This window comes from Colius striatus, chromosome 6, assembly GCF_028858725.1.
Source record: "Colius striatus isolate bColStr4 chromosome 6, bColStr4.1.hap1, whole genome shotgun sequence".
Lineage (NCBI taxonomy): Eukaryota > Metazoa > Chordata > Aves > Coliiformes > Coliidae > Colius > Colius striatus.
The window spans coordinates 42948009-43010594 of record NC_084764.1 but is presented as its reverse complement, the minus strand read 5'-3'; the positions used below and the strand labels follow the sequence as shown (position 1 = coordinate 43010594).

The following is a 62586-nucleotide window of genomic DNA, read 5'->3' as shown; positions in this document are numbered from 1 at the left end:
CTAAAACTCGTTGCTTTCTCCTAGAGAAAAGCCTTGGCTTAACCTTTCTGGCTAAATGCTGCTTTGAGCTGAAGTCTTCATTCAAGGCACAGCCCCTTTTTGAGGTGTGGTGTCAGAGCTCTGTGACATCCTCTCAGAACTCAGGGCATAAAAGCAAAACACCCCCACAGCTGGTGTTCCCTGCAAGTGTCACATGCATAAAAGCAGACCATTAAATGCCTCACCACCACAAGAACTCCGTTAAAACACACAGGGATGCAGAATGGGAAAGCAAAATGCTGCTGGTCTGACAGTCCCATGTCTGTCTGGAGATGAAGCTGTGTTAGCTCAGGGGTGTCTCTCACCATAGACCTCGGCTCAGGGTGAGTGCTGCAGCCAGCTACAACCACCAAAGTCTTTCTCAGCAGAGAATTGTCCACCCCTGGCTTCCCCAGCCAAAGGCTTTCCCACGTGTGATGGGAAAAACGTTGCGGTTGAAAGGTCGGATCTGTGCGGTGGCCGAAGGAGGGGGCTGGGGGCCGGGGCAGCGAGGGACGGTCGGTCCGTTCTGCAAGGCAAGGCGAGCTGCAGAGGGACGGTGCAGTGTCTGCAGTGGCCACAGGATGTCTCTCAAGTGCAGAAGCTTGAGAGGAGCTCCGAGGTTCGCTTGCTTCCCGCAGAGCAGCGGGTTCCCACCGGGCATCGATGTGACCATCTGCTCCGGCAGCTTTGACTCAGCGTTAAAAGCATCGGAGGGGGGGGAAAGGCACCACAAGTGACACCATTTTCAGGCTGTAAAATGGCCTAATGCTACATTTAACTTCCCATTATGTTTTATGGCTTTTGGGGCTGAGGTGTAGTTACATGGTCTTTAGCTTTGGAAAACCTGCAGGGCCACTAAACCCTTTCCACTTCTTTGTCAAGCCTCGTTCTCCTTCCTCACAAAACCACGTCCCAGGCTTTGCTTTCCTTTGCTGAGAAGGGTAAAAAGCCTATTTACATTTATTCCCAGCTTTATAAAGAGCAGGAATCTCGCTTTTCCTCTCCTGGACCTTCATTGCTGGAGTGATTTTGCTGTTCATCCTCTGGCCATCAGTCTAATCCAGGCTGTGAGCTGCCGCCAGCCTCGTCTAAAACAACCCGGCATCACTCGCTGTTGATGTTTTGCCACCCTGGGTAACTCCCAAGCTTTATGCCTGGCATTTTCCATGCCTGCAGCCTGCTTTAAATCTTCAGACAAATCTTGTCTCTTGTGCTTTGAGCAGGCAAGGAGTTGAAACTTCCTTATTTGCCCATTTCAAGCGGCGTGTTTTGCCGCAGCTTTCGCTTCTGCCGGGATCCAGGGTTTGCTGTTGGGGGATTAACGTCGTGCTTACAGCTGGGATGTTTGGATTGGGTGAGTGCAAATGGAGAAGCTGATCTTGAATGACTCAGTTTCCTTTCTGCAAAGGAGCCCTGTGTCTCATCTCCCTCTTGCCGTGGCTGCAGCCCCCTCAGCTGCTGCCCAGCCCTTTGTTGTGGAGGCTCCTTCTCGGGAGGGCTTCAGAACCCACCTGGACACGTTCCTGGGTGACCTGATCTAGATGGGAGCTGCTTTGGCGCAGGGGGTTGGACTGGATGAGCTCTAAAGCTCCCTCCCAACCCCTACCATTCTGATTCTGTGAGCTCCTTGGTGTTGAGCTGCTGAAGTGATTTTTCAGACCTGGGGGACAGTTTATCTCAAGTACAAGGCTGTGACAAATGGTTGAGTTTAGAGTAGTCCCAAGGATGAGGAAGGAGGAGAGACACCTCTTCTGGATGACTTCAGGTCCTAGGTCCTTTCTGGAAAGAGTCCAGTGGAGGGCTACCAAGATGCTGATGGGACAGGAACATGTGATTCTATGAGGAAAGGCTGCAGGACTTGGGACTGTTTAGCCTAGAAGAGAGAGGACTCAGGGGAGACCTTAGCACCTACAAATTCCTAAAGGGCAGGTGTCGAGAGGATAGGGCCAGTGTTTTTTTCTGTGGAGCCCAGTGACAGGACAAGGGGTGATGGACAAACTGGAACACAGGAGGTGCCACTGGAACATGAGAAACGTCTGTGAGGGTGAGGGAGCCCTGGCACAGGCTGCCCAGGGAGAGTGTGGAGGCTCCTTCCACTTGGACACGTTCCTGTGTGACCTGATCTAGGTGGGAGCTGCTTTGGCAGGGGTTGGACTGGATGGTCTCTAAAGGTCCCTTCCAACCCCCACCATTCTGTGACTGCAGATTCCTTACAGAATCAAGCACCTCACCAGAAGACTGGGGCTCAATGTACCTTTGCCCACATCATCTCCCACCATTTGTTGGTGCAAACAGCTCTTGGGCTGAAGCTGCAGCTTGCAGGGGCTGCATGGAGAGGCCTGTTCCTGCTCTGAGCTCTGCCTTCAGGGGCTTGCAGGGCTGTGTATCTCTCCTGTCCCTGGTTAAAGGTAACACAGAGGTTCTGCAGCTCCACAGAGGACACACAAGCACAGGCACTCACACACAGTGCAGGGCCACATAAGGCTTTTCTCTGGGAAAGCAGCCTAAAACCATGTCAGTTCACAGCAGGGACCAGATATGCTGGTCAAGAAGCATCTCTCCTTAAAAGGTCTCAGGTCAGGGCTGCAGTTGAGGTGAATCCCAATGCAACAGAGCCCAGTTCTGCTGTGCACAAAGGGGAGCTGAGCCCTAGGCTGTGCACCCAATGACTGGGGTAACTTGAGATGCCAAAGAGTGTTCCATTTTCTATCTGTTCCTGCCATGATTAGCTTGGGCTGCCAGGGTGAGTGTTGCATGATGTAAGACAGACTGATATCTTTTCCCTGGCTGTTTTACATCCTGCTAATTCTCCTGAAGAGGAGGGGAAATGTGGAACTACCTTTGCAAAGCAGTAAAGGCAGCATCAAAGGATTAAAAATAAAGCAAGAGGGCCGGGAGCCAAAGTTTATGGGGAGACACGCTGTTTATTTATCCAGCATCTCTTGTTAACTTGCTGTTCCAGCTCCCTTCCCCTGCCCTTCTGTCCTGCCACAACGTGTGAGAATGAAGCATGCTTCATCCTTGCCTTGTTTTGTCACTCAGATGATGCCTTTTCCCAGTTCTCTGCCTTGGAAGCAGCAGGGTTCAGCGTTTCCCTGCAGCGCTGAGCGTCATTGATTTTAGCAGCTGAATTGAGGGAAGGCAGGGGATAAAAACAAGCCCTAAATTTGGCCTGAACCACAGACAGACAATGGTGCTGAATGGAAAACCATGGAGGTGCAGCTCAAGAGCAGCATGGTGTTGCATTTGTGGCTGTGCTGGGCCCTGTCATGTTTGCTGGGGTGTGTGCAAGCAGCCTGGGGAGGGGAGGCCGTGGTGGCAGCCACCCCTCTGCAGTGGCAGCTGGTTGCAGAGAGGGGGGGGTTGTGCTGCTGAATTCAGCAGTGATAGGGGTAACCCTGTGGGGAGGGCATTGCAGAGGTTGGAGGTCAGGTTCTGACCTCTGAAAGGGTCTGATTCCCCCCACCACTCTCCCCTGAGGGCTGTGGGGGACACTGCTGGGTCTCTCTCCTGCCAGCAGTGCTCAACCTTTGCAGCTCATTAGAGCAAGGAGTGTGGAAATGGTGATTTCTTGCCCTTACTTTGCAAGACTGAGCTCCACCAGCCTGCTGCAGCCACAGCTCTGGACAGATCCACCTCTACACAGCTTTAACCTGCAGAAGCCCCATGGGAGACCCTGAGTCAGTTCCCACGGAATCTAGGAAGAGAGGTAAGGGAGTGGCAGGGGGAAAGTGAGTGCTGGTCTGTCTCTGTTAAAGTTCAGTATTGCTTTTCCAACAGCTCAAACCTTGTTACTGACATCTCTGCAAATTTGTGTGTCCTTTTGATATGCCAGATCTTCTTTTGAACCCTTTGGGGCTAGGAGAGCTGATCCATGTCCTCTGAGCAGCCTGCCAGGGAACCAAATCGAGGAGCTTCCACTTCTCTGTGTGCCTAGCACCATGTCTTGGAAGCAATACCATCAGTATTGGGCACAGCTCTGAAGGTTACAGCAAACTGAGCATGCAAAGGCAATGCTCAGTGCTGGGACTTGCCCTTTCTTGGACAAATACGTGGCTGGAGACATCCCTGAATGTGGGTTGTGCTTGCAAGGGCCTCCTGTGCACTACTGGCCTTGTCTGCCTGTGCTAGAGGAGAATTTTCCAGATGGTCCTCTCAGCCTCTGACCCTCAGCCTGGCTTCTGGTGCAAGTGCAAAGGGCTGAGGCACAGGCAGCCTTACCCAAAGACCACCTTTGCTCAGCTTGGGAGGACCTCCAGCAGCTCTCTGGTGCTCTGCAGGGCTTGTGCCAGTTCAGAAGTCAGTGTATGTGTGAAGATGTGGTCAGCAGCAAATCTGAGCTCCCAAGCCAGTTCTACATTGTGTAGCACAGTGAGCTGCCTGTGCTTGTGGGCTCTTGCATGCTGTTGAGCCTTGAGGGTGTGTTACCTCCTTTCTGGGGGAAACAGTAAAGGAAACGAGGTGTTAAACCCAGTAGGTGCTAGAACACAGCCCTGCTCAGCCTTAATGCCATCAGAGACAAAAAGGCCTGCCAGCAATCCCACTCACCAGCTGCCACCTGGAAAATCCTGGGCTGAGATTCAGGAAAAGGTACTGAAATGTGTGTTTGTGGGTGATGGGGTCCCTAACAAGGGGTCCCCAACGAGGACCTGAAGCAGGAGCCTGAGCAGAAGTGGGGCTGAGTCCAGAAAAGGAAAGGCTGGAGTGGTCTCATCTCTGCTTCTATTTTCAACAGGTAGGATTGAGCCCCGGGTTTGAGAAAGGAGTAGCAGGAGCCCCCTCCCTCAGCCCCCTCCTCCCAGGCAGGCCTGGAGGATTGGCTCAGGTTTTTGGGCAATAACTTGTGTTCCCTGTCTCAGGTCCCCTCGTGCTGCAGCCCCCCTGGGGCAACCCCCATCCAGCCAGCACACGTGGCCCTTCCTGCCCACAGCGAGGGCCAGGCCTGGCAGCTGTGCTGAGCACCCACAAGAAACACAGTCACCCACGTCCTAGGGAAGGGCTGTCCTCCTCTTGTTATGTTTGCCCCCAGAAGAGCACCCTGCTCTGCTCACACCTTGCCCTGCAGTGCAGCAGCTGTGGCTGGCAAGGGAAGGGTTCTGTCCCAGCACCCAGCAGGGTGGGGAAGGACAAACATCAGAGCAAAAAGAAGCCTCTTCCCATCTCAGCTGGTTTCATTTCTCTGTTCTGGCCTAAATCCAGGCTGGGTTGAGGCCAGCACACTTCCTAGCCCTGGGTTCTTGTCTAGCTGCTAGAGCAACTTCTCCTTTGGCTGGCTGGCTGCTCTTCTGCCAGCCCCTCCTGAGAAGGACCTTCCACATGGGCCTGTGTGACAGGGGAAGGGGAGATCCCAGCATCACACACACACACAGGGAGTGGTGCAGCTCCTGCAGTGTCTGTCACAAGGCAGGGAGAGCAGGAGCCAGCCTTTCCCATCTCTGGCCACGGTGGTGAGTGTGGCTGGGCTGACCTGCAGGCCAACACGAGCTCTCTGTTGGTAGATGTAAGCAGAGTAGTTTGAGAAGGTCCCAAAGCTTCTCCTCAGCAAAGTGATCATTTCACAGCGTTGTGAGGCGTTGGCTGAAGTGTTCTCTCCTGGAGAAGGGAAGAGTGAGGGGTTTACAGCATCCAGGGGCACTCACAAGAGAACCTTCAAGCTTGTATCATAGTCAGAGGCACAACACATCACCCCCGTGGTCATTTGTCTCGGGTACGAGCTGCTGCTGCCCTTCCCAGAGGTCATGAATATGCATCTGGGGCAGATGGTTGGCCAGTGATGCCTCTGGGGAGGCAGAAAGCCTCTTGAATCCTTACTGTGACAAGCTGGTGTCTGAAAAGCACTGTCCATCTCATTGACAGCCCTGGCTATGGCCAAAGCCTCTGTCAGATGGACCCACTGTCTTGTGCCCACGCCAGGGAGGGGCCTGGGGATGTGTGCTGACATCTCCCAGGAGGGATAACAGTCTCACCACCCTCACCAAAGGAAGCAGCAAGCTGTCTTGTGAATCCCTTCACTCACAGCACCCCAGGAAAACCTCGAGCATTGGCTCTTGCTTCCAGTGTCATGTGCTTGAGTTCAAGCAAAGTTTTCTCCCTTGGCACAGAAGGAGCAAAGCCACCCTCTGGAACAGTGCTGCTGCCCTTCCTCTCTGAGCCTGAGCAGGTCCTGGGCTGCCTGTGCCTCCTCCTGTGGCCACCACCATGTGTGATGTGCTGCAGGTGCTGTCTCAGGAGGATCCGAGGGAAGGAGCACTAGTTAGCAGGAAGGACAGCTCTCAGCTCTCACACACACCTTTTTCAGCTGGAGTAACGTGTTCCCAGAGCAGGAACAAGCCATAAGCCTGGAGGGAAAACACTTTAAGGAAAGAGTAACAACAGTGACAGCCAGAATAGGTGGGATGAAGCTCAACACCAAGACAGAGTGTCCCCTGAAGCAGGCATCTGTTTCTGTGGAAAAAGGCCTCAGCTGCTGTGGTGAGCCTGTGCCCCTCCTCGCCTTTGGGGAGCTGGGAGGAGAAGGCCAGAGGAATGGAGATGGCTCAGCCACACCTGAGCTAAAGGCAAAGCTCAATGCCTTGGGGTGCATGATGGAAAAAGCAAGGGAGTCCTTTTGTGAACCTCTGGGCCAAGCTGAAGCTTAGCAGGATGGACATGTCAGGAGAAAGCCTGATGCTCTGCAGGAAACATCACGTCAGGTTTGGCCCTTCTCAGCTTAGTGGCCTCTGAGGTGACAGAGGAGCTCTTGGTGGCCCTGGGTTTATGGCCTGCAGATGGATGGTGTGGAAAGAAAGCTTTAAAGGTGACTGGAGACTCCTCTGCAGTTTGCTGCTGTGGAGTCAGGCTGCGTTTGAGGACTTGGCTTTGGTGAGGCCGCCCCTCGAATCCTGTGTCCAGTTTTGGGCCCCTCTCTCCAAGAAGGACATGGAGGTGCTGGAGAGGATCCAAAGGCAGATACCAAGCCAGGAACGGATTTGGAGCACATCTCAGATGAGGAAGGGCTGAGGGATCTGGGGCTGTTCAGCCTGGAGAAAAGAAGGCTCAGGGGAGACTTTCTCACTCTCTACAGCTACCTGAAAGGAAGCTGCAGTGAGGTGGGGTCGGTCTGTTCTCCCTGGTAACAAGCAATAGAACAAGAGGAAACAGCCTCAAGTTGTGCCAGGGGAGGTTCAGGCTGGATGTGAGGAGGAATGTCTTTGCTGACAAGGCTGTCAGGCATTGGAAGGGCTGCCCAGGGAGCTGCTGGAGTCACCGTCCCTGGAGGGGTTTCAGAGCCGGGTGGGTGTTGCACTGAGGGCAATGGGCTGGTGGGTGATGGGGCTGGGACAGAGGCTGAGCTCCATGAGCTCAAAGCTCTCTGCCAGCTGCAACCATTGTGTGATTCTGTGATGTTCAGGCTCACAGAGCACTGCTCAGACCATCAGGCCTCACAAGCCCCCGCAGGTGAGGGGCAGCCCCATGGAAGCATCGCCCAAAGGAGGGGCTGCGGGCCCAGCACCCCCCGTGACTCCGAGCTGCTCCCTTCACAGGGACACCAGCATCCCAGAGCACAGCCGAGCTCCTCCCAAGCCCTGCCCGGGGTCCCGGCCTGCGGGAGCCTCAGCCAGACTCCCTCCCCTAACAGGAGCGCGGGGCCGGCGGCAGCGGGCCCGGGGCAGAGCGTTCCCCGCTCACAGCCGCCTCTGGGGGGCCGGGATGCCCCGATTTGGAAGTGTCTTGCTCCAGCCGGCTGCTCCCTGCGCTCGGGCCAAGGGAGGGGCTTTTGGTTAGACAGTTCCTTGCCTGCTCGGCGTGCAGGGGAAGCGCAGGAGCTGCCAGCTCGGGCTGCCGGCCTCCACGTGTGACTCTGCCCCACGGCAGACACGGGGCTGGGCCCTGCCCCGCTTACGGGCTGCAGCCGCTGCCTCGTCACACGGTGCTCAGGGGGCGCAGGGGCAGCTCTCCCTCGCGGGGCTCCTCAGAGGCCACCCCGGGGTTCTGCCCAGGAAGGGGCTGCACAGAGCTCCTCGGCAGGAGCTGTGGTTGAAAATGAGCGGAGCGAGCAGCCGAGCTGGAGGCCATTGCTCCTGTGTCTGGGAGAACCGGGGAACGCCACTCGCCAGGGCAGCTCCGCTCTGGCCTCGGATTTCCAGCCCTGTGCTCACTCTGCAAGGAGATTTCTCCCCGGCCCTTCCCTGCTTCTGCCCCTTACTGAGGTTTCTTTTCGTGATCCTTGCTCTCTGCAACTCCTGCTGCTCCTCCCCAAACCCTCCCAACCTCCCTGGGGTGGAAAGGCCCCACCTTGACACCAGCAGCAACGCAGGGACACGGGAGGTCCCACGCTCAGAATGGCCAGAACTGAAACTGAACTGAAACAAGGAGCTGAGGGGGCTGCAGCCCAGCAGGGCCTCGGGGTTTTATTGCTGCCAGCACTTGGCTTGGCACAAGGGTCTGCCCTGAGCTGGGCCGGAGGGTGATGTTCCCTTTGGTGCCTTCCCCACGCTGGTGGGAGGTGACCTGGAGGGGAAACAGGGTCTCTGGCTGCCAGTGGGCCACGAGGCTCTTCACCTCCCATACTGTGCTTTATAGAGGCTTTTCCATTCCCAGGAGAAACTCTGCAGGAATTTTCTGTTTCAGGAGGAGAGGCACCAGGGAGAGGAAAGGTTGAGCTCTCTTGAGACCTTTGTACTTTATTTTTACTTCTGTTGTTTCTTTTCTTGTTTAACCTCGAGGAAGGAACAGACTAAAAAGGGCACAAATAAAACTCAACTGGTTGGGACAAAAATAGTTGGTCAAAATCCTTGCCCAGGGCTGTCAGTAAGTTTGTCCATGAGAGAGAAACTCAGCTAAGGGAGGCTTCTGCACCTCAAGTCAAGGTTTTGAGATTGTTTTTGTTCTATATGCCATCTGGAGAAGTGCCCAGGTTAACCCTCAGCACTGAGGAAAGGGGAGCAGGAAGGCAAAGGAACTGTGGCCACCATGTCCCCAGCCCCAGCAAAGCTTCCATGCTGTGAAATGGGGCTGGTAATACTCTCTGAGGGCCAGGTAAAAGCCTGTGTGATGCTTTCTAAATGCAGCATCATCCAAGCATAAAGTACTGTTGGCAGGGAGCCTGGTGTAAGCTGACGGAGCGATCTTGTTTTGTCCTCCAAGCCAGGGTCTGGGGTTTCACTGTTGCTGATGCCTGTAAAGCCTTGCTCTGGAGGTTTCCTTCTGGGTTAGCTTCAAGTTCCCTCACCTGGAGGGTGGCAGAGGAGGGTTTTCTACCTTGGAAAGAAAGAAAATCCTGCCAAGCTTGTAGGTGCTTCAAAAACCTGCTTTAGCAGCCTGCTCCATGCACAGTGTGAGTGCCATTGCTTGAGATAAATATACACGTACCTGATTTACTTTCCCCAGTCTCAGTGTGGCTTGGGAATACCCTCTCACCACAGCTTACCTTTTCCAAGAGGCTCCTTTCCAGGTCTCAGCACATCATCCTGCAACAGCTCATTTGGGAACCGTAGCCGCTTGGCCAGTGCCATGTGCCGGGCGCTGGCGTGGGCTTGGGCTCGCCACCCTGGGCAGCCAGCTCCTGCCAGCCACAGTTACCTGTGCCCACACCCTGGGGCTTCTCTCAGTGGGGTGCAAGGGCAAGAAAGAACATGTTGAGAAATAGCAAACGGAGAATTATGTGCCCAGTTCAAAGATTAGTGGTTGGCTTATGAGGCTTTTGCCCTGAGCTGGGTGTTAAGTAATGCTCAGTGACCCACACAGCAACCAGAGGGAGGATTAGTAAAGGTTTAATGGGGGGGTGTTTGTGTTTGAAAAGTGCCCATGGGACTCATGGCACCAGCAAACCCCACTGGTACCCCCTGCTTCCAGTCTCTTAGTATCTGCAAAGTTGCTTTACCTCACCCCCTGGTTTTATGAGCCTCGTTATAAATGCCCATTCAGCCTCTAATAGCTGATGGCTCGCTGCAGTTCTTGGTAGAGCCTTCACTCTGGAACTGAGTTGTATGAAAGATCTCCATGTGGCCACGTCAGGGCCAAGGGAAATGACCTCAGAGCAGAAGGATGGTGTACAGGTACCCCAGGAAGGTAAAGGCTGACAGGGCACACGGGCTGACTACAGAGATGTCACTGACAAAGTGAAACCACTTGGAAAAGACACACTGGCTGTCTGTGTCGTGCCTCTTCAGGGGCTCCAGCTGACCCCCCACTTCATGCCATTTCTTATCCAAGGGCTGATCTTTTATTCCTTGTGAGGAAAAAAACCCAGATGCAACTTTTTGCCTGCTTTTGTCACTGCATTTTAGGCTGTGTGCAAGGTTCATCCCTGCCAGGCACTCAGGGCTGTCCTGCCCCAGCAGCAGGACCACCCAGATCAACTAAAAGGAGATTTATTGTTTAGGTTATTGCCATAAAGTGAGGTACATGAACTGAGGCAGAGCCCTGTGCTGCTGCAGAGACTCTTCCCCTCTGATACACTTGGAAACCAGCCCCATGTGCTGGCTGTGCTGCCTCACAGCAGCAGATCTGGCAGGGATGGACCTTCTCTGTGCTCTGCTGAGGTTGTCCTCATCGCCGTGTCCCAGCTCAGCGATGACACAGGCTGCTGCCCAAAGCCTGGGGCAGGCAGCTCTCCCCAGCCTAAGCTGCAAGGCCTCCATCCAGCTGCCAAGGTGTCTCAGCAAACCACTGCAAACAAAAGCCACCAAAGAAAAAGCCTCCAAAAAAGGCCAAAGAGAACATGTGGCTGGTGGCTGTGGGTTGGTCCCATCCCCTGCTCACTGGCTGTGAGCTTAGCTCAGCCCTTTGCTCAGGTGAGCCCTCAGCCCTGCCCCATTGCACAGCACCCACAGCATGAGAGTGAAAGGCAGCACTGTGGTGAGGTAAGGGGTGGGCAGCTCAGCTGTTGCACAAGGATGAGTGATGCTCAGATGCAGGGCGCCGACGCGCAGCAGCCGCTGCATTAGTGTGCATCTCACGCAGCCCTGCAGAGAGCTGTGCAACCCCTGCTGCCTCCCAACCCAGCTCTCTTCCATGTTAGTGCCAGCAAGAGCTGCCTCAGAGTGAGGAACAATCTGTCTGGGCAGTGGTGGCCAGGGACACTGGCCAGGACACAGCCCCTTGGGCCAGTGCTCTAGGAGGAGGTGCAGCCTTCCCCACAACTTACCTCCTGCTGCTGCAACGGGGCTTCACAAGAGTTCTGTGGAGAAGGATGGGCTGTCTGGGATGCTGTGAGAGAAGCTGTGGGGAGAGCATCAGCCTCTAGAGAGCCATGGGCTGAACAGGGACGTGTCCAGGGCTGCCAGGGCCCACTGTGGCCAAGCATCAGGTGCACTGTGGCACGTGTGCCCAATGTGTGCCCAGCCTTTCATTCCCAGCTCTGCACTCCTCTGGTCTCCAGGACAACTGCAAGAAATCCTCAAGCCTCTCCCAAGGCTTCCAGCAGTGGGAAATGGCTGAACTGTTGATTCCTCGTGGCCCTTTCTACCTTCTAGGTAGGTGCAAGCTTTGGGACACTGCTGGGGCCTCAGCAGCCACCCATCTGTGGGGGCAGAGAGTTCCTCCATGCCACCCACCAGACAGAGGAAAGGAAGCGGTGCTGGCAGAAGCATGTCCCGGCAGGGAGAGTGTCCCAGAGGCAGAGGGAGGGAAGGAAGGCACTTACTCCAGCTCTGGGGGAAAGGGCAGCTCAGGATGCTCTGCCACATCTTGCCTTAAAAAGACAAAGGGAAAAAAAGCCGTCCAGCCATCACTCTGCTGTGGCGAGGAGCCAGTGCTCTGGGGCCACGGGCACTCCTGTCCATCGCAATCCTCTTCCCAAGCACATTCCCACGTGTATCTCTGGAGCCATCTCTCCCCAGGCAAGCCCCAGCTCGGAGGCTGCTACAGCAGCCATGCAGTGTGACAGCATCCTGCTGCCCTGCGCTGAAGGCAGCCCGCTCCTGGAGCAGCGTGGTCCCACGGCCCTGCCCCTACCCCTTCTCACCCGAGCCCTCGGCTGCCAGCGCGGGGTGGCTCTGGCAGGGCCTGGCTGCGAGTCAGGGCCTCCCAGCACTGTCCTGGCCCAGGCTCCCTGAAACACCTGCTCTGCTGCCCGGGATGACTTCACCAGCCAGTGCCCTCAAGACACCTCGTTTGCATGTTGCTGCTGTGGCCGCCTCCAGCATGTTCCTGGCCAGCTGGGCGAGCAAAGCAGGAGAAACCCCGTCCGTGCCAAAGCCGGTGCAAACCTCCACCGGCTCCCACAGGCAGCACCAGCACTGAACCTGCCGGTTTCATGGTGCTTTGGACGTGCAGCAGCATTTGAACTGCAAACAAACACTATTTACACCCCAACAAGGCTGTCCTCAGGGTATGTGCTCGCTGCTCTGACAGACCAGGCTAAAGAACACGGGGCTTTGGCTGAGTTAACGCTCTTATTTCCCAATCTCACTCACTCCCAAGTAATCAAGGAAAGCTTTGCTGTACTACCATCAAACACCATCACAGTAAGTCACTGCAAGAAACCTAAGCTGACATTTCCAAGGTCTTCTCTGCATGGGTTATTCTCAGTTTTACTCTCTGGCCATCAATAGTGGATGTGGAAAGAGCAATCAGACTGCAGTCACCCACCGAACCTCACACTCACCCGTTTAAACACAGTGAGAAGATGAGGTCTTTATCCAGACCTGGGGCTTACACATATATCTGTCAATCCTCAGCTTTGGTTTTGATCTGAAATTGCACCATTGAAAGCTCAGGATTGCCCATTCGGTCGTTTTAGCCGCTGGTTTTGGCATTCATTAAAAACCTCAGTGTTCCCAGTTTTCTGTGTTGCCCTTTCTATCCATTTTCCTGGGTGTTGAGCATAAGGCATTTTTGCCCTTTGAAAGTTTATATTCACATACATATATATACACACATATATAAAGGGTGGATGTTAGTTGTGAGCCCAGCCTGAGCCAGGAGCCCAGGGCAAGCGGGCTGTGCCTCGAAGTGGAGCTGGTCAGGACCTTGCCTGTGTAAGAAAATCCATCCTAACGTGTTAAAACCAGGGGAACAGTCACAAGTGATGCAAGAGACCCAGTTCTGATTAGCCTCTCATTTCGACATCTCGGGCTATGGGATGTGCTCCTTCACTGCTGGTCTTGGAGCCTCCTTCACTGGGGATAAATAAAACCTGCTGAAGCCCTGTGCTGGTGAAGTGCCCTGTGCTTGTGGAGGGCTGGAGCAAATGGTCACACAGGCTATTTCCAGCTTTGTAACAGTGACTTTTAAGAGAGGAAGGAAGGCAGACTAGCCCGAGGAATGCAGAGCAGCCAAAGGAGCTTGCTGGTTTGCTGCTTCCCCAGGGGAAAAAGAAAGCAAACAGGAGATGAAAAGGCTGTGATGCAGTCTCCATTCCCAGAAGAGTGCCCTGCCCACCACGCTACCACATTTCGTGTGTGCGTGGGTGGAGGGAAAAAAAATCACTCAAGCTCTCCTGCTCAAGCTATTCCACATTGCGTAAAGACAGGGTAACGCTCATCTGAGGACAGGCTGGAGCCTACACCGCCTCCCTCCCAGGTGAGTGACGGAGACATTAGGCAATAGCACCTTCCTTGCTGGCCTAGTGAGGGATTACTTAGGCTGGGCAGAATGGAAAGCCCAGCAAGGATCCCTGGCGGAGGGCAGGACTCCAGCAGCAGCCTCCCCTGCCCTGGGCAGGTCTCTGACCAGGTGTCCAGCAGATAAAACCACCTTGTTCCGTATTTGTTCCATACAAAGGAGGGATGGGGGGATGTGTTTTAAGATTCAGCTTTTATTTATCATTTCCCTGCTCTGATTTGATTAATCAATCAAACCATTTCTCCCCAAGCTGAGTCTGTTTTGCCCATGACGACACTTGCTGAGTGATCTCCCCGTCCTTATCTTGACTCATGAGCCCTTCTGTTACATTTCTTTCTCCTCTGCCCAGTTCAGGAGGGAGAACAACTTGGTGGGCACCCATCAGCCAGACGGAACCACAATTCTCAGGAAAGACAAGTCACACAGTTTGTCTACCTCACCCCAGGAAACAGGTGCCTCCCTGGAGCCTCCCTGGAGCTCCTCAAGAAGCAGCCATCCTGTCTCCTTCCTTGGCTGGGGGCACCAGGGAGCCTGACCACTTCATTCTGGCCAGTGAGCTTCCCACAGCATGGCAGGGTGCCCAGGGTCGATGCTGTAATGCTCCTACCACCATCCCCCGTGTGGCTTAGTCCACAAGCGGGTGAAAGACCGTGAGTAATTTTCCTAGAGACAGCACAAAAGTGGGCTAAGGAGCATTGTGGGCATTCTATTACTGCCAGTAAGTGAAATGAGAGGTAAATGGTTTCCCAAGCAGTTTGATTTCTTGAATGTGGACCCTGAGGTGCCAGCAGGCAACACGCTGCCTATGCCAGGCACATTGACAGAGAAGATGGCGGTCTGTGGGAGCAGGGAGCGCTGAGCACTGGGACAACATGGCGGTGTGTGGGAGCGGGGAGCGCTGAGCACTGGGACAACATGGCGGTGTGTGGGAGCGGGGAGCGCTGAGCACTGGGACAACATGGCGGTGTGTGGGAGCGGGGAGCGCTGAGCACTGGGACAACATGGCGGTGTGTGGGAGCGGGGAGCGCTGAGCACTGGGACAACATGGCGGTGTGTGGGAGCGGGGAGTACTGAGCACTGGGACAACATGGCGGTGTGTGGGAGCGGGGAGCGCTGAGCACTGGGACAACATGGCGGTGTGTGGGAGCAGGGAGCACTGAGCACTGGGACAACATGGCGGTGTGTGGGAGCGGGGAGCGCTGAGCACTGGGACAACATGGCGGTGTGTGGGAGTGGGGAGCGCTGAGCACTGGGACAACATGGCGGTGTGTGGGAGCAGGGAGCGCTGAGCACTGGGACAACATGGCGCTCTGTGGGAGCAGGGAGCGCTGAGCACTGGGACAACATGGCGGTGTGTGGGAGCGGGGAGCGCTGAGCACTGGGACAACATGGCGGTGTGTGGGAGCAGGGAGCGCTGAGCACTGGGACAACATGGCGGTGTGTGGGAGCGGGGAGCGCTGAGCACTGGGACAACATGGCGGTGTGTGGGAGCGGGGAGCGCTGAGCACTGGGACAACATGGCGGTGTGTGGGAGCGGGGAGCGCTGAGCACTGGGACAACATGACGGTGTGTGGGAGCGGGGAGTACTGAGCACTGGGACAACATGACGGTCTGTGGGAGCGGGGAGCGCTGAGCACTGGGACAACATGGCGGTCTGTGGGAGCGGAGAGCGCTGAGCACCGGGACAACATGGCGGTCTGTGGGAGCAGGGAGCGCTGAGCACTGGGACAACATGGCGGTGTGTGGGAGCAGGGAGCGCTGAGCACTGGGACAACATGGCGGTGTGTGGGAGCAGGGAGCGCTGAGCACTGGGACAACATGGCGGTGTGTGGGAGCGGGGAGCGCTGAGCACTGGGACAACATGGCGGTGTGTGGGAGCGGGGAGCGCTGAGCACTGGGACAACATGGCGGTCTGTGGGAGCGGGGAGCGCTGAGCACTGGGACAACATGACGGTGTGTGGGAGCAGGGAGCGCTGAGCACTGGGACAACATGGCGGTGTGTGGGAGCGGGGAGTGCTGAGCACTGGGACAACATGGCGGTCTGTGGGAGCAGGGAGCGCTGAGCACTGGGACAACATGGCGGTCTGTGGGAGCAGGGAGCGCTGAGCACTGGGACAACATGGCGGTGTGTGGGAGCGGGGAGCGCTGAGCACTGGGACAACATGGCGGTGTGTGGGAGCGGGGAGTGCTGAGCACTGGGACAACATGGCGGTGTGTGGGAGCGGGGAGCGCTGAGCACTGGGACAACATGGCGGTGTGTGGGAGCAGGGAGCGCTGAGCACTGGGACAACATGGCGGTCTGTGGGAGCAGGGAGCGCTGAGCACTGGGACAACATGGCGGTGTGTGGGAGCGGGGAGCGCTGAGCACTGGGACAACATGGCGGTCTGTGGGAGCAGGGAGCGCTGAGCACTGGGACAACATGGCGGTGTGTGGGAGCAGGGAGCGCTGAGCACTGGGACAACATGGCAGTGTGTGGGAGTGGGGAGCGCTGAGCACTGGGACAACATGGCGGTCTGTGGGAGCGGGCAGCGCTGAGCTTGGGGACAACATGGCGGTCTGTGGGAGCAGGGAGCGCTGAGGTGGCAGGAAACGTCGGCACCACCAGGTGCCGTCCCTGGCCACCACTGCTGCTCCCCAAAAACCTCACCCCAAAGCCCAGAGGTGCAACATGGCCCCAAGGGCTTCCTGCCCTCTGCTTGCCCAGCCCTCACCCACACGCCATCAGCGCTTTCTCCGCTGATGGAGGAGGCTGTGCAGCCTCTGGGCTGGGGGAGGAAGGCTGCCATCACCGCTGCTGTGATGCAGAGCATGAGCTCACCCGGCCAGAGGGCTCTGCCAGCCACGCCGGCTCCCACCTCCCTCCCAAAGCTGCGTGACATGGTGGCTGTGCCAGCAATGCTAATTGCAGGGACTGATGACTCCCCTCTGCTCCCGTCCATCCGAGGCTGAGGCATCCCTGACCCACAGCAGCTTCCCATTGCCCAGCACACCCCCAGGTGCCCGAGGCACGAGCGAGCAGCTTCTCCGTACGCAGGGCCCATGGTGGCACGACGGTGAGTAATGCTGAGAATTGAAGCTTTTAAGGCAAGGGGGTGGGAGGTTTAATTTCTCTCTTGATGGCAGGTTTTTAGCGAGTCCCAGCTGGGCTAGGTCACCGTGTCCAGCCATTTGCTGGGACACGTTTGTGCTCTGGAAGCTTTTCAATTGCTTTGTACAAACTGAAACAAAAGCACGGTCGTGTTATTCCTCGTGACAGCTACACAGGGAACACAGCAAAGGTGGTGGGTGGGAAAGAAAACCAATTAAAAAGGAGTATTTTCTAATTGGATGCAAGTACTAAAGACTAGCTTGCTGTTTTCACCTTGATTTTTTTAGCCAGCTACAGGTCCCATCTCAGACTGCACAGAGCCAGGGCTTAGAATGAGACAGAGAGATAGAGCAGCTCTGACAGGCTCAGGACGCAGGAGAAACAAGATGCATAGGGAGGGAGATGGTTTTATTAGTCCAGCTGAAAGCACTTGAAAAAAGATAGACAGGGTTTCAGGCACCTCCTTCCATGAGGTAATTGCTGTGAGAGCAGTGATGACGCTGTGTCGAGGACAGGCACCACTAAATGAACACTCTGATTGCAAGGTGCAGCACCAAGAGTCTGAACAGGGACACAAAGCACAGCAAGGGGGAATCTACAGAAGATACAGAACCAAGCAGTTGTCTCTTGCACCGTTTTCCCTTCTCTGCTCTCACAGCCTTGTACAGAAAAATCTCTGTGCTGGCTGACTCCAGTACAGGAACATCAGCCAGCACAGAACAAAACTCTTACATGTGATCTCTTCTCCCCCACACAAATTTGAATCACATATTAAAGAAACCCCCTCATCTGAGATGTTCACTCAGCTTTTCTCTCACCAAAATTTAATCAGCTTACCCCAAGTGGAGTCATCACTTAGCATGTGAGTGACAGCCTGCAATCACAGCCTCAGAAATATCACAGCCTCTACAAAAGACAGCTCCAGTTATCCACGCAAACCTATATAAAGCTGCACGTTGTGAAGCTGTGCATCAACCTTTCATCACGTTCCCCTGACAAAAGGCAGGTCTCAGCAGTGCTCTCTGCTTCCCAGGTCGCATGAGCTGCAGGAAGCTGCTGTTAGTAGGGGTCCCATGCTCTCAGCAGTCAATATTTCTGAGAACATTGCTCTTGAGGGTCAGTAACATGACACTTGTGTGAGCAAGCACACACCTACACTGACCAGTCACTCTGGAGAACAGACCTACTCGATACAACAGTGTAAGCTCTCACCCAGAGAACACCCTTAGCTTGCAAATCTGACCCAGTTTGGAAAGAAAACCATTTAGCATGCTTTAATTGACTATCCTGCTTGTGTTTAGGTTCATGGGACAACTGCTGAAACCACACTAACTTGGTGTTGCAACTACAGCCTACAGCTCTCCCCTCTTCCCTACCTGAGCTGGGCTCCCTTAATCTTTCACCTCATTCTTTACCCCCAAAAGAATAAGGTGTTTACATCAACTCTCTGCACATCTCTAAAGATGTGATCTCTCTAAAGATGGGATCTCCCCACAAACTAGCTTGGTACCAGTATCATTATGGGCTAAAGTCTGACCTCAGAGCCTTTCCATGCAGCCTCAGAGGACCTATCTGAAAACAGCAGCCACTTACACCCACATCCATCTCCCCTCCCTTAAAGGGGTGAGCCTGGCTGGCTGCAGCCGGGATAATGACAGGCCACAGTTGTCAGGGGCAGATGCACAAGTCCCTTGGAGGCAGGGCATGTTTGCAGTGACTCACCTTGAACACTAGTCCTCAACGTTTACAGCAACTACAATGCAATGGAAGGTTTACTTCTGCTTTAGTCACACTGGGAGTACAGTGCAGCAGCACAGCCGAGATGTGCTAGCACACAAAGCCAGCCCATCTAGAACTAACCTAGTCACTTAAATCCCAAAGACATTCAATTAACACATCTAAGACATATCAGGCCAAAACAACAGTTTATTTAACTTTCAGCAACATCTCAACCATCAAAAAAATAAACTCTAACACAGATGGATGGAAGACTTCTCTACAGTGTAACTAAGTGGGCTCTGACCCCAAGGGTTTGAATTGGAGTGACATTTTATTCATCCAATAAGTTAGGAAGCATGAGAACAAAGTGCTTTATTTCTGAGCTGGTATGAGGTCATCAATGGACTGGCCTTTTTCAAGGCGTTTCTCCATCTCAATGAGGAGCTTCACCCCATCCACCACCATCTGCACCAGCTCTACCTCAGAGAAGCCGAGACGATCAGCATTGGAGACATCAAACACTCCTCCAACAGCAGCTGTATCCACACCACCTGGAGAAAGACATTTAGTCAGTACACTGCCCACAAGCCTACCTTTCTTCCCTCAGTAGGCTGAGGTGAGAATTGACCTACTGTGTTCCCTACAAGCTACCTCATCCTGCACACAGGGAGCTAAAGCATGAGCCACTGAGCATGCCACTGGGTCACCTCTTTAACCCAATCTAACCTGTGGTCACAAGTATCTGCTGTAGCTATTTCCTAGCCAGAAGTTAAACCAGGATTCCCATCCCTGCTGCTACCAGGTCTACCTTTCTCTGCTGCTCAGAACACCACATAGGACATACTGTAGCTGGCTATCTAGGTAAGGTGTAAGCAGAGCACTGGCATTCCCAACCCCAAGATGATTTTAAGGCTTGGTTCTCTCCATGTGCTTTACAAGGGTACCTTTTGCATGGGCTGAGAAGCAGTGAATCAAAGCATGGCTCTGGCTGTAGTGCCTTAGGGCAGCCTGACTAGGACACTCACCTGTGCCTCGCTTCTGCAGCCGAAGCCTCTTGAGGACCTCTCCAAACTTCTCATGTTTCCCAAGGTTGGGCAGCTTGATGTGCACACCCGCACGGAGCCCTGTTCCAAGGTTGGATGGGCAGGTCAGGATGTAGCCCAAATGTGGGTTCCACATGAACTCGTAGTTTTTGGACTTGAAGAGAGTTTCTATCTATAAAGAGAGAGAATGGATGTTTAGAGATTGTTCTGGGCCTGGAGGATGTAGGTCATCCATTAGTGCTCATTTACTGCTTCAGTTTCATAGCAACACGCACAACAGAACTACTATTTAAGTCAGTCACATAAGCCCCCTTCTATCTGCAAAAAAGGGCCACCAACAAGGGGCTTTTAAGGCCTTCACCTTGCTCCTAAGCAGTGATACAGGCTAAGTTTAAGCTACACTATGAAATCTGAAGTCACAGTGTGTTGGGAAGCTTGATTTAGTACAGGTCAACCTAGCATGCCTGTTAGGATTAGGGAAGGGGCTGGCAAGCCTCAAGTTCATGTCAAGACTGGAAGCCGAGAAAAGCATTGCCCAGAAGCTTCAGTCCAGCTTTGCCCATCCACATTCACGCAATTTCTTCTCCCACCCTGGCTATCTCCAATGCTTGATCTATAGAACCATGTAGAAATCCTTTAAGCACACTTTGGATAAGGGGGCCATATCAAAGGACATACTCTAGATTTCATAGCCACAATGCTTTGCCAATACAGGAGTTTGAGAGCTCTGGCCCTCACCAGGGTACTCCCAGAGACCCAAAGCACCACCATGCAGTACTCAGGAGGGGGCCTCAAAGTTTGCATTCTCAGCTCTAACCAGCAAAACAGGTACCACTTCAACCTACAGCTCAGACAATATTCATTTACCTGTGTTAGTCCAGTACAGAAGCGAGTAAACACTTCCTTCATGTTGCCACCTTTCTGCATGGAAATAACTCTAAGGTGATCCTCCTCATTGATCCAGACAAGGAAGGTCTTGTTGTCATTGTGCCTAGGAGACAAGGCAAACAACTTGTCTGTCCCACCTGACATTCCCAGGATAACTGCAATGGTGCCAGATTCCTTCTCATAGCAGCTTTTATTCCAAGAGGCTTGTTTTAATTGCTTCTTCAACAGAAATTAGTCTCACTTCCTTGGTCCATGCAGGACTTGGAGTTAAGCCAGTAGTTTCTACCCTGCTCTTTAAGAGGTAGGTTGAATTGGCCTTTATGTAAGCAGATCAGTATGACTGATAACATGACATTAGCCAGTCTCACAGTACCAGATTCTAAAGTCCAGTCATTCCTCACTTGGGGTCCAACTGTACAGATTTAGGAGGTTTCACCTGTTCAGCAGAAGTTGCAGAAGGGTGATCAGCACAGGCTTTGAAACAGCCCTGTACAGTCATGTGCACACCAGCACTGACAAGTGTGCAACAAAGCCTTTCATCAGAATTCAGTCAGACTTTGTCAAACTGCACTTCCTACCTTACCAGAGAAATAAGTGGGGTTTCCAGTATTTATTTCAGATCAGGGCTCTTCAGAGATGATATAAAAGCTTCTGAATACCAGTGGGTCCTTCTTGTCCCAGCTTGCAGCAGGCAGCAAGTACTATCATCAGTATTTATCACGCTGATAATTTCTCAGCTTGATTAGGATCAAAAATTAACTAGTACTTGAGGAAAGTTATTTATGCAGGCAACACAGACTTTACACTTCAAGCCTGCAGATTAGTCATGCTCAGATGACATTGCTATCTAGCACTGGCAATCTGCAGGTAGATGATGCAATCTTAAAGGTGACCTACAGAAACAAAGCATCCTTCCTCTGGCTTGTACTGAAGCAGCTACAGTCATAAGATTGGCATATTCCAGCTGATAAAAACCTAGCCCTTGGCTTACAAGAGAACAAGTTAATTACACTGCAGAAGCTTCCAAGATGCAGAGTTTTATGTAGGTGACCTACATCAGACAGGCAGAATCCTTCCATTCCACACCTCTGCAACAGTCAGCTCATGTCACTGTGTCTCTGGGGGCAAGGGGGGAAATCTGATCACTGGAACAGGTAAGGCCACACTAGCCCAAGCATCAGAGTTTGTCTCATCAGTTCTGCTTGCAGAAAGGAGCAGCTATGCATCCAGCATCAAGTCTGTGTTAAGCCAATGCTACAGCTTGCTGCAAGTTATGCTGCTGGACAAGAGCTGAATGTAGTACTTCATAAGCTACTTCAATTATTGTCTGCTGCTTCACTAGCCTGTGCTCTGGGGGACTCTGGTAAAAGACTGGCTGAATTGGCTTGTTCCTACCAGCCCAGTGCGATGCCAAATTCTGCTGGTTAGATGCAACTTCCCCAGAGGGCAGCACAAAAGTTTCCCATTAGATTCCATGAGTTCAGAAGCTGACACTCTGCCCAAGAGCACAAGGCACAAGCAGAACTACAAGACTTTTGCAGGGACTGTGTGTGATTCTTCCCTTCCAAGCATACTCACCAGATACCCCTGGCATCAGGCCAATCTCTTGCCATCCCAGATGCCAACAGAAGAGGAGAAACTGGCTTGTCAAACAAGAAGTGATCATCAATCAGCTGCTGCTGCTCTGCATCAGTCATGTTCCTCAGAGCATAGTACTTCCCCTTGAGATCGCCCTCCAGACTACCCAAGGCTGAAAGAAAGAGTCACTTTTAGGATGGGATCAAAGATGCCAGACAGCACTTCAGAGACCACACACAGTGTGGCAATGTCTTTCTTATCTGCTGGGTTTGGTTTCTCCCTTGCTTTCATCTGCAGTGGCAATGCCTTTGTGGCACTAACAGAACTTAAAGGCAGTATCAGATGATTTCTCTGTAGGCTTATACAAGCAGCCTTTGTTTGGCTACATGCAGTATAGAACCATTGCTGCTGTTTTAGCTGTAGCTGTGGAGTGCCTTCTTCCAAGGAGAATCAAGGTCATGACTATAACAAACAGTATTATTCTAGCCAAGGACTGTGAGCCTGCCCTTGAGAGGTTTTGGAACAACTACACTGTCTCCTGAACAGCACCTTGAGTGTATCCTTTCCTCTCACTTAATAAAGTTGGGAGGCAATAGAAAAAAAACCACCAAACTGAGGAGTTCCACTGAAAACCAGGGCTTAGTCTAGTCAACTGCACATGTGGAGTGAGGCTACACCTCTAAGCAAGCTGTACACTAATGAAAGTCAATTAAAAGCAGCCACAAAATACTGCAACCATGACTCAAGCCCTGAAGTTGCTACATACCTCTTACACTTCAGGTTTGAGCTATGACAAACCAACCTCTTTCCACATACACAAAGAGCTTTCAAGATCATTAAAGGTCAATTTAAGAGAGTCCAATTTCCCTTGAATGTGTGCCCTTGCTCTCAGCTACAAGCTGCAATGCTGAGGCAGCTGTAATGAGCCTTTCTCAGGGCAGGCTCCACGTTCAGAGTCTTAAGGGAGGCTGCTTTTGCCAGTTGCCAGAACCCTTCTTGTGCAAAGGATGGAAGTGGTTTCCCTGGTGCACTCAGGTCTGCCTTTACCTTCGACAGAGAGCTTCTCGATAGCCCGTCTCTCTCCTCGACTACAGTGTGGGGGAAGACAGAATCCACGGATGCTTCTACCAGTTCTGACACGGGAGCTTAGCACGTAATTGGGATCCAGGTCATCACCTCCCTGGAAGATTAGGAAACCAGTGAGTACAATCCTGTTGACAAGGCAACAACCCTGAAAACACATAGCTCTCATGCATTTCAGTGTGCACCTGACACCTGAAACATTGCCTACTTGGCCTGTAAGCCAGTGTCTGTCTTCAGGACTATTTTCATCAGCATTAGCTCAATCTGTAGCACAACCCTTGTTTTGAGGCTAAGCCTACAGCTACTAAGTAGTGGTAGATACCAGCAGATCATCAGTTTATGTCCATCCAGACTACAGTCTGAACTTCTGTTACCTCTTTGGATCTGCAAATTTAGAGGTCTCAACATGAGGCAAACCCTTACACTTGCAAATGAGAATTATTCACTACTCTCACCCCAAGTCTCATGACTTCTAGCCAACATTGCATTAGGAATTCCTAGAGTCTACAGTAACACATAAAATGGGCTGAAAACCTCCTGGCCAATGTCTATTCTACAGTATGAGATCACCAGGTGACATATAAGATCCAAGATCAGATAGCAGAAAAGTCTTGTGACAGTCCTTGACTGCTAGGACAGTGTTCTTTAGCTTGACTGCTACAGCCCACACTTCATGGAAACACACGTTGAACGTGTTTGGCACAACCTACGCTGCAAGTTCCTGCTGCACGCCAGGTGCCTGCTTCTACCCAGCCACTGCCATCCTACAGCAGCAAGCTCCAAGTCCAATTGCACTGGAGACACAGCCTGTGGGTCTGTGCTGGGTGAAAGCAAGAGGGCAGAGCTTGAGCAATCGGTTTTGGCAGCTGCCAACAACTTCCCCCACTCCTCAGAGCTGTAGGTTGCAGTAATCAATCTAAAGTCTATACCTGCAGGTTATCGGCGTTCAGGTCGGTCTTGTGCTCATCGCTTGGTTTGTAGCCACCGTGTCTGTCTTCAATCACTGGATCAAAGAGTTCCTTAAACACTTCATAGGATTCTTCATCACCAGCTACACATCCTACTGTCATGATGAAGGGATGGCCTGGAGTGGTAATAAAGTCAGAAGACCTAAGTTTGGGTGATGTTTGGCTGTACTCCAACGCAGCACTAACCAGGCAAGTTCTTTAGTGGCAGGTCTAGTCACTTAGCAATGCATTCTTACACAAAGGCATTTGGAGAGACCTTACATTTTACACTTCATCCAGCCAGTCAAATGCAGTGCTATGGAAACCCACAGCTGTTACTATTAAACCACGCTCATTTGTCAAGCTTGGTTTAGGACCAACTTACACAGCACGTCCGATTTCACCAGCTATTTTAGACCACCACCACCAGCTAGAACTTTCTATGCAATCATGCTTTGCTGTAAGCAAGCATGCTTCTCTTTTCCTTCCTTCTGCTACAGGCAGAACTGCATTTCTGTAGCCTGCTCATAAACACCACCTCCACGGGATTAGCTTTAAGTCACCGTATTCAAAAGCACCAGTTACTTCAGCTGGCTCACACAGAACAGTCTCAATGCATTTTACCAGGATTATCAACCCCAGTCTGAATGACATCATCCAGGGTGAAGCCACTGGGCGTGACTCTGTCTCTCAGTTTCTTGTATAAATCCAGGGTTAGAACTTTGGCCATGTGGTTGTTGTGGGTGCTCAGGTCCGGGTACTCCTCATCGGGAGGCAGCCTCTGATTATTTAGTTGGGCCATTTTGATATTGCTAGAGTAAAAATAAATACTGTAATGTTAACATGAAAACACATCTGCTCCCCCTTTTTTCATAGAAGTGCTAGAGAATATCACATAACCAGTTTGGAATAATAGACCAGAACAGCCAGATAAACCAACATCTTTTTTTTTCCCCTGGTTGGATTATAATTAGAATGCATTTGAGGGGTTTTTTTTTTCCAGGGTAGGGGTTTTTTTTTCTCCAGATTTAAAGTATTTAGCAGAGCAGTTACATAATTGAAGTGTCTGGGAATTGAGACGTCAGATCACAGCAAGGAACGTGGCTTGATAGAACAAGGCCTCTTTTAACACAGCCATGTGTTTAGGGCTGTCTCTCAGTGCTTTATGAGATTTGCCTCTTAGCAGCTCAAGAGCTTTGGGTGCCGTTGTCAAGAAGCACTTCCAGTAAGGAGGGAGAACAGATCATGATGCAGATCTAACGGTCCCCGGCCGTTACCTGGGTTGTCAACCCCAGTCTGGATGACATCATCCAGGGTAAATCCACTGGAAGTCTGTTTATCCCTCAACTTCTTGTACAGGTCCTGGGTCAGCACCTTGGCCATGTGATTGTTGTGAACGCTCAGGTCGGGGAACTCATCGTCAGCAGAGTACTTGGTCTTCAGGAGGTTGTGGCTGTTTGAGAAGGGCATGTCTGACCCTACCGCAGTCACTAGGGGAGAAAGAGGGGAAGCCTATCACTAGGGGCTTGGCAGGCCTCCGAATCGCCCGGGGGAGAGCCAGGCACCCACGGAAGGTCACCTTGGGCTGCTGTTCCACCTCTGCCGCTACACGACCTTCCACAAGACCCAGGAAGGAAGAAAGAAAAGTTCTTCACCTCCGCCAGCCTTGCCCCGTCCCTAAGGATCCCCGCCGCAAGGGCAGGGGCTCTCCCCGCTCCCGCGGGGCTCCACCCGGGGCAGGGATGCGCCCAAGGTCGCCCCGAGGGGCCGGGGCAGCGCCGGGGAGAGCGGCCGGGCCGCCCCGCGGCTAGGGAGAGGGCTCGGCCCCGCCGAGAGCACGGGCGGCAGGTGACGGTGCCCTCGGCGGGCAGCCGCGGCGGCTCCCGCAGGTGCCGGACGACAGGGGCGGGGGGAAGGGACCCGCCGCGTCCCGAGGAGCGCTGGCGCCCGGCGTCCCCCGCACCCGCGGAGCCTCGGCTGCTCCCCGCCTTGGGAGCGGAGGGGTGGGGAAGCATCCAAGGAGCCATTATACAACAGCTGGCTCCCTCGGGGGACCGGGCTGGGGCGAGCATATGTAACTACCCTGCTAAATACCGGGTTAATCTGGTTTTAGAGCGAGTCCCGCTGCAGCCGGGGGCCAGCCCGGGGAGCATCTGCGCCGCGCCGGTCCTCCGTGCCGCCTCCCCCCGCCCCGCAGCAGCCCCTGCCCCCGCAGCCCCTCGCCGCACCCGCAGCCCCGCTCCCCTTCCTCATCCAGGTGGGCTCCACCCCACACGGGAGGGGCGAGGGGAAAAAAAACCCAACTTAAAGTGGTTTTGGGAAAGGTGCCGGACGGCTCAGCTGCCCCGGGACTTACCGAGGGCTCCCCAGCCAAAGCAACGGCCTCCGCACCCACTCAGCGCCCGCTGCCGCTCGAACCGGAGTGCAGCGCCGGCGCAACCGCCGCGCCTCTTTTATATAGCACGACCCGCCGCTCCATTGGCCGCTATTTATAGCCCATTCATTCCATTGGTCCATGCGCGAGTGGGCCGGGCGAGCGTGCTGCCGCCGGCCGCGCTCGAGCTTGCCGCCATTTTGCTCGGCCTCGGGGCGGCGGTTGCGGGGGTGCGGTGATGGCGGCCGCGGAGCGTCCGTTAACGCACGCAGCTGCGCGCGGGAGCCCCGCCGAGCCGAGCCGAGCCGCGCTGAGGGCGCGACGGGCGCTAACGGGTGGCGGGGCCGTCGCCGTCGCACACCGACCCGGGCACGCGGCCCGCTGCCACGCAGGCTTCACACCTTGGTTGAGGATTCAATAGCGGGTGTAATAAACCGCCGCCCTGAAACGAGGGGCCTGGCGTGCCCTCAGCCGGGCGGGAGAGGCACTGCCCCTGAGGTGATGTGGCCGGGGAGCTCAGCCTCCCCAGAGGGACGTGCCGCCAACCCTGCACCCAAAGGAACAGTCCCCTTTTGTGCCAAAGCTGAGATGCAGCTGAGCAATCACACCATTTGCAGAAATAGATCTGTTAAGAGCTGGCATCATCTGACTTTCACATAATCACAGAGTCAGAGAACCGTAGGGGTTGGAAGGGACCTTTAGAGATCATCCAGTCCAACCCCCTGTCAAAGCAGCTCCCACCTAGATCAGGTCACACAAGAACGTGTCCAGGTGGGTCTTGAAGACCTCCATGGAAGGAGCCTCCACACCCTCCCTGGGCAGCCTGGGCCAGGGCTCCCTCACCTCAGCACTGAAAGAGTTTCTCCTTAAAGGTTTATCTTTCTCTGACGTGTATTTCTCACACCAGAGCCCATGTTTACCCTGTCCAAACAGAGAGTGCCCTTCTCCCTGCGCCACTGATCTGACTCGCAGTTACTTTGACACCAGTTGTGAATGTCTCCTGCATCATGTGAAACTTTCCCCACCACAATTCAGCACCACAACCAGTGCCCTCACCCCAACAAGGAGCAGCGTGTGTGCCTGACACAACTGCTCAGGATTTGAAACAATAATATATGGATAGAGGAAACGATTGCAAAATAAAAAGCACAGACTGCTTCAAATAAAACTGCCTTGTGTTTGGCTGCTGGCCAGGCTTCCCAGTTACTCCAGGTCTGGTAGATGCTGAGTGTACAGATCTCCAGCAGAAGCCAAGGGCTCAGCATGTGTGCAAGTCTGGCCTCTTATCTGCTGGATCAAAGAACAAATCCTCTCTCTAGGTCTCCTCGGCCTTTTTCACCTCACAAAGTCTTCCCCTACGTTTTACTACTTGAACGCGATGCCCACGCTTCAGAACGATGGGAGTTGCGAATAATGCCGTCGCTGAGCAAGGAGGAAATGAATGGAAGTGTAAAATCCTACCCAGAGCCCTCAAAACAAACGGAATATTGCTGGATGAACACTTTTAAAATGTTTTTTGGGGTATTTTGGGGGGTCAAGCTCCCAGTTTGGACTGTGAGGTTCCAAAATATAATTCTTTTTAACAACTGAAATCAAACCGAGAGCATTTTCTGACATTCCAGCCTATTTTGTGGTGTTTTTCTTCACAAATAAAAGGATATCAGGGCAGGTACTGAAGGCTCGTTTTGTCTTACTCCATAATTTATTGCCACACAAAGAGAGAAGCAGTCAACTGTTCTGTACTGTAATTGTTGTGTAGCTTTGCTGAGCCAAGGTTGTTTCAAGAACCAAAATCCAAGGATCCGTTTGTGTTTCTTGGTTGTGCTCTCTCCCCATCTTGCAGAACAGGGAATACCAGTCCTTACTACAAGCTTGGTAATAGTCTCAACGTACCATTCCTTACAGCACTTCCGACACAGACACCTCTCCTTCACAAAGCTTGGGTCTGAGAAGAAGAAATGGAAAGAGTCATGGGCATAAAGCAATGAAAAGATATCCAGTTGCCATGTTTAATAAACACTGTGGCTTCTGCTCTTTTTTCCTTAGCAGTGTCAGACAAATTTGTAGCGTGCAGCAAGTCAGAAGTGGCTGTAACTTCACTGACTTTATTCAGACAGTACTTTAAGATTTGCTGAAAGCTGTGTGTAAATTGGATCCGACCTTTGTTACAGCACCCCAGCCCAGCTTCCCTAGTGACTTAATCATAGATGCTGAGCTGTGTGTCAACAGCCTGTGATCAATCGCTTTATCTAGCTCATCTGCTGAGAGAATGCTTTCTCTGGGTAAGCCTGTGTAGCCTGTTAGACTGTGATAAAGGCACCAATAGTTACTTTCTGTGCTGGGATGATATCTCAGTGCATCCCAGCTTACATGCTGGTCTGCAGCTCAGGATGGAAAGGTGGGATGACGACTCCAGTGATCTCTGCACTGAGCTTTAACGATGAAGAATTAAGGGAAGTTAATCATGGGCCATGCAGCTAACTTCCTAAGAGGCTTAATTATAAATGTTGTGCAGTGTACAGCTGCAAGAGGAGATGGGTGTTAGCTAGTGAATGTGTCTTCTGAAATTACTCGCCTGAACGTAAGATGAACCTGAAGAATTGGGAGACAAGCATCTTCTTGAACATCTAGAACGTTCCAAATTAGGAAGTGGCTTGAGAAAGTGGTTTGCTACTAACAACTGCATTAGTTTCCAATTCCTGACAACTAAACACCACTTGAAAATTAAACACAACACTAACGTCTCAGCATATTAAAGGAAATGGTTATAGCTGTATCTGCTTAACTTCTCACATGAAACTTCCCTTCCCATTTACATTTATTGCTTAAAATATATTTGCCTAGTTATTATCCCTGATGTATTTTTCTCTCAGTTCTTAGGCAGTCTGTTGAAAATGACTGTTTCCAGTGAGCCTGAGGAAACTAGGAGCTGCTGAATGTCTCGATCTTGCAATACAGTCAGGCCCACAGTGATCTCACCAGCAGTTCATCATGGGAAAGAAGGACATGAGAACATAAACAATGACAAATATAACCAATGACAGTAAAAATGACAGGAAAAACAACAAGGTAGGTGCCAATATAAAGGCACAGCAGAGCCATGATTGCCAGTCAGAAAAACAGCTGAGTAGGAGTTTGCAGTTTAAGAAACCTCTGAAACTGCATACATTATGTTTAGATTAGATGGAGGAGAGTTTCATAACTAAATAACAAAGACTGCTGCAATTACGATATGGGCAGGTCAACAGCATAACGAAAAGTATGTTCCCACTGAAGGTAATGGGCAAAAACTCCCTTGTGCTTGATGGAAGCACATTCACTTTAATTGCTCTCCGTTATTGCCTTCTCGGTTTGGGAAGGATGATTTTTAACTCCAGTGTTGTGCATTACAGGTTACTGGTGAACACAGCACTGTACAGAGCGTTATCTGATGTAGCTGGGAACATTACCTGCACGTCCAGGGTGATTCACAGGCTCTCTGCTATGCCCATACCCCTCCCATGCTGGGTGGCCTGGGCTTGTTGCAAGCAGATGAGGCGATACTCTCCTCGTTGCCTACTGACTACATCCCCCGTACCACCGGGGCACACAGGGCCCTCCACATCACTTCAATCCTAAACACGAGACAGAAGTAGGAGTTAGTACCAAGCTATTTGGGGTTTAGATGATTCCACTGCTTTTGAGCCCACATTGTGGTTTCTCCTACAGCCTTACGAAACCCATGCGAAGAGCTTGGTTGCCCTTAAGCTGCCTCTCCCCAAGCAGGCTGCCCTGGGGGAGGGCAGGCAGAGCCTTCTGGAAGCCTCTGCCCTGGGCACTGAAGAGGATGCGTGAGTCCACTGACCGCAAAGGCAGAGGCGCTCCCTGGGGAAGGGGCTTCATCTCTGCTGTCAGCAGCCCTCATGACTCCTCAAAGATACACCTGATGGGTGACATAGTTCCCACTGGGTTCCTTGGTAACCCTCATGACCCTTTACAGCCTTCAGGTTTCACCAAGGGGTATGGTTGAATGGTGGCTGCCCCTCCGCGCCCTCACCGCAGACCGGGCCAACCTGGCTGGCTCGGCGAGGAGTGCCCGCAGGGCTGCCGAGGACCGAGGTCGGTGACCATCTCCCCTCCTCAGGGACCCAGCAAGGAGCCATGAGGCGACGGCAGGCTGTGCCGGGCAGCGGCGGGCTGAGGTGCAGAGGGCTGAGCGGGCTGCGGGGCGGAAGGCCGAGGGGCTGGGCGGCCGTGGGCTGCGGGGCGGAGGGCTGGGCAACCTGGGCGGCTGGTGGGCGGAGGGGCCGGGCGGTGGCAGCTGGGGCTGGCCGCGGCGGGCACGGGCGGCGGCAACTCGTCGGCTCTAGGCAGGGCTGGAGAGGGCGGAGGCGGCGGGGAGGCGGGAGCGTCAGCAGCCTGCGACCGGGGCGGAAGGAGGCGCTGGGCGGGCACCGCGTGCGAGGAGAGCCGGGCCGGGCCGGGCCTGCTGGCGGGGCTCAGCCCCGGAAGGTAACGGCTCTGGGGACGGGGAGAGCTGGTGGCTGCCGGGGGGACGCGAGGCCCTGAGGAGCGGCGGGGTCCTGGGGCGATGGCGCTCCCGCTCCCCGCTTGTCGCCGCCTGGGCTCGTCACGGGTTAATGCTGCTCTCTGGCAGGCTAATCCCTCCCCTGACCCCGCCGGCGAGCTCTCGGCGTGTTCTGTGCTCTTAACCCCCCCTCAGCAATACCGAATTAAACCAGCCAACCCCGCGGGCTGATGCACCCCCAGGGCGCGGGGACGGCCGCGCTGCAGCCGAGGGGCGCAGGGGAGAACGGCCTCGGGGCGGGCGGGAGGCCCGGCCTCCGGGAACAGCCGTTCTGCAGCGCCTGCTCGGGCAGCGGCTTCACCAGCCCTCATGTTACTGAGGGGCCTGCGCTCCTCGGGAGGCGAGACGCTTGTGCCTGCCTTCTCCTCCTCCTCGGGAGGTTCCCCTCGCTGCCGTGTCAAGCAGCAGGGCTGCTCAGAGAGCGAAGAGGTGGCCTGCCAGGCCTGTGTGGAAGCTGGTCAGGAGACAGAGAGGTATATGTGGGTTTTGGTTGAAGGGAACACAGTCATTTTAGTAGTTTAATATGTGAGGCTGCAAGGGATCACCTGCATCACCGAGTTTAGGTCACTGCAACGATGGGAAATGTAAAGTTGAGGCAAGCCCATAGAAAAGCCCTGAAGCCTTGCCACAAGCCACTGCCAGACCTTCCCTTCCACTTCCCCTCTACAGCGCTCTGCCACAAGTAATACTGTACCAAGACATCTACATGCTACCTAGAGACTAAGGGAGACAGAGATTACAACAATATGTGAGGGGCTGCATTGGTAGGAAATGGAAAATAACGGAAAATGAGTGCTTGCAGAGGTCACTGTGCTCCTTGCCATAGGCGGGGACAAAAAAACCTGCCAGAATTCCTCACAGACCCCAGATTTACCCCAAGTGTACAAATCTAATGTGCCAGGTAAGATCTGAGCCTGTCACTTGGGATGTCAGCATACACCATTGTGGCAATTATCTGTGGTAAGCTTAGTGGCTCAAAGGAAGGCAAAGAAACTGGATGCCAGTTTGTGTAATCAAAGGGAGAATAATTCTCTCCATGTCCTAGATGCACGTGGGTCTAACTGAAGTCTAAATACTTGGAAAGAAATGGATTACAGTCAAGCTCCTTTCAAATGGTATTGTTCTTAGAGCTGAAAACTATGTTTTATCTGGAATGATAACTTCAAGTGCCACTTATGAAAGATTAAGAACATGAATAAAAGTGCAAGCTATAAAACATGGTTACCCATTTGTACTGTCTCACAAAGTCCAGTATGTATATATTTCTGGATTTATGGGATGCCCTTCTTGCTGTTTCACCATATGTCCAGACAGGCCTGTTCTGCTTTGGCATCTCACTACCTTATGCACTAAGCATGTCATAAGCTTTGAAAGTCTTGACTACATCTGCTTAGCAGTCTTCTTGACTGCAGTGGAAAAAATAGAAATCTCTCTGCTTAACAGCAAATTGCACTACAGCAAGTTTTGGCCAAAAGAAACAGACTAAAATTGGAGACCTAAACGTTTTAAATGAAAGCAATGAAGTAGGACCAAGCTGTTACACATCCAGTCATTATTCTGAAACTAAAAGTAATGCTCCTTTTAATTCTCTCATGGAAGAAGTACCAGAAATCTGACTTTTAAAGCTGCCTGTCATAGGCTTTAATGATAACTTTGGAATCAGCATAACTTTGACTCCTTCCACCAACTGATCAGCCTGCAGCTTAGATAGTTTGCTGCCTTGTCTGAAAGGCAATGCCAGGTTTCATTGTAAGCTGCCTTCTAATTTCTAGACTCTCTTAAAGGCAACAAAATTCAATTGTAATTCTCTAAACAGCTCTGTGACTGTGGGGCTGAAGCAATACAACTGTGAGCATTAGCTTGCATGTGGTCATTTACATTTAGCTGGCAAACAGATGACTTCCCAGAGAGTCACTCTGCACCCCAAATGGCAAATTAAAAGCCTTAATGTTATTTTTTTTCTTGTAGTTAGTCCAATTGATGCGTAAATCATTACAGATACTACCTTCATCCTGTCTCTAAACCTTAGCTTGGAACCCTGAGAGCTTGTGAACTGCTGAAATTCATACTCCCTTGCAGGTTTCTCAGTAGTGTGGTAGAGCAGGCTGAGTAAATTAGAATGTATTTCCTAAATGTTCTTTAAAATGTACCATAAAGTGGGGAAAATACTGATTCCATGCAAATCCCTGGGATCTTGCCATTGATTTTAATTGGATCAAGAGTGCAGCAGGGGATAAGTCCCTGACTTCCTGGAGTTGTCATGCTAACATCTTATTTACACAGTGTGCTTTTGTTCTGTATTGGGGAAAATAAAATTACTTGGGTTTATGTCTGTGGTTTCAGCTCCATCATGGTCCTGCAAAACTCTCTTACCATTATTTATTCTCTCCTAGGTGACAGCCATCAGCCAGCTGCAAGACTGTCACCATGAGTTTTGTCGAATATGGAGATACGATAAAGGATGGTGACACAGCTATTGTATTCTTGGGCCATGAATCCATGTTTCCTGTGAAAGTCCAGCATGGCACTGTAACTCAGACTAAGTATGGGGTCATCAGGCATTCCACAGATCTCATAGGCAAGAAGTATGGCTCCAAAGTAACCTGCAGTAAAGGAGGATGGATCTTTATTCTTCATCCAACTCCAGAACTCTGGACCATGAATCTTCCGCACAGGACGCAGATTTTGTACTCCACAGACATCTCTATAATCACCATGATGCTAGAACTGAAGCCAGGCTCCATAGTATGTGAATCAGGTAATAATTAATATGTTGAAATCCTTTCTTAGAAACTAACACCAACACTTTTGGGGAAAAAAAAGGGCTTATCTTTACCTTTGGAAGAAAAGCCTCTTTTTTTTCCCCTATTGTGATATAATTTTCTCAGCCTACACATTGAGTAACTCTGTTTCATGTGCACACGTTATCAACTGCTGTTTCTTCAACAAATAATGTTACCTCAGTGTGCTGGCCTCATGTCCCAGAATACCTTTGAGGATGTGTTTGATAAATTCATCTTCTTCAGAGAAATACATCAACATTTTTCTTTCCCTTTTCTGAAGCTGTTGTAGAGTACATAATAAACTATTAGAAAAAGCTTTATTTGAGTAAAAAGTCAGGCTTTGAACTTGCAGTTTCAGAGAATATCAGTGAGATAACCCAGTGAAAGAGACTCTGATGACAGGCTGTTGAACTAATAAAGGAACTGAATTGTGTTTCTGTAATGTGATACCATGTATGTACATCCGTTTCACCCTTCTCTCCCGAAGCAGGATCCACTTGCAGTGCTGCAGCTGCATGCAAAATCACCATAGCTGTGTAATACAAGGGATGCTGTGTTCAGCACAGGGATGTGTTTTGTTTCTCAACTTGGTTTAATTTATTACTATTGTAATAGTAATTAACAGTTAAATATTAATTTGTAAGTAAGGAATGAAATGTTCAATTGATAGATATTTTCATGGTTAGATCCAGTTTATAATAAAGCTTTCATGTCTTTATTACTGCAAGCAGCTTGGGGCTTGCTTGATTTGATTGCATCTCTGTAGTTTGGAATAATGTGAGCTGAGGTAGTTTGTCCTTGAGTTTTCTGGCTGTTTCCTTTTGAGTCTTTTTATGAAGCAGTTTCATACACTTCCCTCTCAAGCATAGCTGTGGCAAAGAATCGGTGTGATGGGGTTGTGCTGCACTGCATTTTCTTGCATTTAACATTTCCCATCCCCACCCAAACATCATTTTGGGCAGCTTTTCAGGCATAATGACTGCATCCCATCACAACTGCATCCACTTGCACCCATTAAGACACCGGGGCTATAAGGAGCTGATTGCTCTGTAGCAGCCCTTGAAACTGGCAAAGCCATATGCAGAAGCCTCTGGTACTAAAATGGTTGGTTTCTCTAAGTTTCTAACTTGGTTTCTAGGCTAATCAGGCATTTTTAAGGTTGTCATGGGAAGCAGCAGCATTGTTCACTGGGCAGCTCTTCATCTCTTCCCTTCCCTACTGTGTTTAGGCAGGATGGGAAAAACAAACACAGCAAATTATTCAGAGATGGAAAAGATTTGGATTGCTCCATGTCCTGCTTCACTTGGAGTAGGTGAATATTAAAGTACAGAGCTGCACATGAAATGTTGTTGGTAATGTCAAGGATACTTAGAGTGAAAACGTTTAAAAGCTCATTTGTCTAAACAGCTAAGAAATGGAAACCCTTGCTGAAGTAACCTGTGCAGAGTCCCCAAAATGCTCTCAGTCAAAAGCCACAAACAAGTGTTTTTTTGCCAATGGGAAACTGTCCCCAGGTTTATTTCAATGCCTGTTCTGTCAAAGTATTATAACTTCAGCTTTCCAGGAAAGATAAACAGTTCTAGGACTATAGTTTTGCTTGTATTGCTTGAAGGATTCAATGTTCTAAAGAGTATTGCATCACATTCATCTGATTAACCTTGAAGCAACATGGGGAATTTGCTTGCAACTGCCCAGAAGTGGTGATATGCATTAAAAGTTTTGGAGTTATTGACAGCTGGAGCCTCCAGTGTGATGATGTAACCTACTTTGGTGCCATCCTAAATTAGACAGTATCGAGTGATCCAAAATCGTTAGTTCTAGATTAACCTTGCGTGGCCCAGACGGAACCAGCCCAATGGCGATTAACAGAGACGAGGCAGGAAATCTGCTCTGGTAATGACATTTGAGTCTGCTTCCTGCCCCTGCTGCTTTGGGATGTCTTTGGAGCGTTAATTAGTATGGAGATCTGTCTGGTTTTGTATTATTTGAAATGGAACTGATATACATAGGTGCTATTGGGACTGGCAGAGTGGGCACTTTAAGCAGCCCGGGCTCTTTTCCTCTCATCTCACTAATTAGACCGTGAAGAAGTGCCCTCTGTTTCCCCAGTGTGAGCAAGCAGGATTGTGGATTAGTCTCCACAACTGTGTGAAGAAAAGATCGATAAAATAAGATGAAATACCCTCCGTGTCGTGTTGTAATGCTGTAGATAAGGGTGGAAACAATCTTTTGTGTGTGATTAGACAAAAAAAGCAGGAGAATAACCAGAAGGCTTCATTTGGTATCACTTGAATGATGCAGTTTAAATTGATTAGTCATAATTTGTTATAAATGATACAAACATATGAATGTGGTTTTGACTATTTTTAATAATCTTTAATAAATACATAAAGAGCAAGCTTGTCAGCAGTGCATGCATAATTAAAACCATCCAAGCATACTCTATTGAGGCTATAAGGGAAGCCAGCATCTGCCTGATGTTCCGTGATGGAGGTGTAGGAATAGGATCCTTTTTCTATCTTCTGCTAATTTCTAATTCATAAAGGTATCTTGTGGTTTAAAAACTGTTAGTTGCTGGAGCTAAGATCTTTAAAGCATTGGTCCCTGGGCTTGAGGAATTCCCCACTCTGACACAGTCTCTTAACAGCCCAGTCTTTCCAGAATTAAGGGAAACTTGAGATAGCTGCTAAAATACCTGCTGTGGGTGGCCTGGCAGTGTAAAACTGATTCTTGTCAGGTAACTCTGGCCCCATCTGTGTCGATGGCATGTGCAATCACTGTCCAGATAAAGAAATAAGCTGAATATTTTATTCTTTGCATATCCACACTCTCCAAAACCAATGTTGCTGTCAGCTTCCCAGGCAAGGCTATTTTCAGTCCAGGGATTACAGATGCTTGTAGTGTTACAACTCTATTTGACAACTAGTTTTGAGGGGTTTACCTTTATTTCTCTATTACATTGGAAAGGTATTTTTTTCCAAACAAAAGTGTGTGGAACTCTGTCTTTTTTTATTTCTAGTCCCCCTGTATCTGTCTCCTCTCCCTGGTAAGACAAGTGTCTGTCCTTAACCTCTGAGTTACTCAGGAAATGCAGTACAGCACCAGGAAGCCTCATTTAATCTGATAAATCTCAGGAATATTTTGGCTTCGAAGGAGGATTTTATTTAGACAAAATGTAATTTAATCAAAAGTATTCTAACCACCATCCCAGTTTTCCTTCAGCATTCAGCAAAATCAGACTCAGGTAAGCAAAGGTGGTAATTGGATTTCTCATTTCCCTTCAGCTAAATCCCAAATCCCTGTTCATTGCCAGCCAGCAATAGGCCTCTGAACCCCCAGACTGGATTTCTGAATACTGAGAACACTCTTCTGGCTTCTCATGGTTTCTCTGTGGAGGAGTAACAAGAGCTGCCAGCCAGCCTTACACTGGAGCTTCTCAAAAACAATTATGAAATTTTCAAAGTCACAGCCTGGGTGTAGATTTTGTTAAGAGTACACTCATAAAAAAGTAACGAGGACTTAATGATTAATGGATACTCAATAAATGATTCATAGTTTATTGTGGAGTCCCAGCAAGTCAGCTATGTGCTTGTGACTTCTGAAGTGCTTGGAGACTTCTTGACTGATACTCCTAAATTGAAACTGTCTTTTGTGGCATAAGTACATGGGAACTGTTTGCAGCTCCATCTTTAGTGTACAGATCAAGGTTGCTACGGATTCATTTGATTTTGGAACATGCTTGTACTAATTAATTCTATGTTTTATAATGTCTCCCCTGTCTACCTCTTAGCAGCTGTTCAGGTGAGCATGAGAGAAGCAGCAAACCCCATCCTTGTATAGCACCTTTTGAGAGATAAGACAGGCCTTGTCAGTAGGAACATGGGAGAGCACAGTATTCTCTGGTCATACTGAAGCAAAACTATGGCCAAGGGAGGCATTGCTCTCATGTGTTCAGACTTGTGGCTGACCTGCAGCTCATGAGGAATGCTTTTCATCCCCTGAAGTGTTTGTTTCCAGATTTTCTGGCCTCACTTTCATCTTGCATTTCACTTGAACACCATGTGCATTTCTCATGCAGCTCTGAACTAAACGACGTTAGCCCACTCTCAGAAGATCCTTCCCTAAGGAACTCCAAGTCTCGAAACTCTAAGGAAAAATTCTTGTCAGTCTTCACATTCCCATTCCTCTTTCTAGGCAATGCCAGCCTTGAAAACTTCCCCCACCTTCTCAGCAGTGGTCCTCTCTAACCTGCAGCCTGCTGCCTAAAATGCCTATTTCAGGATGGCAACCGCAACAGATAGGCTGGAAAAAAGAGCTAATCTTCTGTAAAGGGAACTTCCTGATTTGCTGTTTCCTCCTTCAGATGTCAGCTCATCTCCTTGAAACTCTTTCCCTCTCTGTCTTCCCCTCTTCCTCTGTCCCTGCTTTTGTTGTGTGTCACCTCTGCCACCACGATTTGTGCCCTTGACTGTCTTCACAGAGTATCTTCACAGATCTTGGGGTTAATTTCCACCAGATGCTTAATATCTCTTCATATAATTGCTAAAAATTACTAATGATTCTCCTGTTACATAAACTTGTCATGTACAGTGAGCAGTCTTTCTCTGTCAGGGTTCCTTGACAGGTATTAGCTGTGGAGTTATTAGCCCTGTCTGAAGATTAATTTGCTTTTGAGGCTCCTTCCGTTCTCATGGCTGATTCATGACCTGTCTTAGCATTTGCTAGGTCTAAGTGGTGTAACTAGGAGACAAATACAGCAACAATGTCATTGTTTTGTTGTATTTACTCGTGTTAGAATAGCTTCCCTGGCCAAATTTTGCAGCAGAAGTTTCAGTTCTATTCAAATGTCACTAGCTACTGTATTGACTCAGTAGTAACACTCTGCATACTTTACACTTTTCCTCTTTTCAATCAATGTGAACCCATAGATGCACTTAGGAGTTTCTTCAGCCTTATTCCAAGGTGCATTTGCTTATGCACTGCTGTGAGCATCTATAGGTCCTCAGTCACAATCAGAAGCACCCACAACAAGAAATCTTTGGGGAAGACAAGTGATAGCCTGTATGGAGGAAATGTAGTGGAGCACAGAATCACTCCTGTTTATAGCATGGGTGAGGTTCTGGGAGATCAGACAAAGATCTTTTGCAATAAGAAAACCAGACTAAGTAGCAAACAGCATAAAAATGTTCTCTCTCAGTTATCAGTCAAGTGTTCTGCTAGATGCTGTTGTAATACTCGTGTTTCTCTTGCCAGTGTTCTGATGTGTATCTGTACTGTGTTGAAATAGCACATGTTATTTTTGAGCAGCTCAGATGTTGTCACTGCAGCTTTGAAAAGGTGAGAAACGATCTTAGTGTGGACATTGTCTTAAGTCGGCTGAGGTGTGTGGAGACTTCTCTGTAGATAACCTGTCACTTGAATAAGCAGAGAGAAGAACAGTTCTATTTGAGGTCAGGAATGATCAAGGAGTAGATCTGATCAATTCTTGTCTTCAAATCAGAACGAAGTATCAGTAGGTGCTGAGCTAGAGTGTTTTATCTAAGTGTCCACTTGTTGGGATTGAAATCCTTCTAAAACTGCAGTGTTTTCCCCGGGAGAGGGTCGGAACACTCTCCTGAGATTAGAGGTGTCAGAGAAGAAGAATGTAAGGAAAGGACACTACATAGGCCTGCAGGACCATTAGCCACCAAACATGTGGATTCAACACATGATCTTCATTCGTGCCTTTGGACTGTGATGGCCCACTTTCCCACTCTACGTGCTGATCCCCTACACTGCCTACTCCTCGGGCTTTCAGCTTTGAGTAGGCCATGTTGGGGCCCCTGCAGTGTCTCATTAAATGCCTGCAGTGCAGACGTCTGATTTTTGACTGAGGTGTTTAAGATCACAGAATAGCCCATGTAAAAGAGCATCATATTTTCCAAAGGCATTAGCAATGACCTAAGTGCTCACCTAAAGGAGCTGTAAAACAGCGGCTGTGGTGTTAATGTCTTCGGTCCAGTTTGAATTATCATCCGTGTGCCTCTCGTCTATAGAGTCCATTCATGATTAATACGCTGTAGTTAAATGGGCATTGTCCTGTGGCAGAGAACAAACAGTTTCTAAGGCTATTTATAGTGCAAGCCATCAGAAAAGCAAGCATCCTGGTGTAAAAATTACAAACTCTATTTGTTCTAGAAGTCGTCTCCCCTTCCGCTTTCTAGGTCAGTGAGGAGCAATGCCGGCATGTCACTGCACCCATAGGAGAATGAAAAGCTACTGAGGACCAGCCAGTTGGTAACTTGCATCTTCTGAGAGAAAATATTCAGTTCTGAGCGTTCAGGTTTTTGGTTCATTTCTGTGCAGGCCATTCAGCTATGCTGTTTCAGGTTTGGTAGCGTTCAAGTTCATGTCTTCAGCGGAGCTCCTTGCGTCGTGGCTGTGTCCCTGATGGATTCTGTGTTGTGCTAAGGATACCTTTCATTTCCCAGGGAAACCTGAACCTGACTAGAACTTACTTCAAACCGATGCCCAAGAGTCTTTGAGTCATATTTTGCTGAACACTATGTTTTTCAGTAGTGATTTTGAAAGAAAGACAAAGAGGAATTGAGAAGGTGGCAGGAGGACTCAGATGTGGAATGTTGCACCTCTGCAGGGAGAAGGTAAAGACAGATACTTATTTCCCCTTCTGCAGCATCAGAGAAGCCTAGAGTTGAACCCCTGCCTTCTGGAGACGGTGCTGATTGGGCTTTAGGGGTTGCATAACCTTATGCTGGACTGCCAGCCCCTTGCATCCATAGTGAATCACAGTGTGCTGAACTATCAGGCACGTGGGAGTTGGAGGTCCTTGTCGTTTCCCAGGACTGCATTCAGAATCTATCAGCTTTTCAAGGCAAGATGTTAGGATGGTGGGCGATTTGTAAACCATTTTGTTCTTTGTTTCCTCCAGTTTTGGGAGTGTTGTCATGGAGAAGACAGGCAGCATCTTCAGAAATCCTCTCGTTAATGACGTTAATATGCTAGAATTTGATCTGTTAAAATGTGATACATGTGTATTGTTCTCATGTTTGCAGCAGCCAGTCAACAGCAAATAATTCCTGGCAACCTTGTTCAACAAAAGCTCGGTCTCTAAGAAGGCCTGCAAGTGGTGACTTCCAGCATCCTGGTTTTAGTTCAGGGTTTGGTTTGGAGCACATTTAAAAGGAAAGTGATTAAAAATGTAAAAGAATATGAACAAGGAAACTTGATACATGCACAACAAGCTGCCTCTCTCTTCTGTTTACAGCCCAGCTGTGCTGACAGTCCTTCTGTTCACTCCTTTAGATTAGCAGAGAAAGATGCGGAAAGCGTGCAGAAAAAGTTCAGTTGTGCAATCCTGCTTTCTGGCATGAAATGTGAAGGCAGAATTTCAGTCATTTTAGTATCCTGTCAACAACAGTTCCCTGCTCTTGTCATTAAAAGAAAAAAGAAATCCATGAAATGCTGTTTCTTTGTTATGTACACATAGCATTGAGTTTTTACAGCCACGTGGCTGCTGTGCCACCCTTCCTCCTCTTGACCAGGGAGAAGTTTCTGTTGACATTTCGAGGCTGCATGTGCCATCACCAGATAAGTGTGCACATCTTAAGTGTCTTTTGCTTTTCGGTTTGCTTTAATGTTGTCATGAATACATGGATTTTCACTTCAAATAAATGTGTGTGTCACAGTCTCTCTCTTCCCTTGGACCCCCCTGAGGCCAGTGCTAAATTCTGTGGATCCTCCCTCCAGGTTTGATGTGCCCCATTAAAGCTGGGGGCAGGGTGCTAGTGTGCCCGTTGAGGCCAGGGCCCTCTCAGAGGGAAGCAGAGGAGCAGTGCTGTTTCCACAGTGCAGTCAGTCGATGTGGTGGCAGAGGTGGGCCCTGAGCTGTGTTTACAGTCAGCATGGCTCCCCTTGCTGAGCTGTCAGATTGAATACGGCGCCACCACAGTGTTTCTCCCCTTCCGTGACCAGAGGGCAAGGACCTTGGATCTCTCAGCAAAGTGACTTCCTGTACACTCATGGAAAGTATTGCTCCAATTAAGCAGCTGTACCAGCCCCTCTGTCCCCTAATTAATTTCCTTTCTGCTAGTTCCTGAGCTTTCTCCTCCACTGCTATACTTAAGGTTCTGTCCTTTACAAGTTTTTTAAGATATATATTAGTTGAAAGATCTTCCTTCAGGCCAAATTTTAGCCTGATCAGTCTCTGAAGATAGCTAGAAATAGATTTTCCTTCTACAGGAGAAATGTGTTCCAAGGACAGAATTATAAATCAATAAACAGCTGTGGAGTTTTTAGTTTAGGGGGGTTATTCTGTTAAATGCCACTTGAGTGAGTAATTTGCAACATGAATTGATAGATGGCTGTTTTCTCCAGTGAAAATGTGGGTTATTAGTCATTCCTCTAATACACCAATGGATCATTTAAAGTAAGTTTCTTAAATTATCAAACTAAAACCAGAAGCAAAATCTGTGCCTTAATAGTTAGTTCCTGGTTGTGCATGGTAATTGTGCTTCTGTACACTTTCAGGTATGTGATGGCTTTCATTAGACTTTGGTAAGGTGGCGTAGGCGTGTATGTACGTAAGCCACCTGGGAAATCAAGTTGTTTGTTCAGTTTTAAGCAAGAAGCCCAGAGGCCTTTGTTTTGGATAATGTCAGTGGGAGCTGAGGATGGCCAGTGTCTCTTAGGAGGCCAAGGCAAAACGGACTTTGTGTTCTGAAGGCCGTTTGTTTGTCAGTAGGATTTTTAAGCACAGATCTTTGCCAACATCTCTTTGTTTTAATGACATGTAAGGTTTTGACAGTATGTTAAAATCAGCATCTAGAAGAGTCTCTGGTTAATTTCCCTGCATTTTTCCTGTGGTGTTTGCTTCCCCATGTTCCCTTGTGGCACTTGTTAAAGCCATAGCTGACCCTTGGCATTGTTTTTCTGCTCCAGGAAGGGAGGACAGGGCCTGAGTTTGCCAGCTTTTTAATTAATGCTTTGAGGACCCTGAAAGGGTCACTTAACCAATGTTTTCTGTTCATCTGAGGTTTGAGTAAGTGTCCAAGCAGGAGGACATTAGTTGTATTAGTTATACATCAGTCCTTTGTTCTAATGTACAGCACTGTCGACAGGCATTTCATGAGCTGTTTGTGTTTTCTAGGTACGGGCAGCGGATCCCTCTCCCACGCTCTCATCCGGACAGTGGCTCCCACAGGGCACCTGTACACAGTGGAGTTCCACCAACAGAGAGCTGAGAAAGCCAGGGAGGAGTTTAAAGAGCATGGGGTGGAGCATCTGGTCACTGTAACCAACCAGGATGTCTGCAAGAATGGGTTTGGTGTCTCCAACGTTGCGGATGCTGTGTTCCTAGATATTCCTTCTCCATGGGAAGCCATAGGACATGCAAAGTCGGCGTTAAAAGCTGAAGGTAACTGCACTTGCCTCTCTCTGCTCAGGAAGTGCTGTGTGTGCACACCTTTCTGCCATTGAGCCACACTTTAGATCTGCTTCCAAACGCTTCCTTTGTGTGATCGCTGCTCTCAAATGTCAAAGTCTCCAGGCATTTCTAAGGCTGAAAAGCTTTTAGAAGAGCTCTTCAATTTGCAGCTGAAGATTTGAAAGGAGAAGAGCAACTTTTTTTTCCCACAGGCCTGTGCTAGCTGCTACAATTAGCATGGGCAGTTTATAAAAAACCCCTTTGAACCTTTGTCAAGTGCATTTTGCTAGATCTGAGGTGTGTGGGAAGCAGCAGTAACAATACATGCTGCAAGCGGATTTCTTTGGCAATTTAGTAATAAAAGGTGTTCAGAAGCACTTCACATCAATCACAGACAATTTGGACCTATTTAGCAGAAGCACTCCATCAGTAATGTTAAAGAAAATGTGGTTACACTTAAATATCCTTGCCAATGTCTGCCTTAAATCTAACAAGCTAGCCAGAAGTTCGCTGTTGGTTGCAGTGGGAATGGAAGGTAAAGGCTATTCTGGGATTGTGACAGCAAGTGAGAGCTGCCCTTGAGGTGCTGGATGGATTTTGTCGGTTTATTATAAATCTTTTTCCCCATTGAAAAGTAAACTTCAGTGAATGAATCATCCTTTTACCCTGGAATACGTTTTCCCCTAATTACTGTTAGAATAGTGTAACTATACTAGTGTGGATCTGAGCTAACTTGTGCCAGATCACTTCTGTCCACAAAAGTGACTTTTCTAACCAAGAGGGCACGGAGTGCTGAGCAGTGCCCATGCTGGGCCATGAGTTTTGTAAAGCATGACTATGTGCCAGGGTCCAGTGCTTTAATAGAATACGTAATTGCAGCCTGATTTAAGGCAATTGCTAGGTTATCTTGAAATCACAGGACTTAACCTTGTTCTCAGAGCTCACTGAACGTGCGTTTCCTTGCTCAGTCAGGACCAACCCCGCTGTTGGGCTGCTAAAAATGCCGTCTGATGCCTCTGTAACACAGGCTTTCTTTAATAAACAAAGAGAGACTTGTTAGTGCTCTGTACCTGCAAGGGTTACAGCTCATTTTGTAGCTGCTTTCCAGTGTGTCCTGGGAAAAAGGACTTTTCCCCGTGCTCTACGATGCCCTTCCCGTGCTCAAATTATCTAATCTGGTGAGCACAGCACTCAGCTGACTTCCCAGCTTAGAAGGCGCTGCATTGCGCAGTCCAATTTGAGTTATTGGAGTGCTGCATGTTTGGAATACTGAGCAGAGCTGCTTCCACAGTTCCAAGTTCTGAATCCTTGTCTCACTCCAGCGTTTGAAATCCTAGAAAAGGTATTCCAGTCCCAAACTGGCCGTACCATCTGGCTGTACTTTACTGTGCTATGCTGCAAGGTTACATCTGCTCAGGGAATAGAAGTGATGCTTTAAAATCCCACGGTTTTGTGTTTGTGAAGTGACATCATGCACTTTCTGTAGCAGACAAAAGGACAAGTTGCTGATCCTTGCTGCAGTTTTGATGCAAACAGCAGCAATGTCTGAGATCTGCTATCAGTCCAAGGCTCATCTTTTGGGTTTCGTAGCACCCAGCCGAGCTGGGGGCATTTGTTTTATTTTGCACGTAAACAAAGACTGCTTTTCCTTTTTGTGTAAAATACAATTGATTGCACTAGTAACAGGTACAAACTTTTCTGTTTTATTCCAAACCATGCAGGTAGGTTTATCCTGGGCTTTGGGTTTGTTTTCTTTCACTCTGTAAAGTCTTAAAACATGATGAAGGATGTCTCGAGCCATTTCCCTTTCCCTACCACGGGCAGATAATTTTGTAGTGCTCCTTTGTTTTGCTTTCAAATAGTTAAAGCTCTTCTGCAGTAAGAACAGGCTGTGCACATACTGCTGTTGTTCCAAGGGTTAGCGTGGTGATAATGCACCACTGGAGAAAGTGAGCTGTTCCACTCTTTTCCCTCCACACCCTCTCTCCCACATCTGGACAAGGTCACACTGGAAGCGTTCACACTGAGGGTTTTCTTGTGATGTGTCTGGCAGCTGTACTGCCAGATAGTGGCAGTTTATTCCCTGAAGGTGCTTTGAATGAAATCAGAGCTAAGTGAATTCAATAAATGGATCAGCTAGCCTCCTCCTCTTTAAAACCAGTGTTCATTGTAGTGTTCAGCTGAGAGAGTTCTTAACAAAACCTTATCAAATCAGTGTTTTCTCTGCTACTTAAGCTCAAGAACCAGAATAGTTGCAGCTCCTAGTAGGCCAAGTGTTAATGATCCTCTTTACAGAGCACATTTATCACTCAAGTTGCATTATGCTGTAAATACACTATTTACAGTAGCTTTTGGCCTCCCGTTTAAAGCACTGCCAGCCTCTGGAGAGGTACAAGAATAAAAGGGCACAGTAGGTTTGGGACTAGAAGGTTCTTGGTCTCTGGTCGTGTGCTCTGCCAACATTTAGGTTTGCATCTCAGCTGCATCCTTCTGTGCTGATTTCACCAGCCACACTTTCAGCAGAAATGCTGCTTGTAATATCTCTGGGACACTACTGCACTGCAGAACTTGCTTTCATTTCCAGACCTGCACTGTTTTTCTTTTGCAGCATCTGCTGATTAGTGCTTTCCTGTAGTCATAGCTGCTGTTCCCAATACCTGACCTTGGTGGGTTTTGCAAAGCTGCTGTTAACCACTTCAGGCTAAATTTTTCTTCTTAAGTGAAGAAAATGAGGAAAAATTGTGAAGTAACAAAATTATCTTCAATATTCTACAGTTCTTAAGTGCCCTGAAACTTTTGACTCACAGTCATCTCACTGCTGAATACTGTAGTGCTTTGAATATAATTCTGCACCCACCTACTCCACTCTCATAAATATTGTCTATTTCTTCCAAGCCTGTGGAAGATGAGGCAGAAATCCATTTGTACAAGAATTTTCATACAGAGTTTTAATTTTTCAGGTAGGGAGATGGAAAAATACAGCTATATATTAGGCTGGATTGGCCTCTTGCATTATAAATTGGTCCCTGGTGGTGTTTAAATTAACAGTCTGAGTCACAAAATGATTAAAACCACCCCTCTTTTCTTTCTTTCTTTTTAAAGATTTTCTTCTTCAATTCAGATTTCCCTCTTGAGCATCATAAAGCCCCTAAATTATGAGTTTGTCAGATTGTGATCCTTGAGATACCACCTGAATATCTGAACCCTCAAAACTCTGCAGGGAAAGCTCCCTCTGAACATCTCCCTGTTGGGGCCTCTGCATTTCCTGACAGTAGAAGCCCTTCAGCAGTAAAGCCTTTCATTTTCAAAGTCTTATATGTGTTTCATTTGTACACAACAGACTTAAACCAGGCATTGTTTGCTTTTCTTTCCCCCCACTTGGCATAGCCATTGATCGTTGTCCTAACCTGCCAGGTTTGGTTATGACAGATACTGTGTAAGAGAATAAGTAACGTCTCGTCCTCCCAGCAGCCTGTGGGGCAGGTAGGGCATTGCCTGGTTTAGCTAGTTTCAGTTTTCATTTAGGCTTGCCACTGAGGTTCCAGGGAATACCACATCCGTGTAGAAAGTCACTGGCTATTTTTCTTGAGCCCAGAGGTTACTCTTGGTCCAGTTTTTAAACCACCCACGGGTGCCTTTGAGGAGTAGATGAAATCCCTGGCCACAAGTCTCACCCCTTGTGGTGTCTGGGTAGGGAGTACCCCAGGCTGAATCACGCTAAGAGGGCAGTGACATCAAGGCTGGTATTGTTTGGACTTGGGCTACCTCAAGAACACCCAGGGAATGTGTTGGGGCAGGGAGTGGAGCCTGACAGTCTCGCAGGCTATCCTCCTCCGCCCATGCAGGTGCTACTCAGGCTGTATCAACACTTCTTGTGTCCCCAGGAGATTGTTTTGGAATAAATGGATGAGGCAATAAGTGCTTGCTGAAATGTCAGCACACAGTTACTGTGGTACTTGCTTTGATTTGAAGGAGTATTAATTCAAGGTGAGCCTAAAGATCCACAAACTAACTTGAAACGGAAGCATGTCCTCTCAACATTGAAGGGGCACCTGGTCCAGTGCAAAGCTGCCCCACTTAGATCTGGGACCAGGTGCAGAACCCCAAAGCAACTTCACCTTGTTCTTAGGCTCTGGCTGTTTGCTGAGCCAGCCCCAGTAGTTGTTACCTCCTTGGAGGGCATTAGTCTGCAGTCCGTCAGGGATTCGTGGGTTGAGTGCACATGATGGGCCTGGGCTGAAGTAAAAGTGATTCTCTCACTGTCATGGATCATAATCCATGATGTGGAATGCCAGCCAAAGCTCCTGGCCTCTACCCAGTTTGTAGGAAGTAGTTTGGGATGAAAAGATCCTTAGAGGAAGGTGTTGGGTTTTCTACCTCAATTTGCAGCCGACTCTTTCCATTTCCTTTGTGCCAGCCCATCAGAGCCAGCAGGAATGAATTCTTTTGGAAGGGTGCACCTACACATGTAGAGGTTAAGATCACATTTGCAGAGAATGACATCAAGCCCAAATTAATGAGCTGGCAAGTGATTTGGAGAATTTCTTCTTTTCTGAATCAAGAAACATCCTTTAATTCCTTCCAACAGCTGAATCCTCTAATTTCACTTGTCAGGGAAGCTACATCAAATCGCCCACGAGCACACTCACTTAAAGGACGTTCTGTCCCCTTTTACAGAGGCAATATTTTTAGTGTCCTACTAGCACAGAGTAAATGCCACGGTGATGCTGCTCACTGACTCTCCTGCCTCTCCCCAACATCATGATAATGCCTGTGTGATCATTTCTCTTCCATGAGATCTTCTGCAATGTAATCTTTCGATTACAACAATGCACCCAAGTCCCCCAAACCCAGAGCTGTGTTCTTTCACCAAAGAGAAAAACGCTGTGGTGTATTCTTTGCATCACAGGATCATTTCTAAAATTGCATGCCCTTTTCCCTGGAACTTAATGCTGCTGCATTGCATATGTTCTTTTTGCATCTTCTGAAAAACATTGGGATGGTGAAAAAACTCGTCTGAGCGCTTGCAGCACGTACTATAACCTACAGGAGTCACAGCACGTAACTTGGATGTGCTTTCTGTACCGTAAGCATGCACTGGAGTGCTTGTCAGTTGGGCAGCACTGCCACATTTCCCATTCTTAAAACTTCATGCAGTTTTTAGCTAACTAGAACTGGTAGAGGTTTAAAGTCCTTGCTCAGACAAAGCAGAAACAATGTTGTTGGAGTTGCACCGGACTGCACCAGGAACGGCTCTTGAAGGAGGAGCGACTTTCGTGGCCTCTTGTAAAGATGCACAGGTGTGTCCATTAGTAATTTGCTAGTCTCTGTTAAATGGATGCAAATCTTCTATTTTATCTCCCCTTTCCCTTCAGCTCTCTTCTCTAAACCTTCCAGTCTGAGTTGTCCTTTGGTTGTCATATCCTCTCGACCCTGTTGCTGGTTGCAATGACTGCCAGGACTGTGTGGGCTTGTTCCAGCCTACAGCTTCCGGAGATTTAACCTCTCCGTTAAATGTTTCAAACTAACTCACTCCTTGTAAAGTTGAAGGTAGAAAAAGATTTAAGTCTTTCATACAGTCTCATTATTCTCTTCTCAATGGTAGCACTTGTCAGATGCATTATACGTGAATAAACACAACTTTAGACAGCTCTTCAGATCAAAAAGCTCACACAGCTTCCCAATGTGAACAAGATTAATCTCAGATAATTACTGTATCAATTTATGATGACACACAGATCTCATTAACCAAATTTAGGGATGGTGGCTTTCCTAAAAGGGGAGCTCTGAAAGAACACAAACTGGGTTTGTACTGAAAACTTTGCAGTTCAGTTGTTTTCACTGCTCTCTAGTCTAGTCCACTCCTTTTTGATCCACAGACAGAGCAGTGTGTCCCAGAGTGGAGAGGGAGGGAGTCCATGTCTTTTCTTCATTCACTAAGGAATCTGTGGCATGGCAAGACAAAGCAATGCATATTCAAGTCCTTTAAGCCCTAAATGCCTCTTGATGTCTAAAGGACAAGAGGGCTTTTTGAGAATCTGAGAATTGTGAATGCTGAAATCTAGATTTATATCTTTTTGGTGACTGTGACAGAAAGGGTGTCTCCTCCCTGGTAATCCAGTGGGGGTGCAGAGGGCAGCCCACAGTGTAGAAAGTTCAGAAGCATCTGGTCTGTTGAAGAGGACAGTGTCTCTGCTCCTGGAACAGATGAGCATGTCTTTCTCAGTGCTGCTTTCCTGCTGCCCAGAGGCCACTTTTTTTGCTCATCTAAACAAACCATCACAACTGAAGCTTCCCAAACCTTTCTATTTTACTCAGCCTCTTGCAGCCTGGAACTGCAATTTCTCTTTTTGCCTTCCAACCTTCTGCTAATTGTAGCTTTCCAAGCTTCTCTTAATATCTGCTTAATGAAGTCCAGCCTGTAAGTCAAAGCCAGCCTGCCCTGATGGTGTGTACAGGAAAACACGGGAGCTTGTTAGGCTCCATCAACACCAAGCTAGTTGTAGGTATATTTATTTGGGAGAGATGAATTATAATAACCAGGACAATAGGTATGAAAAGGAAAAAAAAAGATGAAATAGGCAGAACTACCCAAACCCTCTGCATGCTCTCAGTTATATGGAATACCAGCTGGTTTCCCACTCTTTGTACCTGAGAAGCTTCCAGCAGTGCAGTAAATGAAGTAACATTGTTTGTGCTTCCCTCCCCTCTGGAGATTAGCTGTTGCAAACAAGAGCTTACTTCCCTACCAAGCAGCTTGAAAGCATGTTTTCTGTAACTCTACTTCCCCAAGCAGTCTGAGAAATGGTCACCAAGTTTGGTGTCGACATGCTGCACTCAGCTGACCATCCCGAGGCAAAACCGAGGGTGCTCTGCCTTTAACTGAAGGCTTGATGAGATCCGTAGGCGGCCTTGCAGCTTGTATGGCAACAGCTGTGTGCAGGCTTCTTAGTTTTTGTCTGTAAATCTAGAGCAAGTGGATTCAGAAGCCTAAACTTCTCTTGAAACTCTTGTAGTCAGACTGAATAAGAGCAGACTTACCGTACATGTAAATATATTTCCCCTTTTTATTGCAGTGTAAAACACCAAAGACAAAAACCCCTGAATGAAGTAGTAGTAAGACTCTGGTGTCTCTGCAAATTCTTGCTTTGCAGACAAAGAGTTACTGTGAAGTGACATTTGGCTGAGTTAGACGTTTGTTCAATTCCCTACACAATAAGAATATAACATCTTTCTTTATAACATCTGTGCATCGTAGTAGCTTTCTGCTTATGCAACAGGGATTTCTTCCTGTGCTTTTCTCTTTTGCTTCTCCAGACATGGTAGAAGTGTGTACTGCTTTGGCCAGAGAAGATCAGCTGTCAGAATCAGTATCATTTTGGTATCCCTGGCCATCCTGAAGAACATATGAATCTAATTTCATGGGAGCTAGTGGACTGCTTGTGCAATTAAATCAGCATCAACAGAGTTGGTTGATAATGACACGTAACCAGCATTAATTTTGCAGGTGATTATTAAGTTTGATTTTTAATTGTCACTCCAGGGAATTACTTGTCCAGGGTACTTTGTTCTGAAGATGCATGATAAAACCTCTTGGCTGTGGAGACTTTATTTCAGGACTCAAATTAAATCCTACTTAGTGTACGGTGGATTGATGGTCATGGAAAGCTTTCTTCCCCAGTCAGTACCCAGCACATCATTGCTGCACAGTAACTAGAGTGCTACAGTGATGCTTTCACACCCCATGCTTTCTCTTTTTAGAGATTCGACTTTAGAAACAAAAAAGGGGGAGAAAAAAGAAGGGAGTTTGAGATAAAGCAGGCTTCACATAGTCCCAGCATAGCCTCTATTTTTAGCAGGATGCTTTGCTCTCACTTGCACGGGTTCTTTAACTGCTTAAGACAACTGTTGTTCAAAGGCTGGACTGGATGAGCCTGGGAGATGGCTGGGGAGGAATGCAAATCAGGTCAGGAAACATTTTCATCTCATTGCAATAAGTAAAACAATAGCTGAAGCTGTGTTGCCCAGTGTTCCTTCCCCCAGCACAAAAGCTTTTCAGGAAGGGCAGTTGCCTTGCGGGACACAGTGTCCTGGGTGAAAGCACATGCCCTGGCTTTATGGCAGACAGTGTCCTTATAATTCTTTGATCTGATTTGGCTGGGGCTTTTCAGAGTAAATCTGAATCATTCTATTCTCAGCTGTTAAGGTGACATTGTAGCACGCAGAAAGTTGTAAGGGGCCTGTTAATACTCTGTGTTTAGAATCAAAAATCCTATGGGTGCACAGACAAGGAGACGGGTGTTAGTCGATCACTTACAAGTCCCGTCCTAGAGTTCTGAAGCATTGGCTGTAAACCCACCAAGTGTGATACCCAGTAAACTATAATGCTTGGGAGATGTGCTAGTCAGCTCGACTAAAAGGGTAAAGCCTTAACAGCACTCCATCTATGGCCTGGAGAGATTACTGTATTCTGTACACGCATACCACAGCTCTCAAACACACACAGAGCCGCTTCTGTCAGAGCGTGTGTACGCACACGCTTGTATTCTAATGAAGGCAGCTCTGTACAGTGTGTGGAGAGTGACTTTGGGCTTTGTGTAGGTGCCAACTTCAGTTCTGTGCCTCAGTCCAGAATAGAGGATAGTGGTTCCTAAAGAGTCGCTGCTCAAAAGGGACCAACTCTAACAGTTTTATTGTGAACAAAAGTGGTGGGCAACACTGATTTGGAAGGTGAATGGATTTGCTGTAGCAGTTTTTAAAGGGCCTGAAGCATCTGTGCCCTGATGAGGCCTCATGTAGAGTCCCGTGTCCAGTTCTGGGCTCCCCGGCTCAAGAGGGACAGGGAAGTGCTGGAGAGAGGCCAGTGCAGGGCTACCAAGATGATCAGGGGACTGGAACATCTTCCTTATGAGGAAAGGCTGTGGGACCTGGGGCTGTTTAGTCTGGAAGAGACTGAGGGGGGATCTCATTAATAGTTACAAATATCTCAATGGTGGGTGTCAGGAGGTTGGGGCAGCACTTTTTTCTGTTGTATCCAGTGACAGGACAAGGGGTGATGGGATGAAGCTTGGAACATAAAAAGTTCCATTTAAATATAGGGAAAAACTGAGTGCTGAGGTGAGGGAGCCCTGGCCCAGGCTGCCCAGGGAGGGTGTGGAGGCTCCTCCTCTGGAGGTCTTCAAAACTCACATGGACACATTCCCATGTGACCTGATCTAGGTGGGACCTGCTTTGTCAGAGGGGTTGGACTGGATGATCTCCAAAGTTCCCTTCCAACCTCTACCATTCTGTGATCTTGTGGAGTTGTCCATATTTGAGGTTGTGCTGACACTTCACACCTGCATAGTTGCCTCATGGACGTGTTCTTGAAGAAAGTTTTCCCTTTATCTGTATAACAGTAACTCAGTGGGCATCAGTGAGGGTTAGAAAAACTACTAAAAGTGCTTTGTTTTGGTTTTTGCTCTCTGTTCTACTACCTGTCTCATTTTGCAGGTGGCCGCATCTGCTCGTTCTCCCCCTGCATCGAGCAAGTCCAAAGAACCTGCCTAGCGATGGAAGAATACGGTTTTACAGAGATTAACACCTTGGAAATCCTGCTCCGAGTGTACAACGTAAGGACAATTAGCTTACAAATCCCTGACCTCGGCAAAGCAGCTGAGGATAATTCTAGCACCGGCTCTGACAGCAGCAACCCGTCACACCAAGGTAGCCCGTGCGCCAACCTGCAGCAAGGAGCTGTGCAGTTCAAGAGCGGCGTGCCGCTGCGGGAGGTGGTGGGGCACACTGGCTACCTGACCTTTGCCACCAAGAGCCTCTTTTAGGACATGTGGAGTTTGTGCAGTTCACATTGGTTTGTGCCTGGTATTCTGTTTTCATGGTTCTTTTTTGTAGGGCATCCAGGTTTTTTTTACTTCTCATACTTGTCGGGGAATTCCATATATAGTCACATTTGGTTGGAAGAGGCTTTGTTTAAATAGCAGACAGGCATTAACCAGAGCAGCATCAGGGGAATGTTGAAAGCCTGGAACGGGGCTCTGTGCTCTGTGTCAGAAGGAAGATGAATTAATAGCGAATGGCCATTCACTGGAATGTGCAGAATAAAGATCCCTCCCGATGAGAAAGCAAAACAAACAGCGCACTAATTGCAAAGAGGTTGGATTGGTTTTCCTCCTCCTTTCTGAATTACTTTCCCAGCTCTATTTTTCTCCAACACCACTACATACTCCTGTTTTTTAAACTCTTTTAGGAACGTGAAGGTGCCAACTTGCCTTATTTTAGACATAGAAGTTGTGAGGCCATAGGGGTGCCAGCACAGCCGATCACAGAATTAGTGTTTCCTAGTGTTACATGGCTTCGGGGAGGATTATTGGCAGTGCTCAGGAGCACAATCTCTCACTCCATTCCAGGCTGGCAAGTTGTTTAGGTTACACAGAGGCCAAAGAAGTGTGCTAATTGTTGGATTAGGTTTAGAATAGTGTACTGTGCTCATCAATTTGTAGTAGAAATTTGGACCTGGATTCATATTGTAGACTTCTAATAGATCAGCCACCTCCAGGGCTGACGAATCCACTGTGAACAGTCACTGAACGGCAGGGTAATAGTCTCTGAGGACTTATTTGTAAGCAGTGTGGCTGAGGTGCCATTTGTTTGGTGGTTTGTGTGCATTACAGTGTACTGTCTTCCTGCAGTTAAATGCCAGAGTGCTTTTGGCAGAATTACTGTCTCCAAACTGCAACAACAATGCAAACTTAGTAAAGTCCTCAACCAGCTTTATTAATTACGTGTTCAGACCATTTACTCTTTGGTCTTCCATGCAAAGCTGGTGGGTGTGATGAGCTGTTTGAATACTGGATTAAATTTGGTATTTATAGATTAAAATAATTATGTACATTGATGAAGTTCCTTCTTTCTGTTTATCTAGGGGGGATTTTTGCCTTGTTTTTAATGAATTCAGGAGTATTTTTATGCCATCCATTAGTCTTGTCTCTGGAAGCGTTGAGCTGTGTCTTGCATTCAGTACCTGAATATTGCCACGTAAGAAAAATAACCATTCATAAACTGCTGCCTGAACATTTGAACCTGATATCCCTCCCCCATCCTTGACAAAAATAAGCAAAGCCGAGCTATTACCGTGTTACAGCACAACGCTAATCCATCGCGGTTTAAAGCAAGCTCAAGCCATCACAGCAGCAAAGATAAACTGCTCAGCAGATTAAAGGCAGAAAGCAATTCTGTTGAACTAAATCAGTTATGTAAGTTGGCCTACAACTAGAGTGTTCCTCCAGCCATGATATGAAAGTTCTCTTCCTGCTGCTTGTTCACGTCCCCCAGAAAGGCTGCAGCGTATGTGTTTTGGTAGCTGTATCATGGTGACGTGCTTACATGTCTGCATGCTCACATGTGTCTGAATATGGCTGTATTTGGACAAGGGGTGATGGGATGAAGCTGGAACACAAAAAGTTCCACTTCAATATAAGAAAAAACTTATTTCACTGTTCAGGTGAGGGAGCCCTGGCACAGGCTGCCCAGAGGGGGTGTGGAGGCTCCTTCCTTGGAGGGCTTCAAGACCCACCTGGACACGTTCCTATGTGACCTGATCTAGGTGACCCTGCTTCTGCAGGGGGGTTGGACTGGATGATCTCTAAAGGTCCCTTCCAACCCCCACCATTCTGTGATTCTATGATTTGTGGGCTTAAACAACTGAAAGAAGGCTAAGGTGCTAATGTATACCAGAAGAAAGGATATGGGGAATACAGTGTTAATGCTCTGAGGTTGGGATCCCAGGTCTTCACCAGGGAACGTTCCAGCACCAGTGTTGATTTTCTTTCTCCCTGACAGACTTTGTTTTAAAAGAGTGTAACATTTAAACAGGATTAAAGAGGAACAAAGTCATGTTTCTGTCCTACAAATAGACATGGAATGGAAATATCGATGTGTCTTCGTGGAGCTTGAAACAAAGCTGATGCCTTTGTTGCCTACAAAGCCCAATTCAAAAGCCCCTGAAATAAACCATTGACTTTGCATGGCCCCATATTGATTTGATCCCTGCAGAGGAAGGACACACGTTGCGTAAGAGGAGAAGGATCTCATTCCTGCCTTTGCAATATTAAAAAGGCTTCTGTGTTTCTGTTGCCAGTGAGAGTCAGGGCCAGCAGCACCACACTGCTTCCTGCTGTTGCTTTGTTGTCAGGGTCACGGGGAGGATCCCGCACTGTCCGGTGTGGACGGTGCTGTGCTGCCAGAATCCCCACTGCTGGGTTCTGCTGGCCGTGGCCTGGATGGTGCATTCTGCCTCCATTCCCTGCTAGAAGTGGGAAATTGGAAACCTGGGTCTTTCCTGCCACGCTGGGGCAATCTACCTGGACCAGGCTTTCAGAGACCTCGTTTCTCTTTTTAACACATCCTAGTCTTCAGTCTGGAATGAAACAGCTCTTCTTCCTGCCCTGTCACAGTTCAGTCACACGTGTGCAGGCTGCACGTGTTCATTGGATCCCTCAGTCACTGTGGGCAAGCACCAGCACACACCTCTGCCCGACAGCTCGTCCCGTTGTGCTCCGTGCCCTTCGAGCTGGTGTGGGGACTGTCTTGGACACTATGCAACCCTCAAGGCAAACAGGGATGACTCAGGTGAGGCTTGTGAAGCACTTGAGGGGCCTGCTGCTGTTCAATGTTTACCTATGCTTTAACTAAAGCATTACAGATCTGGATCTCACTGTGGTTGTTCCCTGCTTACCTATTAACACCACACTGTTTTCCTCTGAAGAAGATGTGATCATAAACTCTGTCAGAGAACCTTAAAGGGATAAAGTAGCAAAAATGCTAGGAGCTCATTCTTCTGCTTCATTTCCTGCTCTGTCTTCTCCTTAGGTACTTTGGGATACGTGATGGTGAGGAGATGGTTCTTCCTGGGAAGTGTTCCAGAGATAAGAGTTCTGGTTCACGCTCACTCCCTGGAGAGTACATCTGTGCTCCATTAGTCCTGGTGAACGGGATGATTGCGGAAGTCATGGTGACCTAGAAAGGAGAGATGCTGTGAGCCTCCTTCTGCTTGTGAATAGCAGCAGGGTCTGCATCACTTAGGTGGATGGGTGCAATGGGCAGCCCACCACTGGTGCCTTACCAGGCTCCTTCTGGACAGAGGCTGGGGAAAACAATGCTCTCCTGGGCTGCCACTCAGCGGTGTTCAGCGCTCCCAGCTCACCTCTGATGCCAGTGGGAGCAGTGGAGGCTTGGAAGAGGAGAGTTGGGAAATGGCTGGGCTCTTGGAGGCTGCTGTTTGGCTCTGTCTTGGTTTCTACTTGCACACACGAGAGAGGCAAAGTGGGAGAGTCTGCATTGCATAACCATGATGTTACACCAAAGGTACGTGCAGCTGTGACTAGGGGAGGGGAGGAAGGGGGTGACTCTACTACCAGAAAATTCTGTGTCACCATGAGGGAAAGCATTTACATGCTGTTGGCCTCTTGAGTGCTCCTCAGGAACTATGTTGTTCAGATGCCAAAAGAGGGGAGCCAGATTGTGTTATTTCCTTTCTCCCTACGTGACAGCTTCTGAACTGGAATGAATCTGCATCAGTATCAACACAAGCAGCAAATAAACCTTGAATGAAGTAGTCAAATAAAAGCAATCCTCCTCCCTGGTGTGCAGCCCTTCACCTGCATATCTCACCCAGGAGCTCCATGTCCTTCTGTAGGCTGTTCAGGACACTCTGTTCTTCTCTGTCATGGGGCAGCAGCTTTGAACTCGGGTTAGCTGGCTGATATGCTGATAGAAATAAATGCATTGGGCACTCTGGCCTCTGGGGCATCTCACTATACCTGCCTACTAAGGTACATTACCCACAGTGGGGCTTCCCTTGCAGTGGAGTGGTCCCTTCCCCTCATCTCCCCTTTCCTGGCCTCAAGCTCAGAGCTAACACACTGCTCACATGCACCAGCTCTTCCTGCCACTCTGATGTGACTCAGACTGCACCGCCAAGTTTCTGGCAGAGCAGCTTTTCCTCTTCTCTTTACTGTCCCTCAAGGCAGGGAGAAGGGCTGGTTTTTTGCCACCTGCTCAGGACGTGCATCTGCAGAGGCTCTGCAGGCAGGGCTGCTGCAAGGTGCTGTGGTGAGAAATCCCTGGCCCTGGGCACCCTGGGGAGAGCGGTGTGCTGCCATGGCAACAGCACAGCATCATTCAAGCCTCTGAGACCTCAACCTGAAGTTATTTCAGTGGGGGCTGAGTGGGTTGATGCTAAATATCGTATTCCTTTATAGCTCTTAAGAGGGCGATTTGCATGAATGGTTGCAGAGGAGCTGTGGAGGAGCTGTCCCCAAGGGGTCTGGATAGCTGCAGGACAGAGGGAATTCAGAGCTCCTGCTGCTCCCAGAGGTGCTGGCTGGGCAGGCAGAGCCATCTAAGTACAGGAAGGAGCTTTTTCCATCTTCTGATGTTGCTGGTACTCATTCAGCACAAGGCCCATGTGTGTGACTGAATCCATCAGCTAGGAGAAACTTTCCTTAGCAGGAAGGAGAAGTCTGCAGTGGCATTCTCCTCTCTTCTGTTGCTTAGGGGAGAGCTGTAGTCCCCCCTCCTTGAGTCAAAAGTAGATTAGCAATAGCTACACTGCGTGCCTGGCCCCCTGGGCATGGGGAGTGACAGTTTGTGATGCCAACATATTTGGAGACAAGAGTTATTTTATTCCACTGGAGGGATGAGGAAGATGGTGAGATTGTAGGCTCTGTGGTACTCTTCATATGCCTCCTCCACACCCTTAGAATTTGTCCATAAAGCACTGTTCCAGAATAATTCATAGGGATTGACTGGATTAAGCACCAACATCTGCTTGGAGGAAGAAGTGGAAGAAGCAGTGGTGAGGTAGGGGATGATTTCTGGGAGAGGCTCCTCCTATTTTGCCTCAGAGTGGCAATTCCCCAGAAGGTTCCAGCTGCTGTCCTCAAAGCTGTGGATCAGAAATGCTCCTTAGTGAGGATGTCAGTTCAACCAGGAGGTCCTAACAAGGCATGTAGGCTGGGATCTGCAACTGGTGGAGTGTGTGAAAAAGAGAGAGGGAGAGGAAAAGAGGCTTTGAAGTGCGTGCATCAGTTCAGCCTGTTAGATTACGTGTTCATCACGTCACGCTGTCGTCACGGTGTGGTTGCATTATCTTAGCAAAGTATACAATAGATGTAATGCAGAAAAGAATCACCTGCTTCAGTACATTACTGGGCTAGAGCATGGGACAAGAAAGAGATTTGATTGCCTGTGTTGAGAAATAAGATCTAAATAAGACATCAGTTTCAGGTTCTGCATGTTTTCTGGCTGGGGTTTTGTGCCCTTTGGCAGGTAGGGTGGAAAGGTGCAAGAAAAGGGCTAATACTTGGGTGGAATATCTGTCCCACAGGCACACACAGCCTCACAGGAAACTGAGTGCCAGTTTTTACCACCCAGTGCTCCCAGGAGGACCCTTCATTATCAACATTTCCTCCTTGATCTTAGCAGTGCTTCAAAGAGAGAGAAAATCTCCCTCCTTCAGCAGAGGGAGCAGACGTTCCCACGGTGCTGGCTGATTGCCAGCCTGCAGGCACGTGTCACAGCAGCCCTGGGCTCCTGAAGGTTTCTTATCTAGGCTGTGAAGAGGCTGTATCCCCAGGGGAGCATTCCCTGCCCCTGAAGGAACACTCAGGGCTCCATGTTTCCTTCAGTCCAAGCAAGTGCCTTTGCACCTGCCAGCCCCTTCTGACAGAGTCATGAGAGTCAAGGTGCAACACGTCTCCCTGGGAGGAGAAAGTGCGATTCTTCCACGTGATACATCTCCCTGTGAGACCTGAGTTCTGCTCTGTAAGGAAGCAGTGCCTCATTTCTCATGCAGCCTGATTCTGATCCTGCAAACATTTACTCAGGGAAGGGGTTTGTAACATGGGCTGTGGCAGGAGATGGAAGTACCCGCTGCTGCTGTGAGAGTGGTGATGCCTCCATGTTAGGGAGCTGCTGGCTGCCTGAAGGAAAGAGTAGATTTGTCAAGGAAAGCAAAGGGCTTTCCTGCCCCAACTCCTACTGACTCCTCTTACTCAGTTGTTTCAGTGGGATTTTGGCACAAGTCCCTTGAGAACCTGAGCCCTCGTTGCACTGGGAATCGTACAGCGCCGTGCTCGTCAAGGCTGCTGTGTGTGGGGATCGTGCAAGTAGGGTGGAGAACAGGCCCTGACATCCCAGACCTCTCTTCTAGGAGACTCACAGCTCCTTCCTAAATAACAGTGCCCTCCTAAAGCTCAGCACGAGCCTCCTCCTGAGCAAAGCTCTCACTTGGCAGCATCTCATTGCCCACAAGTTTCTTCCAGTACCTGGATGCAAACACAGCTCGATAATGCTCACGGCTCATTACCAAACCAGAGCATGCAGCCTTAGCAAGGCTTAATGGCTTTCTGAAACTTTAACTCATTTTACTCTGTAGTCATTTCCATTAATTAGCTGGATTAATTTCACACAGATTAGAAATGTAAGCCAATCTCTCTGAAGCAGAAAAGTGGCATTTGAAAAATCTATATTCTACCCCAAGCCTATAAATACATCTGCCTCATGGAAATCAGCTGTTTATGAGGGTTCTTACAGCAGAGAGGATGACTCAAAGAGGATTATGTGCTGCATTGTTTTTATCAGAGCTGAAAAAACCCCGCCAGTCCCCTGTGAATTAGAAGGGTCAGTGACTATAGGTGCATCCTGTGCTTTTCCCCCACCAGATGTAACGTGGCACTGGTCTTGGATAGTCTGGATCCAGTGCAGACACACCAGCAGCAAACACTCACATTTTGTGGCACTTTGGTGGAACACCAGCCAGCATTTGATTTCCCTGAGTGAAAATCAACAAAGCAGAAACACCACATAGGCTGCTAATTGCTCCAAACGCCGCTCAGCCAGCAGGTTCCTCTCTCTCTGCCTCACTTCATTATGCAACACCTAAGAGTGGTTGGATTGAATTATACCCCCCCCCAAAATCATATTAACAGAGCATGAGTAAGGCTGCAGAGCCACCCATGCAAACAGCTTGGGAGTCTGATAGTATTAAGGCACTTTCTGAAGCCATTAGTTGTAGGACAAATACAGGCAAGTATTGAGTTCGGGGGTACAGGACAGAGGGTAGAGGTCCTAGTTGAGTCTCTTAGGAGTATGAAGGTCACATGAATGGCATCCCAGCATCTGTGCTGGTGCTTGTGCAGCTCAGCACCGTGGTAAATGACCTGGGGAAAAGGCTGAGGAGTTTGCCAAGGAAGTCTGCTGTTGCACAAAGTTCCGTATGGCAGTAAGGATGGGGACAGGTTGTACCCAGCTCAAGAGTGACTGAGAACTTCTGGAGAGAGTCCAGTGTAGGGCTACCAAGATGATGAGGTAACTGGAGCATCTCCCTTTTGCAAAGAAAGGCTGTGAGCCCTGGGGCTGTTCAGCCTGGAGAAGAGAAGGCTGAGGGGGAATCTTGTCAACACTTAAAAACACCTAAAGGGTGAGTGTCAAGAGAATGGGGCCAGTCTGTTTTCTCTGGTGCCCAGTGACAGGACAAGGGGTGATGGACACCAGCTGGAACACAGGCAGTGCCACTGGAACACGAGGAGAAGCTTTTTTGCTGTGAGGGTGAGGGAGCCCTGGCCCAGGCTGCCCAGGGAGGGTGTGGAGGCTCCTTCTCTGGAGGTTTCCAAACCCACCTGGACGTTTTCTTGCGTGACCTGATCTAGGTGAGCTTGCTGTAGCAAGGAGTTGGACTGGATGGTCTCTAGAGGTCCCTTCCAACCCCCACCATTCTGGCATTGTGTAAAGAACTTCACAAGTGAGTCCTTCTCTGAGTGACTGGGCAATAAAGTGCAGGTGAGACTCTGTGTAGATGAACACAAAGGGCTGCCAGGGTGAGGAGAAGGGGGCAGCCCTGGTAGGACCTGTGAGCTGTAGGTGTTGAGGCTGCAGCTCAGCACCCAGCAGCAACTGCTTCAGGCTGAGTGGCACTGCCCAGAGGAGCACTGCCATCCTCTCTGAGGGAAGGACAAACTCATCCCTTGTCACAGGAGCTGTTTTAAACCTCCTGGGAGAGTGTGACTAAATGGAGCTAATCTAGAATTTCATCCCCATTTACTTTCAGGCCCCTCTGTACCTTCCTGGCAATGATAGTCTAAAGCTCCTTAACACTTCTCAAAACATGTAGTGGCTCCTTGCTGCAAGTCAGAGTCAAGGTCCAGTTGCGTTCTTAACCACAGTAATAAGATTTATATTGCAAAACTCTAGTGGTTCTTAATAGCAGACTTGCCCACTTGTCAGATGGGACGTTTTCCTTATGACTTTGTTTCCTAAACATTTGAAAGCCTTTGAAAAGCAGAGAGCTTGCTCAGCTGTGGCCATAAACACTCAGATTATCCTTGACTTGTTTTCTCCCTTCTTTTTATCCTCTGAGTATGCATATTGCTGTTCAGCAAGTGCAACAGTCCTTTGAGACCACCAATGGAAGAAGCCTCCTACCTGCAGCACAGTCTGGGGAGCTCAACCTCCTGGCTCCCACTCCTGAATCTGTGATGAACCAAAGAGTGAGACTGATCCTTATTTAAAGTCAATTCCACCCCAAAAACCAGGACAGCAACCACTGCAGCATCAGTTGCACTAAAGGAGAGCTGGGCAGCCCTCCTTGCCCTGTGCCTGCACCTCTCAGCCCAGTTACCTGCGCCAGGGTTTGGGCTGCAAGGGGGAGCAGGCAGCTCCTGCCAGGCAGCTCGAGCCACACTAGGAGATGGCACAGTTCAACAGGAGTGCTTTAGGCCTACAAGCACTGGGATTTTACCAGAAGTTTCAAGAGACAGCCCTGTGCCTTAGAAATAGACAAGACAGCAAAGGCCAGTGGCAGTGCTGAGCACGCAGCTGTGGGGAGCTCCTGAGCACCCCTGCCCATGGCATTTCAGCTCTCCCCTGACTGCTGCTGCATCCAACTCTTCCACACTACAATTTGCATGAAGTATTTCCACAGCCCAGGCTAAAATCAGTCTTTATGTGCTTGGAATTTATTTACAATAATTACTGGGGTTTTTTTCCCTTTGGCTTTTTACCAATCTAATCAGCATCATCTGAGTGTGCAGGAGCAAGTCTGCAAGGCTCCAGGACTGCTCTTGCAGATTGTGCAGATTAAACATGAACTAATTGGTAGATTTCTGAATCTCTGAAGTCCACAGCTTTGGAAAATGCTGACAGTGCCCACTGGTCTTCCTGAGAGAAGACAGAGACAAAACCAGATGTGGGTGTGAGGAGGCTGGAGCCAGGCTGTGCTCAGGGATGGCCAATGACAGGACAAGAGGCAGTGAGTACAAGCTGGAACAGAAGAGGTTCCTTAGAAACACAAGGAAGAATTTCTTCCCTGTTGAGGTGAGGGAGCCCTGGCAGGGGCTGCCCAGATGGGCTGTGGAGTCTCCTTCTCTGGAGACAGTCAGACCCAGCTGGTTGAGCTCCTGTGTGCCCTGCTCTAGGTGCTGCTGCTCTGGCTGGGGAGTTGCACTGGATGAGCTTCTGTGATTCACCC

The 62586-nt window shown here is 49.2% G+C and overlaps 2 protein-coding genes across 5 annotated transcripts; one reads left to right on the top strand and one right to left on the bottom strand.

The window, feature by feature from the left end:
* Positions 1-18566: 18566 nt before the first annotated feature.
* CKB (creatine kinase B) lies at positions 18567-26334 on the bottom strand. 3 transcript variants are annotated; one of them, XM_061997771.1, is made up of 8 exons: positions 26273-26334; positions 25194-25406; positions 23899-24053; positions 22934-23066; positions 21887-22058; positions 20288-20411; positions 19403-19592; positions 18567-18928 (listed from the first exon to the last, which is right to left on the bottom strand). In XM_061997771.1, exons 2-8 carry the CDS (start codon positions 25384-25386, stop codon positions 18750-18752), a joined length of 1146 nt encoding a protein of 381 aa, XP_061853755.1. In that variant the 5' UTR covers positions 25387-25406; positions 26273-26334; the 3' UTR covers positions 18567-18749. The 3 variants fall into 3 exon arrangements, with proteins under 3 accessions (XP_061853755.1, XP_061853756.1, XP_061853757.1); XM_061997772.1 differs by lacking the exon at positions 25194-25406 and adding an exon at positions 24541-24728; XM_061997773.1 differs by lacking the exon at positions 26273-26334 and adding an exon at positions 24541-24728 and having other exon boundaries at positions 25194-25277.
* A 4360-nt stretch (positions 26335-30694) lies between these two features.
* TRMT61A (tRNA methyltransferase 61A) lies at positions 30695-56644 on the top strand. Of its 2 annotated transcripts, XM_061997774.1 has the most exons (6): positions 30695-30781; positions 33251-33615; positions 42786-43052; positions 52554-52672; positions 55514-55688; positions 55929-56644. In XM_061997774.1, the coding sequence occupies exons 2-6, from the start codon at positions 33285-33287 to the stop codon at positions 56036-56038; spliced, it is 1002 nt and encodes a 333-aa protein (XP_061853758.1). In that variant the 5' UTR covers positions 30695-30781; positions 33251-33284; the 3' UTR covers positions 56039-56644. The 2 variants fall into 2 exon arrangements, with proteins under 2 accessions (XP_061853758.1, XP_061853759.1); XM_061997775.1 differs by lacking the exons at positions 55514-55688; positions 55929-56644 and having other exon boundaries at positions 52554-55217.
* Positions 56645-62586: the final 5942 nt, after the last annotated feature.

Bases quoted from the DNA above. Each gene is read 5' to 3' on its own strand.
- CKB (XM_061997771.1), bottom strand. From the start codon at position 25,386: ATGCCCTTCTCAAACAGCCACAACCTCCTGAAGACCAAGTACTCTGCT. The intron at 24,054-25,193 runs GTAACGGCCGGG...TTACCACTCCAG, and splicing joins GACTGGGGTTGACAACCCAG to GCCATCCCTTCATCATGACA. The intron at 18,929-19,402 runs GTGAGTGTCCTA...GTCTTTCTCCAG, and splicing joins GCTGCAGAAGCGAGGCACAG to GTGGTGTGGATACAGCTGCT.
- TRMT61A (XM_061997774.1), top strand. From the start codon at position 33,285: ATGAGTTTTGTCGAATATGGAGATACGATAAAGGATGGTGACACAGCT. The intron at 43,053-52,553 runs GTAACTGCACTT...CTCATTTTGCAG, and splicing joins GTCGGCGTTAAAAGCTGAAG to GTGGCCGCATCTGCTCGTTC. The intron at 55,689-55,928 runs GTGAGGCTTGTG...TCTTCTCCTTAG, and splicing joins GGCAAACAGGGATGACTCAG to GTACTTTGGGATACGTGATG.